Here is a 72,089-nt window from a genome sequence, read left to right as displayed (position 1 = left end):
GCTCCTTGAGGTTTCAAATTCTGAAAGGAAACTCACTTACTTTTAGTCTCCCTACTTTCTCATTGAGGCATTCTCAAATCTCAATATAACTTTTATAACTTTCTCAATGACTAATGAATTTACATATTGCATGCAACTAGCAAAACAAAAATCTCAATTAGTTATGTCCCTCGTTCTAGAGATTATTGTGGTTAGGAGGATAAAATGAACCTAATGTTGAGCCCGAGGCTACAAACAAGCCTAAGAAATAGAGGTAAACAATTTGAATCTTTACAGTATTCAATTTTTGAAGCTTTCAGCCATTCACAATAAATTGTAACACCAGGGAAGGATGGTATAAAATATAATGACCACAAACAAACTTTTTGGGCCTAAGAAATAGAGGTAAACAATTTGAATCTTTACAGGCATTCAATTTTTGTAGTTGAATTTCTCGGAAACGGATGCCATTCATAGGTATCAGATGAACATAGTTGGATTGTCGTTGTTCTGCCTTAATGGCACAATATGGAAAAATATGGATCTTTGTGTTGCATTTGCTACCTATTTTTATCTTTTTTGTGTTTCATGTCCGGGTTCCTTTCTTTACCGTGTTCATCTATGTATTACTTGCAAAAAATGACGTTTATTACTATGATTAACTTTGAGGTTCACGAGTGATCTTCAATCTTCTTCAATTCTGTTCTTATCATGGTAATGTATCAACGTGTACAAAATCTCTGTTGTAGATATTCTTGACATTTGTGCTTATACAGGTTCAAAATAAAAACATACAGGTTCAAAATAAAAATAATTTACTTTTAATGCTTCTGCGTTTTGTTTCCTTCAATTTTGCACTATTTTATGTCTTCTACGTTTTTGCTGCTTCAATGTCAATCAACATTTATTATTTCCAATGACTTAATATTTCCAAAAAAAAATAAATGCACCGCTGCAGTTACTTTTGAACATCCAATCCCATTTTGAATTCAAATGTGTGACTGTTAGAGTGAAAGCCTTACATCTAATAACAATAATACAAACAAAAATATTTTTTTGTAATTAATAATAATAATTTATAATAATATATTATTATAATAATAAAAATGATTAGACTAATATTGTCAATTCATTATTGGAGACAAAAACAAAGCCTTCTAGACCGTGGTTCAACATTTATAATTAATGATAATAATTTATAATAACAATCATATATAATAATTTATTATTATAATAATAAAAATGGGTTATATTATTTTAGATACAATTGTAGATTAATACAATTTTATAACCATTCGATATTAATACGGTTATATTATCTCACTTACGAGTACTTGATATGTTTCCAAATTTGTTGAAATTAATTGGAATGAAAAGTTATACTAAAATAAAGTTAATTTAAATACGTGTTTGTTGTACTGCAATCATGCATCCATCTTTTTTTTTTTTAACAAATCTGTTTGAGTCAGTTAATTTAAATAAGTTTATAGTATTTGCAATAAGCGAATTTTAATAATTACAAGAATACAGATAAATTTCCATGTAAAGATGAAGTGTAATCATATATCCTACAAATTCTATTTTTTTCTTTCTAAATTATATGTATCTTTTATAGAAGAGAAAAATTTCCTTTTAAATATTAAACGTTACATATTTTATTGACGTTTTTATTAATAAGCATATTTTATTCATATTTTTTTTTTAATTTTCATTTCAAATTAATAAGTACTTAACAATCAATTTCAAATATTACAGTATCAATTTTAATATATTATTAAAACAGTTTCAATTTTGTATTTTTTTGTCGTAATCATTGTCAATTTACTCACGTTTAATTAATAAGCATATTTTATTTTTATTTTTTGTTAATTTTCATTTCAAATTAATAGATACTTAACAATCAATTTTAAATATTATGTTAGGATATAGAAATAATCATAATTTTCAAATTAATAACCATATTCTTTTAGGATACGAAAATAATTATAATTTAATCGATGATTTATTCCTAATTAGTAGATACTTAATAATTAATTTTAAATATTACAATATCAATTTTAACATATTATTAAAATAATTTCAATTTTGTATTTGTTTTTACTGTAATCATTGTCAATTTATTGACGTTTAATTAATAAGCATATTTTATTCATATTTTTGTTAATTTTCATTTCAAATTAATAGGTACTTAACAATCAATTTTAAATATTCTGTTATGATATAGAAATAATCATATTTCTCAAATTAATGATCATATTCAATAGGGAAATAATCATAATTTAGATGTTGACTTATTTCTAATTAATAGGTACTTAACAATCAATTTTTAAAAATATTACACTATCAATTTTAACATATTCAAATCAGCTTCAATTTTATATTTGTTTTTACCGTAATCATTGTCAATTTATTAACGTTTAATTAATAAGCATATTTGATTTGTATTTTAGTTAGTTTTCATTTCAAATTAATAGGTACTTAACAATGAAAATTAAATATTATGGTAGGATATGGAAATTATCATAATTTTTGAATTAACAAGCATATTTTGTTATGTTTATGCTATGTAATTTTTGTGTATATTACTTTTTTTAATTTATGGTGGAGGGGATTCAATCAAAAGGAAGAAAGAAAAATGCAGTCAACAATTTGAAGGCACGGTCCAACACTACTAATATCTTATTGTAGTCATGTGCATCCCAAAGGTTCTTTCATGCGCCTTCTTCTCACATTTTTATTAATGTTGTAAGATTTCGGTTACCATCTGTAATGTTCTATGAATTTTAATTGTAGATTAAACGTGGATGGAAGGTTTATGCTCTGTAATTTTTGTGTGTGTATTGCTTTCTTTAATTTATGATGAAGGGGATTCGATCAAAAAGAAGAGAAAAAAAAATGCAGTCAACAATTTGAAGGCACGGTCCAACACTACTAATATCTGATTGTAGTCATGTGCATCCCAGAGGTTCTTTCATGCGCCTTCTTCTCACATTTTTATTAATGTTGTAAGATTTCGGTTACCATCTGTAATGTTCTATGAATTTTAATTGTAGATTAAACGTGGACGGAAGGTTTATGCTCTGTAATTTTTGTGTGTGTATTGCTTTCTTTAATTTATGATGGAGGGGATTCGATCAAAAAGAAGAGAAAAAAAATGCAGTCAACAATTTGAAGGCACGGTCCAACACTACTAATATCTGATTGTAGTCATGTGCATCCCAGAGGTTCTTTCATGCGCCTTCTTCTCACATTTTTATTAATGTTGTAAGATTTCGGTTACCATATGTAATGTTCTATGAATTTTAATTGTAGATTAAACATGGACGGAAGATTTATGCTCAGTAATTTTTGTGTGTGTATTGCTTTCTTTAATTTATGATGGAGGGGATTCGATAAAAAAAAAGAGAAAAAAATGCAGTCAACAATTTGAAGACACGGTCCAACACTACTAATATCTGATTGTAGTCATGTGCATCCTGGAGTTTCTTTCATGTGCCTTCTTCTCATATTTTTGTTAATGTTGTAAGTTCAATACCTTTGGGTATCAAACAAATTTTCAATTTTTTTTTTAATTTTGACTAAACAGTTTATGATTTGCTTTGATTAATTATAAACTTATTTCGTTGACTTATATTTTTTTCTCAAATCTTTTTTCTACCTCTTGATGTTTCATAACTTAATGTTCTTGATGTTTCATGACTTAGTGAGATACATATTATCTAATTATATAATCGTTTGATTCACATCTTTTTATTGTGTATCCTTTCTTTTATTCTAAACAATATCAGACAATATATAATATTAACATGTTACCTTAAAATCATAATTTATTACCTACATGTAACTCAATATCAATTATTTCAACTTTTCAATATTCAAATAGGAGTATGAGTCCGGACCGTCCGCACGGACAAAGGCTAGTTACAAGTTAAAAAAAGTAACTTGCTACTATAGCTGAAGAGAAGTGACTTATGGGTAGTTCACAATAACCTGACACGTTGCAAAATTGTGTGTAGCTATCTAACAAGTATAGAAATCAAGTAAAGAAAAAAAGTGGTCGGAGGTAAAACCCATATCAAAATTCATTCATATATATGTGTTCATCATTATTAGGTGACTAACTATGTCTATATTTTCCCCTCTGCACGTTTTCAACTAATGCAAATATGATTTTCGTCTGCCTAGATTGTAGGATTAGTTAAAGAAGTTCCAAATTTGGTAATCGACAATAGGTCAAGGTAAAGTAATATTTCTGCAAAAAGTAATGATCTTCTTCGTTAGGTTCTTATCCTAAATTGGTCATTTCATCACTTGATGGGTCTAGTGAACTTTCCTCCGTTAGAGTTTGTTAACGGTTCAGTGAGAAAAGTAAATATGATACAGCTAAATCACTCCAAACCAATCGAGTAGCTGCGTACGTTTTCTTCCTTTTCAGTCAACGGCTCTCATTACCTATCTCTAAGTGATGACATAGTTCAAATTAATTCAAGTTTAACTTAATCTTCACAATCTGTAGGAAACGGCCAGCAAACAATGGATAACTAAGGCTAGCTCCGATGGTTTTTGGCTCCAATGTAATTCCTGTGGAAATTAAAAAAAAAAAAGAAAAATCTCCCATCAAGTGTGCATCATAATTTGTATTTTGAATATATTAATGGCTAATTTAACCTCATAACATGTGTTTCGTTAAGGAAAAAAATAGCCTTAACTCAAGAATTATTGCGTGATACAAAATTAATATAATCTCGATCAATCTTTAGATGATAGGAAAATCTTTATGGTTATTTGAATTTTTTTACTACTTATGTGATGCTTAATTGTCTTAAAAAATTATTATATGGTCGAAGATTATATATATATTTCCTACCAATCTCTATATGATATATTTTTAATAAAAATTTAAAAAATATGATTATATGTTACATAAAAAATGGTTCGGACCCTATGATCTTAATTAATCATGTAATATTAATAATTTTTTTAGCATCGGACTATGCAATAATTTTTGCTAACAACCACAGTTTATGTGATAAAACTTTGCGTGAACTTTCTCTCTAGTTTTTAGCTGTTCACATCAACAAGTTATTCCTTCAATTATTGCACATAAACAATTTCATGCTAACAGACACTATTTTTGTGAAAAAACATACAGTGAGTTTAATTTCTCTCTAGTTATTAGCTGTTTACATCAACTTCTTCATTTAATTGTTTCATAAACAATTTCTTGCAAACGGTCACTATTTGAGTGAAAAAAACTTGAAAAACGGTTAATAAACACTCCAAACTCCTACGCAATATCAACAGAGAAAAAACCACAAATATAATAAAATTTATGATATATAAAATATTTATATATCATTACAAAAAAACTTCCTTCAATTGTTGCATAAATTACTCATGTGAGTCTCATTATAGAATCATTATCTGCTGAAGTCTCGTCATTGACAGCAAAATGATTGGTGCTGCTGATTCTTAATTTTTACTGTGAATTGTCACAACTCTTTATTTCAAACTGTAGCTCGTTGCCGCCACACTGTTTGACCACTTTATGAATCACACTAATCTTTCTTCACCCTTTTTCAGGCCCTAAAGTTAACCTTTTTTTGCTTACGGGAAATGCACATGACTGTGAGGTTATTGGTCCTTTCACCGTTCTCTAAGTTGTTCTTCTTTCAAATCAAAGTCGAGTCCATAAAGTTTCGTGTATTCCCTTCTGTTTTTTCCCCCTGAATTTTGGGGTGTGTTTAAGCACTCAAATTTTGAGCATCATGAAAAGAAAGTTTTGATAAACACCTCGTAAAAATAATGGGTTAAATATTGTAATAAGATATGCAAAGAAATAGCAACATGTTTTGTTTTTTGTTTTTCATAAATTTTATAATTATTACTAATATTTGGGTAGTGAATTAAAATTATTCTTTCATTTCAGATTATATAATGTTTGAGAAGAAGTTATATTCCAAAATATATCATTTTATAAAATCAATCCCACATTAAAAAAAATATTAAAAAATTACTTGATCAGTTAAAAATTAGTTAAAAGTTAACTGATAAATATCAATTTACAAAAAATATATTTAATATTTGAATTTTATTTTTAATAACTTATCATCTTAAAATCTAGTATAATAATTTTTTTAATTTTGTATTATAAAAAATAATAAAATTAAAATTTTCATTTTTCTGAAAAAGTAAAATTAAATCAAATAAACTTTATTAGAATTATATGATTTAAAATCATATTTTAACATTTAAATACTTTATTAATAATATTATTTCAAAACAAAAATAATTTTTTCTTTATAATTTTTCATAGATAATAATTTTTTCATCAGTATAAGAAGAACTTGGATATATATGTCTCTTATTTGTAAGACTATGAAACGAATACAAATCATATATCTTAGTAAGGTAAGAGTTTTTAAATTGAATAAAAAAAAAATTCAAATAAATTAGTAAGGATAACATTGAGAAGAAGAAAAAATTAATAATTTATAAATTAACTTATTTTTCATAAACTATTTTAAGTAATTTCAACTGCTTATCATAAATTAGGTACTTAAAATAACTTATGAAAAAAAAAATTACACCAAATAAGCTTAATTTTAGTATAAAAAAAGGCTTATAAGTTAGTCAAAGTTTTTTTTTTTTTAAGAGTGAAAAACAGTTATAAACTCTTCAAAATTCCTATATCTCAAATATTACATTTACAAAGGAACTTGAATTAAATAATGATCATTGTCACTATCATGTAATCTTTCGATACTATAATTTTTGCGTCGTTCTCACGGTTCAAATCATTTAAAGCAATCATCTTAGAAAATTATTAGTGTCTGCCATTCACCTATTAATTTCATCTAAACTTTATGATATTTTAACTTTGAAAGAATATATGAAAGTATAACATTATCTTAAATGCGTGCCGAGTAAGCTAAATTTATTATAAAGATGAATAAGTACCATCATTAACGAACACTATTTAAGATATTTTCCAAAATAATAATAAAAAAATTAAACAACCTATGAGGAGAAAGACTTTGAAAGGAAAACCTAAGTATCGTAGACCTTTCGATATATGGTTTATATTAGACAACCTAAACATCAATACTAATCCATGATATTCAAAGTTTGTTTTTGAATATCTGTTAGCAATTAGCTTATTTTTCTCATTAATTAAAGCAAAGCCACTCTCATATATTTTCACACACCACCATGATATTGCCTATTTAGAGTATATATTTAAAAAAAAAAAGGCAATAGGAATTTTGTTAACTTTTATTTCAAGAGGGTTTTGGATTTGATAAAAAATTACATTCTTAAAAACATTTTTTTTTAGAAAATGATTTTTAAGATTATTATTGACAAAATCGTCATAAAAAATTGACCATCTAATATGATTTGAGAACCATCATAAAAAGTCTTAATTTTTCACAATAGTGACTTTAAAAACAATTAAAAATCATCATAAAAAACACTTTTTTTTTAAATTGTGAGATGTTCAACTTGATTTCAAGGTAATAAAGATAGTATTTAATATTCTTCTTGTGATTAGTGTAATAATTCTATAACTTGTTTCTTTAAATCCCTTACATATGCCCTTGTGAGATCTTCTATTGAGATACTCCTTGTACTCAATTTTTTTTAATAAAGTTTTACTTTAAAAAAAATGAAAGCAAAGCTAGACCATTATATACTTTTAGTTGTCTCACATTAACAGAGGTCCTTTGCAATTCTTAAATGATGAGAGACCTGTTTGCTGTTAAGTGACAAAGAAACGTGCCCTAGCTTATCTAAAGATTCCCCATATACATCCATGATTAATTCTCTTTATAGTAAGAGCAGAAAGTTATAGAGATATTGCAAATGATGGCTCTTCTTGCTCTAATCCCCCCGACCCCAACATATAAAATTGCTATATGTGAAGACTTGAAGGGTATATAAAGGTTAAGGCTAAGTAATAACTGTGTGTACATATCTTTACTGTATACTCTGGTGATAAAATTTTGTTGCTCATAATCATTTTATTCATCTCGAATAGAATTAATAACAAACACTAATATATATATATATATATATATACACACGTTGTACTCGGAGGTAGATAATTTTTTTCTTGATTTTGAGAAGTCTCTTGGATTCATCATTTTCTCTATTTATTTAGTACAGAAACTAGACATAAACTCTTGAAAAATGATTAAACAGTTTCAGAGACACTAGACTGATCATATATGTACATTTTCTTATCTTGCCTAAACAAGCAGACAAGGCTAACCTTGTCGTTTTCAATTCCTCCGTTTCTGACCAAAACATGGTGGTGCTGCATGTTGTCCTCTGAGAATATTTTCCCTTGGCACCTAGCTCGTAAACTAGTCTAAAGATACTGAGCCCACAAAAATCTCTCCTTTTTTTTTCATTTTGTTAATTAGACAGTGAAGGGGAAGATACTTATCCCCAACAACAGCATTCCCCACACCTCACACCCCATTTTGATCTTTTGTGCGTACATGATTGGACTGAAAATTGGGTTCTTGTTGCCATCGCACTATTTGTCTATCAGATGCGTCATGAATATGAGCACAGATCTTTGGCCCTTCCGCTCCTTTTTCTTCTTTGCCCGCCACTTACCGTTCATCTTTAATTAGCTTTAGCCCTAAGGTTGTAGTACAACTGAAAAATGGTCCATATATATCAATGAATTTTTTCTTCAAAAGAAAAATGTGTGATAAGACGAAATATGATCATCTCTTGATCCATATTTTTGGTGTACGAGAAAATAAAATAATGTTTTCTTCCAAATGTTTAGTACTATATTAATTAATAGTGTTTTTTTGTTGTTATTAAATATTAATAGTGCTTATAGTTACTAGCTAACTAATTACGTGTATAACAAAATGTTTAAAAAGAGTTGAAGTCTATTTGAGTAATTTTGCGTCTTTCATATTATAGGCTAGGAGATACGTTGGTGCACAGAAGAAAAAAAATTCATAAAGGAAATGATAATATATATGGAAATATGAGATTAAATGGTTATTTATAAGTTACAGGTTGGTTTTTTTTTCTTTTCTGTTTTTTTGTGTGTGAACTCCACAGGTTGGGATAGAGTTGGAATGATGCTTTTCAAGTATATTTCACGGTTTGGTATAGAATAGGAATGATTCTTTTCAAGGCATTCTTTTTGTGTACGGTAAAGGTAATTTCTGACTGACTTTCGTAATGAATAATTGATATTAATTTATTTCATCATAATTTTTTTTTCATTATTTGATACATGATGAAATAATGTAGAATTGAATAAAAGTTTACCTAGTTGATAGATATTTTTTTCTTAGAAAGCAATAGTTTCTAACATATATATCTTATATATTTTGCATGGATACATTCTTAATTAGAAGTAGTGCGAATGTTTTTTCCTGCCAATGTTTTTTCTTACGTGATAAAAAAGATTCTCTATATGTGAGGTAAAACAAAAGTGTATGAAAATTTGATTAATTTATACGGGTGTTAAAACAATAACAAATAATAATAAACAATCATTCTATAAAAGTTAATAAGGTTATGCTATGAAAACTAAAACTAATTAATTTCATTCAATATATGTGAAATGATGTTTGAAATTGAAACTAATAAGGAATCTAATTAATAATTAGGAATTGTTCAAAACGCAGCCCTCCCTTTAATGTTCAGATAAAAAACCAATAAATTGTTCAGAAATTAGGTTAAAATTTGATTGTTGTTGAAGTGTGTATATATGCTGAAATAATGTCTGGGTTAGCAAAAAAAAAGTAGCCAGAGACTGCATAGCAAGCAACAGAACCAAATAGAAGACTATATGTACTCCTAACATGAGATTGCATAGCAAGCAAAAAAAAATAACTTTATGATATTCTGATTAGGAGTGATCAAATGAATATTATAATTAACTTAAAAATCTCATGTTTGGGGGTAGTAGAATAAGTGAACTCTCTTTATATATATATATATATATATATATATATATATATATATATATATATATATATATATATATATATATATGGCACAGTCTAGTGTACAAGGCTCTTACCTAGTAGCATCTAGGAAGAATATATTCGTATCCAGAATTTGGAAACATGATGACTTGGCAGAAACCTTATTAAAGCCAGAACTCTATATGTAAATATATAGTACTAATTTCATTTGACGAATAAAATTTAAAACAATATATAAGTTACTTTTTCTTAAAAAAATTCGTGTACTGAAGGTAAAGTTTGGTTCAAATATCAAACTCTTAATTTAAAAGAGAAAGAAATGTTAATCAAAAACTCATTCAAACTTCTAATTAATTATTTTTTTAGCAGCCAATATTGTCTAAATGGAGAAATTAATCGTTGTGATGACCAATGGTACTATAACATTTAACTGTCTATCGAATTAATTAGTGGCCAGCAAGATCTACTGTATGCAGACGCACAACAGTAGAATAATGAAGAAGTGAATGGAATAAATTAATAAAATAAACAGAAAGCGATGAAAAATAATGCACTTTAGAAAAGATAATTTACATGCATGAAATGCCACCATTAAATTGCTGAATTTTGTCGCCATGCCAAGGTTTCTCGCGTGGTCATTCATCTTCACTTTGACTCTCTAAGCCCTTTATATCTAGTCATCAGTCGCTAATGCAAATTGCATTTTAGGACAGACAAAATGAATTAATGACAGTGAAATAGATAGTTTGACCTCTTGATTTACAACAAACCAGTCTAAGTTCGAATCTAACATGTTTGTTTGTTACAATCAATTGGACTTGTATACTAATCAGGAGAAGAAAATGTACTATTCATCTTATTAGAAAACTAAGACTGAGAGACTTAAATTTTAATCAAATTCAATGAACTATTTACATCATAGAGACATTCATAAAAATAATTCCATTACACATAACCAGAAAGACCATAAGACTACATGCCAAAAAAAGGAGCCCAATTTGTTTAAGTATTTTACTTGTGAAAAGGCCTTGGAGCAATAGGTAGTGGGTTGAGAAATAAATTTGAACGAAAATCTCAATTGAAGCCTAGTCATGCATTTAGACCATATAACTAATATAAGATGCGCTTACCTTTAGTTTAATAGAAAGCGAGCAACATCTTTGTTACATTAGATCAGAAAGCACAATGCTGATAATTTTACCAACATGTGTACTCTTCTTTCGGGACAAGTTAGTTATGTTTTGCTGGGATTATATCCATCATCACCACCCAAGAGAAAGACAATAATTTCGAAGAAGCAGGAGGACTCTTCCAAAATGTTAGAATATATTTGCAAATTGGTTCAGAATATGACTGATTTAAGTGTGTATTTGATTTTACATGGAATTCTTCAAATACAATGAAATATTAGTTAACGTCATTTTATGTAAATATTCACATACTTAATTTTAAGTTGAGGAATTAATTATGCATTCAAAATTAATTTAATTTAATTTGAGTTGAGACAAAATGAATTAATGAGACTAAAAGAGATACTCTAATCTCTTTATTTACAACGAGATCAATAATTCAAGTCTAACATGTTTATTTGACACAAACAATTGGACTTGTACACCAATCTCAAGAAGAAAATTAACCACTCGCATTAGTAGAAAACTAAGACCGAGACTTAATTTTAATCAAAATTAACAAACCAATTACATGAAGAGAGTAATTCTTAAAAATAATTCCATATTACGCATAACCAGAGAGACCATAAGACTCCATGCCAGAAAATGAGCCCAATTCGTATAGTTTTTTTTTTTTTTTGTAATTTACTTGTGAAAAGGCCTTGGTGCTTGCTATAGGTAGTGGGTTGAGAAATTTGAAGGAAATCTCAATTGAAGCCAAGCCATATGCATTTAAACACATTGCTGATATTTTAGCAACATGTACTCTTCTTTGAGAACAATTGTTAATTATGTTTTGTTAGGATTCTATCCATCATCATCACTCATGAGAAAGTCAATACTTTCGAAGGAGAACGACTCTTCTCCAAAATGTTAAAATATTTACAAATTTGTTATGATATGCATGACTAACCTTGATTTCAAGTTGAATTCTTTAAAATCACATAAAATATATTTTTTTATTAGCAAACATAATTATATTATTATAAAAATGATACTAGAAGTACCAATAAAAGTAAACTTAATTATTAATTTTATCATAAAATTATATTAAAATGTTTAATTGAGTCTCTAAGTTTTTTGCAAGATTCAATTTATTTCTTAATTATTTTAAAATAGATCAAGTTGATCCTTTCCGTCAATTAACTAATGAGTTAAGTTATTGTCCACCTCAGATATGACATGGCACAAACACTGTCTTATTCAGCCTCTAAATCCTCATCTTTTTCATTCTTCTTTCATTCCCAAATTTTAGGGTTTGCTCACCATAATTGGTGGTTGCAATGTCGCACTTTGAATCCTTTGCTGGTGCGAATTCATCCACACTCCAATTGTTTTCCAACGTTGATTCTCGTGGTTCTTCGGGCATGGCCAATCGCACATCAGCACCAACTTGCAACTGTCCTGACATCGCGATTGTGCGAACTGCAATCACAGAAAATTACTATGGAAGGAGATTTTGGGAATGTCCCAACTACAAGGTGAGAATCAATTTTCTATCTTAGATTCTTGCACATGTATCTGTGCATCAATATTTTCCTTGTGGCCTTGCACTTTTCTATTGATTACATGCTGAGTTCCTACGCTTAGCTTTTCTTTTCTTAATTGTTTTTGTTTGGTCTTAATTATAGCGGCTGCATTGTTGAATTTTCACAAGACTACATGCTGAATTGCTAGGCTTAGCCATTTTTAACTATTGATTTATGTTGGTGATTGAAAACAACGTGGGGTTGACAGTGGATGCAACAACTTTCGATGGCTACCAAATGAAGTAGTTGATGACAAAAGCCTAGTTATTGTTAGACAAAGAAGGAAGATTGTGAAGCTTGAGATGTCGTTGAAGAACAAAGACAAATGGCTGAAGTTTGTGATTGTAATTTGTTGTTTGCTGTTAATGTTGAATGTTATAGTGATGAACATGTGGTGGAGCACAAGAAGTAAAGACAGGAGGAATGTGTATCTTAGGTAGATAGGAATTATAATGTTTTGTTGTAGTTGAAGTTGGTGTAATGAAGCAGGTTGTAGCAATGAATTCTAATTTCTATGAATTAAGACTTTTATCTCAATGATGATGCATTTTTGGTACTCAGACTTCTATTGTTTTCATTGAATTGTGACTTCTATCGTTTTCATTGAACTGAGACTTCTATCTCAATGATGATGACTTCAAAATGTATCGTTGTAACATTATAAAAAGTTATTATTTGTCTCTACACAATTACAATGCTGCATAATACACAATAGCCATAAAATTTGTAACTAAAACAATAACTATAATGCTGCCACATACATAGCTGAAAGCATAATTCAAATTTATATATTCCAAATGTCACTACACAATTACCATAATGCTACAAAATACATTCCAAATGTATTTCGAAATACAAAGCATCCATATTTGCAAAATACATTTCAAATATATTCCCAAAAAAAGTGACTTTAACACAAATAAAGCTAAAAGCAACTAGGTGCTCTTTTAACTGGTAGTAATGGTCTTCCTTCATCAAGACATTACAATCAAAAAACAAAATAAAAGAGATAATTCAAAGTCCCAACATCTTCACAGCTTCCATGGTGTTCTTTTAACTGGCAACTTTTGTATGTTTGAGGTTTTCTTCGGGGCAAGCCTTGTGTTGACAGATTGGCTTTTCAAAGACTGGCTTCCAACAGGTTGACTTGCAACAGTAGGTTTGGATGATGCAGTTGGTTGCGATGGTGTAGGGGTTTGTGTTGCAACAGTTGGTTGGGATGTCCCTAGGGTTTGTGTTGCAATAATTGGTTAGGATGAGCCCTGGGTTTGTGTTCTAGCAGTTTCATCTTTGCTAGTTGTTCGATTGTGGCCAAATTGGTGGCAGCTACTACATTTCTTTTGAACACCTATCCTTCTCACCGTTGTATCATCCCTGGTTGTTTCTTCGGGCTCCAAAATCCTTTTTTTTCTTTGGTCTTTCAGGCATCGTGTTCACATGTGGTGGGAGTACATCATGACACCAAGTTCTTTTCCAGACTTTTTCCCCATTAACTGGATGAATTATGGGTGCATAAACAGCTTCATATGCCTCTTTTCTAAAACATGTAGGAATATAGTTCGTTGGATCCTTGTACTAGAACTTCATGCAAGCAATTGCATGATTGCATGGAATTTTTGTCATAAGCCATTTTCTACAGCTGCATTCTTTGTTTTTTAGATCTTCTGCAAATTTGTCAGCAAAGCAATTGACATGTCTAAATTTTCTTCTCCAGCATAACTATAAAATTAAAGACAACAAATCAGTGTATTAGTATAACAACAAAACAATTAGCAGTTGATGTGTATTAAATAATATCGTGGCAACCACATACTAGCGAAACCATTTTCTTTTTGTAGCCTTTTTCTTATCTTTGGCATAATGTTTCCCCCCTCAAATGTTGCTATATTGTCTCTATTCCGAGTCCACCTATCCATTAAGTAGGTCTAATGTCTTCCAGCATATACACAACAGCCCTGGTTCATGAATCAACAAGAACACTATTGAATGCTTCACTTAGATTGTTCAGTTGTATATCAGAATTTGAATCAGATTTGAACCAAAACTTGCTCCAAAACCTAATACAATTATCTGTTGTTAATGCAATTTACTTGGAATAAATTAATGTCTTGCACAAGTAAATAAAGTTGCACCTTTGTGGAACTTTGAGTAAATACTTGAAAGCCTCCAAATTGACTGCCTTAATTTCTTTCATGATTTTCTCCCATGCTTAGGGATATGTTACTTTGTCGGCCTTACACATAAGATCCTTTATCCTATGTTTGGATGGAGAATTTAATTTTTTTAAAAAAATTCAAATATATAACATTTTAATTGTCTTAATTTAGATTCTTTTTATTTTATAAACATTTTGTTTGGATGAAGCAATTCAATTTCTTGTATTTTAATTTTCTTGTTAGATAAAGTAATTCAATTTTAATAAAATTCAAATTTTCTTTTTTAAATATTTATTTAAAAATTAAAATTTCAATAAAAAGCTTCGTACCCCATTGCCCAGAGGCTCTTCGCTATGCGAAGGTATGGGGGAGGGATGTTGTACGCAGCCTTACCCTTGCATATGCAAAGTTGAACTAGACAAAAAAAATTATTTCCAAGAAATATTACTAGTTGAAATTTCAAGTTTGTTTTGATGACATAATGCATCTTGTAATACCCGAGAATCTCCTACAAACCCTTCCCTAGGTAACACATCAATAAACCTTAAATCTGGACCACAAGTGGCTAACACATTTGTAGAGACATCACTCTTTTTATTACAATATCTAGGTCTCTTATCAGGAGAAACTGTAACTGAAATATGTGTCCCATAAAGTGCTCCAATACATCTTTAAAAACAAGACAATTTTTTTTAGATTTTAAGAAAATTTTATAATTAACTAATCTCTCCTAACAATTGATAAACTTACCTCAAACCATCTCCACTTGTTTGCTTCCGCACCTTCTAAAGTACAAGGTTGAAAGTTCAAATAATCTTTACTCACTTTCATTACCTCTGTCAAGACATCATTGAATTGCCTACTTATGGTTTCTTTAAATCTACAATAACTAAATTGCAATACCTGTATTTTAGGTTGTGAACAAGTAAGTATATGTAAAAATATTGCTACTGCTTCAGTTGTTGGAACATTTCTTGTTCTTACTAATCCATCCTTTTCTTGTAAAATTCTACAAAGGTTAAAAAATGCACTTTTATTAAGCCTCATTTGTTCAATGCAATCTTTCTCTGTCCCTCTATAAAGACGATTAAGAAAGCTGCAACGTTCTAGTTCCCAGTTACGGGTTAATTCCTTAACAAAATAATTATTATGATACCATGTCACTACACCAATGGCCATATGAACAACACAAGCAACAACTAATAAGATTATCTTCTTATACTCTTTTCTTTTAGTTTTCTTGAAGTAATTGCAGTGTCAACTATGTTAGGATCCATTTCTTCTCAATCCAAACTGCATGATAATTATATAAGGTAATCTGTGTATATTGTAACACCCTCTACCCTCACAAATAACGAATACAAGAAAATAAAATCATGTGGAATTTTTTTTTAAACATATTGACTTTAAATTGATTTCAAAAGATAAAGGGTTCACATTCACTTAATGAAAACATAGTAGAAATTGTTCGATTAAAAGGAACAAAGTTATCCTGGTTCAAAACAAGGTCGTCTATACTGAATGAATAAAAAAAAAACTAAAACAAAAAACATAACACAACTATATCGTTTACGGAAAATATAGCATGCGAAGTAATTCCTATGACCCAATGTCACACTTATCAGAGCATGTCTCTATCATAAATTAAGTCTCTCCGGCTCTAACATGGGATTCATCATATGATGGCTCACCTGAACAAATGGTAATCAGCCCAAACACAAACACACACCGGGAATGAGTTATCACATTCATATATGATAAAATGTTAGAGCATGTGAAACATATAATACTTACAACTAAATTTATATAATTAACACCATTTCAACAAAATCACACATATCATGCACATCCATTCAAGTTCATCCACTCCAGAAAATAACATCAAACCACAATTATTAATCCAATGAAAGTCAAACACATGCGTTATGCAACAAATACTCTAGACTCAAGCCTACATGCAATGTGGTATCATTTTTCAGTGAAAAACCTTGTCGGACGCCTAGGAGTACATGACAAGACATGCCTCACAATGGGCAAGTCAGGTCACTCGCACTAAGTGAAATCATAGGAAGATCAGTCAGGGTCACACTGTTTTGTGAGAATGCTCCAATCATGTGGGATCGGCACAGACTTACAGGAGCACTCAAACCGGATGACCCCCAAGGCCTACACTCCGAAGAGTCTGTCAGGGCCTCTCCCTCCTTATTCAGGTCCAACAAAAAAAAACATTTGAACACACAGACTCTACCTATGAATTATGCAATGCACACAACTACTCAATTATTTTCAAAATCTTGATTGTATATATTTTTAAATATAAATATAAATATATATATATATATATATATATATATATATATATTTTAACTCAGTGCGCCTCAAGTGATTAACTCGTCGGATTCCCACAGTGGATCTCATCACAACTCATCGCGCATTAACTCGTCGCCTTTAAAGAGTCTTACAGTTGTGTGATTACATAATTCATGACTCACAACTCAAAACATACAACATCTTAAGACTCATGTAATTCACAATCCATTACGTATCAAATGATTATCACTTATACATCATCTCAATCACATTTTTATAATAAAATAATTTATCGCATCTCATGCACCCTACACATATGATTCAATAGTAACATTTACTTGACATAACAAAATATAAATTAAATTGAAATATATTAATTCAACAAAATAAAATAAAATAAAAACTTTTACAATAATTAATTTATAACGTAACAAAAATAATCACTATAAAAAAATAATTTCTATAACAACCTTATTTTATTTATTCTTACTATTATTAGTATTGTTATTATTATTTTTATACATAAGAGTGAAAATGCATACTTGGAATATACTAAGACAAAAATAAATAGAATACCAAATCATTTTTTTTGTTATACTTCCAATATTTCTTAATGCTCAAAATATATTAATTCAATAAAATAAAAATAATTATTATTACGCAATAAATTTACAACACTGTTTAATTTATTTTATATATATATATATATATATATATATATATATATATATATAATTGAAAAAAACAAAAAAAAAGCATCTGTATCAATATTATTATGGCTACACTTACTAGGATAATATCTTTAATGAATAATATCTTAAATATATATATTATTGCAAAGGGATATATAGCTGCTCAAAATCCGTTTCTCAATTCAAGTTGAAGAAAAACATTAACAGGCATATTCTCTATACTTTAAAAGGAACGTTTAATGCTGGAGTTTATATTTTACACCATATTTAATTGATTATTATACATATATAACATAAAAAATAATTTTACAATAGTATTTACTTTATTTCTGCAAAGCAATAAAATAATAATTTCATAACAATATTTAATTTATTATATATATATATATATATATATATATATATATATATATATATATATATATATATATATATATATATATAACTAAAAGGCTAACAATATATGTTTAATTTCATAACAATAAAAAGCAAGAACCTGGACACGAAATTAAGCTTCCACCAAAATCATGATACCAATATGAACACGTACAGTGAAATCAACTTTCACCAAAAGTATGATATATATATATATATATATATATATATATATATATATATATATATATATATATATATATATATATATATATATATATATATATATAAAACGAACGTGTACGTAGATACAGAGCATGAAATTGTAACGTTAACAAAAGGGAATACACGTATTGCATTGTGTAGTGTAGGTGGGAATTGCAATCTCAACAAAAGAAATATATGCAAAGCATAAATTTTTATTACAAACAAAAAAAAATATAATTATTTGGTCAAATTCCTTCGTTCAAAATGATAATAATTCAGTGACACATAAAAAAAATAATAATAATTCCCAAGCACAAAACAACAAATATTATATGTGTTAATTAATATACAAAAGAATTCAATCATAACAATTGCCACTAAAAAAAAACTTGATATACACTAACACATATATCATATAGAATTTCATGATAGTAGATATTATACTCAATTTTGCGTAAGAATTATTCAATTTTGAAAGCATCATGAATTAACATTTTATAAAAACAACCCAAAATACCCCAAATTTGATCATCTAAGAATCCCTATACATGTTCCTTCTAATTCCCAAGCGTGAGTAACTCATCCCTTGTCTCGATGTAGTCGCTCAAACGTTCTCTGTTAGCAATTGTGGCGTTTCTGGTGCTCTGTAGAGCTCCTCCTCCAGTTGCTCTGTTAAGGTTAGGGTTCTTGTGCGTCAGAAAAAAAAAAAGAGACAGGAGTGTTTTGTAAAAACTGCTCTAGGTTAACATTTGGTTTATATAGTAGAAATTTATGACCTAATTATATTTTTTTACTTATTTATTTATTTATTAACTTATTGATGTATTATTTATTTATTAAAAGTTAGGACTGTTACATATATACTATTTTGAGATTTAAAACAAATATCAAAACTCACAAAATCAAACAGTTCAATGGAAATTGAATGTAAAATCAAACATCTACATGAAAAATCTTTATTATTATTATGATTTGATATTCTGGCCCTTTGAATAAAATAAATAATTTAGTTCTGCTTCCACTATTTATTAGGATATTATTTGTGTCAATTTACAAGTTAACGGTAGCATAATACCTTTATAATTTATATATGTTTTTCAATTTTAAATCAATGTCGCTCTCATAGTAACAGATTTCAAAACACGAAAAAGATAAGATAAGAATATTAAATGTGAGAGTTTAATAAGTGGATCAAAGTGACACATAATTGTTTAAATTTAATGAATGATGTAATTTTAAAAAAATGATATGATTTCTCTATAAAGATAAGGTAAGCAGCACTTTGAAAAAAATCAATAGATTAATATTTAATGATATAATAATATAAACAATGCATTTGTTTCATTGGAATGGAGTTGAGAAATGATCTAGATCTACTAAATGCATGAATAGATTAATACAGTATTAATAAAATTTAACCAGTTGTTTCGAATTTAAATCTTAAACATATAGTTACATTAATTAAATATTTGAAAACAAAATTTTATATTCATAATAATGTAATCTAACTTAAGCAAAATTATATCCAGAAAACAAGACATGTAATCTAAAAAAAAAATATGATCTTGCATGTATATATACTTTTTCCAGTCAAGTTTGACCTAAATGATATTAGTGATTGTTATTGAAGAAATACCTATTAAGAAAGTGTGTTCCGTGATTAACTTGCTTAATGTTATAAATTAGCCTTATGATGTTATACTGTATTTCTCTTCAATAGTTCAAACCCCACATTTTTCATGCATAGTGTTAGGAAAGACGGCATGAAGTAACCTAATTTTCTACCCTCATGCCAAACAAACAAACAAAAAAAAATATCAACGAAAAAACTGCTAGATATTAGGATAGTCTATATCAGACTTATCAGTACAGCGTTTATCGAATAAAAGTTAAACTATTATATAAATATTGTAAACGTATACCATTTAATAGGTTGGTTGTTAAATTTTTAAACAAGTCTCTGAAACTTTTTTTTTGTTTAAATTGAGTTTCTGAAATTGTATTTTTCTTTTAATTAGGTCTTTACTAGGTCCAACAAACACCTAATTAAAAAATAAATATAAATTCAAAAACCTAATTAAGAAACAAATAGATTATAGATTTACTTAAAAATGACAAACGTGATTAATAAGTTACCAGCATTTGCATGCCAATGTTGTCACCCTACTTTGTTAAGTTCTTCAACCAGTTTAGAACCTGCAGGGATGGGAATATTGGTTTGTAGAAATTCATAATTACTTTTAATTAGGTCCTGAACTATTTAACATTTTTAAATAGATTCCTGAATTTTTTTTTTCTCTGTTTCAATTGAGTCCTTAAACTCATTGTTTGTTTTTTTATTAGATCTCATAAGGGCCTAATTAAAAAAACAAATACAAGATATCATCCATGTAATTTAGAAAACTATACCAGGAATGATTTAACAGATTCCCTCCTGTGTGAGCTATATCAACACAGATTTCAAAAAAAGGTTTCAACATCAACAATTTAAGACAACACTACAAGAATTTCTATGCTTAGAAGTAATTATTTCAACATTCACACCTTGATTGCTCTAGTGACATTTTATTGGTATAATGCAGCTGTATTGAAAATTAGAATTGGCCTAGAGTGGTAATTTCTTGTATACTTTTGTTTAGCATAGAGTTTCTTAAGACATGAATACCTAAGAAGTGGATAATTTACAAGATCTACTGGATCCCATACAACTGATTTTTACTACAATTCAAAGCCATGAATTCTGACAGAGGATCTAATATCTATGTTTGACATGAAGAAATAAAATGTTGGGCGCGGACAAACTTAATGTCATTAAAAAATAAAGGCAGTTGATGTTCCAATAAAGCTACAAAAGTTTTCAATAATGCTTTTAGAAATGTTTACAAGGGATAACAGTGACAACAAATATACGAGTGGTGGCAGCAATAGGAGTAACTTCAATTCTGAAAGCGCAAAGAGTTTCTAGCAAACCTAATGAGAGAAATAGTATTGGCAATGCCCACTAAGGCAACATCTTGCAGTTGCTTATTCAAGAAGCTATCAAAACAACTTGAGGGAGATAAGGCTGAGAGTGCTTTTTAACTTACCAACCAGCCAACTCCAAAGGTAATTAGCAAAAGGGAAATAAAAAAAACAAGTGATGAGTGGACTCAAGGAAGCACAAGATGTACTCAGAGAAAATATCCCGGTTGCTAAAACTTCATCTGTGGGCATTTTTGCTTGCGGAAAAATCTCTATAGAAGAATAGACATAGCAGGGGAAGGAGTAGCTGGGTTTCTGATCATCTCAACAAGATGAGGAGCCTTAGCAATATCCACAGGGTAGATATCAGAAGCTAGATCCTTAATTAGGTTCTAACAGCTAAGGGTTAGAAGCACAGGGCTAGAAGCCTCTAACAGCTAAGGGATAATTCAAAGATCCTGATTCTCCCACTAGAAGATAATTATCTTATCATAAGAAAGATAATTGCATTATCTCAATTGATCTTATCATCCTATACCAGACATGACCTATAAAGGTATGATTTTTACCTTAACCATCTTATACAGGTGATCTAAATTGACAAAAATAATCTAAAACCATGATTTATTTACAAAACATAAAATATGTCATAACGGATTACACAAAAAGAAGAATTATATCAGTTCAAATCAGAAAGTAACCCAGCCCATTATGACATATTAGATTCACCACAATTTAGGTTCGTTCATCTTCTCATGGCATATTTGTAATTATGTTAAGTTAAACGAAGACGGGTGTTGGTGAAAGACCGTCATCGTGTCTAGTACCCTAATTTATTGTCTGTGTCGCGCGTGCTTTGGTTCAATTCTTCCCGTGTTTAGATCGAGTTTCTAGCTAGCATAGTTCTCCCGTGTTGTTCGTGTACCTCCGTCATTAAGCTCGTGCCCCCTGTGTTGAGACCTCAGTCCACGGTGTCGCGTGCCTCCGGCCATTATCAGCCAGGTAAGTGCGTTTTAGTCCAGTGGGCGTCTTCGTCTTCACCTGCCCTATTTTGTGTCATTTTTGTTTTTTAGTCACTCACACCGATCCGAAGCCTTGATGGGTCCGTCTGTATTCTTTGTTCCGTTATTACATTTACTTATTTTACTCCCAAACCCTAACCCTAACCCTAACCCTTTTCCCCTTTCGTAGAGCTTGAAACTAAGACAATTTTGCTTGACATTTTTAAGGAAAAGCAGAAGAAAACCGCCGAAGCTGCTACAATTCCCACTTTCTACAAGAAGGCATGTCATCTCATGTGCTCTTTTTTTCTTTTAACTTGTGCCCAGGCCCTTATGTGTTGTATCCCTTTATGTCTGAACTTTAGATTTGGATTTCTTTGTCTCCATTTTTGATTGAATCCTTGCTATGCTCTTTCAGAAACCTGAAGAAGGATCAATCAATCATAGAGTTCAGAGATTGGCAAAGTATCGCTTTCTAAGGGTATCATTTTCCACTTTACTTCTTTGTTGCTTAAACACTTTATATTTTCTCAACCCTGGTGTGTTCAACAGAAACAATCCGATCTTTTGCTGAATGCTGATGATTTGGATGCAATGTGGGTGTGCTTAAGAGAGAACTGCATCATTGATGATGCTACCGGTGCAGAAAAGGTCTGCCATTTTCTATCTTGCTTCTTCATATTTCCAAATTTTATGGCATATTCAACTAGAATTACCTTATTAAAAGAACAATTTGGCATGCACCCTGTATGTCCTTCTATTAGAGTTTCATTTGTGTGCCATAATGGATTTATGCTGAGACAATATTATTTCTTTCATAGCGATAATTTAAATTTACTGTCTATTTTATCTATCAAAATTATTATTTTTCTCTCTGTTGAATGGTGATATAGGTTGCTTCTGTTCATGTAATTTATAATTTGGCCAAGATTTTCACCTTGATAATCTCAAAGTTACTGTAATATTGTTATGGATCATGCTTTTTCTTGAATGCTTGGCTCTTTAGCTTTGTATACTATTTTTAAAGCAATCCTAATCACACTTTAATCTGTTTCTCATAGATGAATTATGAAGACTTTTGCCACATTGCCTGTGTATGTACAGAACAAATAGGTCCTAAATGCCGGCGGTTTTTCAGTCCTTCAAACTTTATGAAGTTTGAGAAAAATGAGCAGGGAAGAATTGCCATTCTACCCTTTTACCTTTATGTGATGCGAACGGTAGGTCATCTGCCATCAAAATTTATTGAGTTGTTTACTCGTACCTTGAACTTGATGAACCTATCTAATGTTTATGACAGCTTGATCAATACTGGTTATGGTTATGCAGGTTTCACTTACGCAGGCAAGAATAGATATGAGTGAGCTTGATGAGGATTCTGATGGTTTCCTTCAGCCACATGTATGAATTCTTATTGCTATTAGGCTTCCAATTGTTTTAAATTGAATAATCAGTTTGATCAATAGCTTTCATCGATGATAACATTTAGTGCATACATTTTGAAGGTCTTGTGTGCTGAACTTAATATACTTTCCATAAACTAAGCCCTACTTATAAGATTTACATCATGTTTTGGAAATGAAATTTGTTTTTGTTGAATGATTAAGCATTGCATGCTAAATGAGTTTTAGGTTCCGTTGTTTTATAGTTGGATTTACCAAAACCTCTATTGATGCCTAAGTCAGTTTTGCTTAATTTCTCATGTGGATGCTATCAGCATGTAGCTTTTAGCTCGTTCAATTTTCCCCTAGGTGGTGGAGGCTTTAGCTAATTACTAAAATATTTAAAATTGAGAATGCCAAAGGAGAGAGAAAATGGGTCTTTGTTACTTGATAGTAGCAGAACATCGCCTTATCCAAGCACCTGGCTCTGGCTCCTTTTATAGACATTATATATGCATTTAATTGCTCTGCATTCTATCCCACTGATACGTCACTTTATGTGCTTTCCAGAGGTCAAGCTCATCCAGTTGGCAGCTTTATCCCCTACTTTGGCCCTTCATTAAAGCTAGACTTTGAGTTGGAAATGGGTAGCTTGTTGTGTACACATATCTTCTCTAGCCATTTTACTCACTAAAATGCATATGTAACGTTCTATTTAAAAATATAAAGTTGAGGTTAAACATTGTTTCATTTTCTTCTTTGTATATATTTATCATGATACTGCATTACTTTTCTTTTGTTTCAATTTAGATTAAATTATTAAAATCATAGTTTATTTGCAGGCTACTAATGTTGAACCGGGAAATGAATTGGGAAAACCTGTGGATATTAACAATGCTGAAGATCACATCTTTGGACTTGTTCTGCTCAATGACTGGAGTGGTAGTTTCCAATTCAATCTCTCTCTCTCTCTCTTTTGTTACGTTACAGTGCTCAACAAGTAATGCTAGCTTTATTTGAATTATATTTTGCAGCTCGAGATATTCAGGCATAGGGATATATTTCTCTTGGTCCATTTCTTGGTAAGAGTTTTGGTAAGATGTTTCAAATAATTAATTAATTTCTTTTAAGTCCTATGGAAAAAACCTGGGCATTTGGACTTGCAATATATCCAACGTGGATGATTGCACGTACCATTTGCTCTAGATCACTTTATAGTTGTTATTTACTTATTTTAGAGTTAACCTTCCTTTAGGGTGCTAACTAAAATTATGCAGGCACAACAATATCACCTTGGATTGTGACCATGGAAGCATTAGAACCTTTTGCTAGAGAAACCCCAAAACAGGTAACTGGTTTCTTTCCTGGTAACTAGTTTTTAACTGTTCGAATTAAATGAAATTCAAACCTAGGACTATGTTAGTTTTCTTAGTTGTTAATATTAGCAAGTGAGAAAGTGAGTGACTTAGTTGTTAATATTTGTTAGTTTATTTGACTGAGATGGAAAGGAATTAAGGCTGATTACCTATAAATTTGAGGAAAGGTTGGGAAACAACTTGTCATTTGTCACTGGATTACGGCCTATGGACATTGGAAGAGGCAGGCCCTAAGTTCTACAGTGCTGTAGCTGTGGAAGAATTCCCCTACTTTATTAATAAGATACTGGGTTTCTATCAAATTATAGCATATGGGACCGATAACAAAAGCTTACAACAAAATTACTGCTTATTTACTTTCTCAAATATCTGATTAATTGCGCTGCTAGACCTGAATTGTTGCAGCAGTCCTGTGAATTTAATTGCTTGCTTGTTGGCATATTTCCTAGGGAAGAATATAATTTCCCCAATTTATCCATTTTCCGTGTTGGTATATACTGTTCTTACTTATGGCAACTATAAGCATTTTATTACTCCAATATTAATCAGCTTGGTTTTTAATAATGCTATTTTGAAATGAAGTTCTTGAATAGTTGTATTTTTAACAGTTTTATAATTGAAGAGTCAATGGGTGAGTATTGTAAAATTGATTTTGGTCAAGATTGAGCTTGGAATGAAATGATATTCTTGGAAAATTTTATAAAACTATTACCACTAAATTAGACTATTGAGATTGCTTTAAAATGAGGTGTCATACTTGTTTTGTTCATAGCCGAGGTATGATAGTCACTTTTTTTTCTTGATCATCACATTGAAATTTTTATATTCTGTAACATGTCTTGATCTTTCTTATTTATTAGTTGTAAAACTTGAAATATTATGATAAAATCTAAATTTGTTGCTTTGCAGGAAAATGATTATTCTATTGGGTTTGATACTGCTCGGGCAAGATTGTACCTGTAGCTCCCTGAGGTTGGTTTGAATTAATGAAACTTTGATGTGAAAATACTTAGCAAAAATATTTAATCATTTGAGAAAATATTGTATTTAAATTGGTGTAATGAAACTACACATACATATATTTGATTCTAATATATTTTTTCTACCTACCCTAATTTTTTTCTATTATAGTTTTGGTTCTTATACTTTTAAAGTTTGATTTCTAGTGCCATGGCTATATATATTATCTTACATTTAAATTACTTTATTTTTTAATTACAAACAAATTCCCATTTGAATTGTGTTGGGTAGTTGTAAGCTTGTAGGCTTTGATTTTCAGACTTAAATTTAAAAATAAAATTTTGTAGATATGATGAAGAGTTAAAATGGCCGTAAACCGTAAATCCTATGGATTTTAAATCAATTTTAAAACAACTTTAACTCATTTTTTAGAGCAAATAAAAAATATTAATCCTAGTTTTATTAAATATTAAATACAAAATAATATTTATTATGATTTTGTATTTTCAATCTAATATATGTTCTATTTCTCAATAGATTTTATTCTTTTAATAACTTAAAATCAATCTTAGCACTTGGTCTGAATGAAAAACAAATAAAGAGAACTAAATAAATAAAAGAAAATAAGGAAGAAAAAAGAAAGGGAAAAATACAATACAAATATATTATTTTAGTCAATAGAAAAAATAAAATAAAAATCTATTTTTATTTGACTAAGTAGAAGAAATAGTGTATATTGATAACGTGTATAAATACAATAGATATTGTTACTGATCATTGTAACATCTCAATTTTTGTAAACTAGATTAAAAAGATTGTTATTTATAAATAAATAGAGTTTTAAAAAAAATGATGAGATTTTATAAATAAATAAATAAGGAGATATAATTATTAATTAAAATAATGATTTGAGAGAAAATAAAAAGGGTATTTTATTTATTTGTTTGATAGAGAATAAAATAAAGTTTGTTTTTATAAAATAATAAATAATAAATAATTAGAGTAAATAATAGGTCGTAAATGCCCCTAGCTATAAATAGCAACATGCTAGGTCAGTTTTCAGACTGATTGCTCTTCCTCTGCCTCACAATTTCGTTTCTTCTCCCTTCTCCCAAAACCCTCTCTTTTTCCCGCAGGCCACCTAACCTGTCTTAGAAAAACGACGATCTCAGATTCGTTCACCGTTGGATCGTCGTGAAATTTGAGCACTACGTTCGCAGCCCAATTCCGAGCATTCTCACCGTTGGGAATTTTGATATCATGTTTGAGATGAGAGAACTACCTTTCGCATTGTAGTCTTTTCCTTTCCCGCAGAAACCCAAAATGGTCTCAGTAAAATTACGATCCCGATTTTGTTAACCGTTGGATTTTCATGAAATTTGGATATGTTGTTCGAAATTCAATTTCGCACACTTTAACCGTTGGGATTTGTGAGATAATTTTCGTGGAGGGAGAAAAAGGAATCGCATGAAGACAGTACAAGTGGAGGTTTCAATCTCTTCTCCGTCTCTCTGACGTTTGGGAACTCTATCAGAGCAGTCGGAGGAAAAACTGGAGGAATCTCAGGGAACCGCTAGAGATGCTACTGTCGTTGTTGGAAGACACGTGAGCCCGCTTAAAGATAAGGGATGAGTTATTCACCATTGAGGATTAGTAAGAACATGTGTAGGGATCCTTAGAGATATCAATTGGAATGGGCTTTGAGGTGTTTTTACAATTTTCATTTTATCCTTATAATTATTACAGTGAATTATATTTGTTTGATGAATCAGTTGATGTCCCAATGAGAAATGACTGTGAGATTGATGTGTTATTGTATTGAGTGTGAACCCCTTAAAAAAATTAAGCTCTTTTTATTAACGAAAATTATATTTTAAATAATATTATTCAATGACTTATTTTATACAAATTATTATCTTGTTCTAAATTTTCTACGACGATGATCAACATGTTATGTGTATATAATTATTGTAATACTAGAATAATAAATTAAAGAAAATTGTAAGGTTAATGCCTGTGGTAATTTCTTTTGATGTAATATTAAATTGTTATAAAAATCCTTTGATTAAAAATAATGTAGTTTAATTTACTATATACATATACATATATATGTTTTGTATCATGCAAATATTATTATTGTGTGATGTGTATATGAGTTATAAGGTGTAATAAGTTATTATAATGGTATTATAATATTATTGTAAAGATTGAGTAGTACAAAGTTGAATGTGTCAATTTGCGAGATACATGTAAAAAATGAGATGGTTGATGTGATATTATGAGATGTTAAATTGTGGGCATGATATTTGATTGTGAATAAGTCTGTGTGTTTGACACTTGATGTGACAATAATTATATTGTGAGCTATGAATTATACAATAATCCGACCAGTGTTATCTTGAGAAAAACATTGATGCGCAATGTTTAAGATAAAGTGTAGGTTTTCTATTCAGGAACCAGTGTTAAATTGTAGCGCAATGTGTTAAACGTGTTTGAAACACGAGTGTGAGGTCGTGGGTATTGTATAATTCATGAGCAGTGCTTATAAATGAAATATGTGATGAATTGTGGAATAATATGTTGCCTTGATATTATAATATTGTTATTGAGATTGAGTAAAAGTGTAAAGTAGAACAAATGTTGAATTGTGAGATACGTGAAAACATGTGATGGTGGATTGTGACATTATGAGATGTGAAATTGTGAACGAGTTTTGGTTGTGAATAAGTGTGTGATTAACTCTTGATGTGACATTATTTGTGTTGTAAGTTGTGAATTGTACAATAACCCAACTAGTGTTATCTTGAGAAAAGTGTAAATGCGCAGTGTTAAAGAGAAAGTGTAGGTTTCCTATTTATGAACCAATGTTAAAGAGAAAGTGTAGGTTCCTATTTAGGAACCAATGTTAAATTGTAGTGCAATATGTTGTACGTGTTTAAGACACGAGTGTGAGGTCGTGTGTATTGTATAATTCACTAGCAGTGTCTGTGTGCTAAAATGATTTTAGGGGTTGGACCTGAATCAGGAGGGAGAGGCCCTGACAGACTCTTCGGAGTGTAGGCCTTGGGGGTCACCGGGTTTGAGTGCTCCTTTAAGCCTATGCTGATCCCATATGGTTGGAGCATTCTCGCAAAACATCGTGACCCTGACTGATCTCTCTATGATCTTACTTAGTGAGAGTGACCTGACAAACCCATTGTGTGGTGTGTCTTGTTATGTACTCCTAAGTGCCATAGGGTGATTTTTCACTGACATGGTACCACATTGCATGTAGGCTTGAGTCTTAGCATAATTGTCTCATGCGCTTGCTAATTGTTTATTATGAATTTGAGGTGTTATTATGTCTTGATCAGAGCGTGTGATTCTTGTATAATGTGATTGGTGATTGAAAAGTGTGATTGATGTATGAAAAGTAAACTTTGAATGACAAAGTGGTGGAATTACGTGAATTACGTGTAAGTAAGTTTTATTTGGTTTATATGATATGTATATCTAGTTGTCTTGTTTCTCTATTAGTTAGGAATGTGATAACTCAATCCCAGTTTGCTGTTTGTGTTTGGATCCTGTGATGATCTTGAACTTTGTGTTCGGAGGAGCAGATGACTAGGTGAACTGCTTTAAGGAATATTGTGCTGAAGGACGTCGGGACACAACGCTCTGATAAGATGTGATATTGGGATATAAGTTTTTATGTTAATTTTATGATGTTAGTCTATTTTATTTCACATCACTGATTTAACAAAATATTTTTGTAAATTTTGACGACCTTATTTTGAGCCGAATATGTTTTTAATGAGTTTTATTTGGTAATTGAAGTGAATGTGAACCTTTTACTCATGTGATTTTGTTTACCATTATATTTTATTCATTTATATATATGTCGGGGTAGAGGGTGTCACAGTCATTAAGGGTTTGCAAGTAAAGTATATAAGCATTAGATTCCTTAGTTTGATTAGTTCCTTTCATGAATGACCAATTAGATATTGTGTTGCAAATAATTTATTATTCATAAAGCTTTGAGCACAAGGTAGGGTGCATTAACATACCTAGTTCATGTTTTGATGTGAAAATGAAAAATTGTTCCAATTGGTAGTTTTGTTCACAAAGTTTAGTAAGAACAGTGAATGAGTAGTTAGGGCATGAAAGAATGTTGGCTGAGTCATATCTTAATTATATATATCTTTTAAATGTTTGTGCTCACATCAGTCATGTGTGCTTAATCACATTTGGCTGTTTGAATTTCAGCTAATGCAGAATATTTTTATCCCCTTATACTATCAAAAGTCTTGATAAATTTCGTTTCTTCTTGTAGGAAAAGCTTGCATCAAGAAAGTTTTGCTTAGTAATTGTCTCCAGGAACTCATGGAGCTTCACCAGGTAGATTGTCTAAAAAAATTTCTTAAGATCTTTGGAAGCAAACATCATGTTATTTTGTTCTCTCCCTTTCTCTGCTGGTTTCATATTGTCATGGATCTTCTGGTGCTTATCCTTTAATGTATTACCTCACACGATTAATTTGCTTTGTTTAATAATAACACATATTTTGTTCTAACTCCATATTAGCTTGAGTTCTATTTGAGTATGTTGTTGTGTATTTTAGGAAAGAAAGTGAAGAAGCTGTATTTTGTTCTAATGCGTATTTTGATTGTACATAGTAGGCTTTGGCATTTTCTAAGGTGTTGTATAGCTTATATGGTTGTTACTCTACAGTTATTTATGTATTGTCTGCTATTTTATCATGGTTTCCAACTACTTGCATTGAACATATTTCATTAGGCGGGTGCTTTTCAGAACTGAAATATGGATATTGGTGCTATGAAGGAGTATGCAGGTACGAATCTTGTAGCCTATTAATGTACAATTTTTACTTTGTGACTAATCTCATGTTATTAAATAGGCAAAGAGGATGGCCCACTTGTAGTTTTCTATCAAGGTCGTAAGTGTCCATCCCCCCTTTCACCGTACTCACTGCAGATGCTTATATACCCTCTCCCATTCACAACACCCCCCCTTTGCTAAACTTGAGGATAGCCTACTTGTAGTTGTGACAGATCCCATGTTATTAGTGACCTTAGGCCACTAGTCTAAACTTGAGTCACCTTGCCTTAGTCTAATCATTTGGTGACTACCTGAAATTGTATGCTCTTAACATTTTTGTCGGTCATTGGGTGAGTGCATTTTTTTTTCCAGTTCATCTTCAGGGTCTGTTGTTTGATAATAGAAATTGCTCTTGCTTGAGGGCAAATTTCTCCTATGCATTTATAATTAAAGCAAGATAGAAAATATAACTTCTTTTTGTGCCTGGATTTCGAAACCTTATTTTGCATTTATAAGTATTTATCTAATACAATTCATCATGATGTAGAATAGGTGCTTCTAATACACATTTGATATTTCATGCTAAGCTTTGGCCCCTCTTGCAAACTCTTTCTTGTTCCTTCCTTTGTGGCAGTCACCCATTGTCTGAACAACTCAAACCTGAACTTCCCAAAGCTGATGAACTGGAGCTGTGTCCAATTTGGTAGGTAATAGAATGGAAAGAGTTTGTAACTTTCTTATACATTAAGTCATGGGAGTAAAGTTGAATTTCTCATGAATCTGGAGCAATTCTTATCAAATGTACTAATGTTAACATTTATTTGATTTCATGATAGGTAGTTAGGTACCAGACATGGTCAAACAGTCCTCAAGAGTCTCAAATTAGAAAGATTCTAGTAGTGGAAATCTATGATCTTGTAGTGTTGCCTAGATCCAATATGAAGCTTTAGCCAAATCAAAACCAGATGTGTTGTTGTTCTTTGCTGGAGTCATGCCAACTTTGTCTCATTCTGAGTCCCGTCGCTCGTATTCTTGGTGGTGAGATAGCCACCTACCAAAGAATTCAAAATGGCTTCAGGAAAACCTTGCAAGTCACTCTCTCCCTGTATTTATGTGTGTTTCTACAATTATGCTAGAGGAATCTGAATATATTGTTTGAACTTGTTACATTATCTGGTTAGGAAATTGAGACCACAATAGAGGTCCATAAATTTTGTAGGAAATTGAGACCACAATAGAGGTCCATAAATTTTGTAACTACGCATGCGTGTGTGTATTGTATTCATCATACTTTCTATTCCTCCAACTCTTTTGGATTGATGGACTGAGGTAAAGCCAATAGTAGAAGCTATGATAGCACAAAAAAAAAAAAATCAAATTCTAAGTTGGTTATGCAAAAAACCGTCTTAGAATGGAATATCTACTAAGGCGGTTATTTGTACAATCGATGTAGAAAACAATATACAGTGTTGTTTTTCAAAGACGATTATTCAATAACCGATCTAGAAAGGTAGACACAACAATGCATTTTTAAGATGGTTATACACATAACCAAAGTAGATAGTCCGATAAAGTAATGCATATCTAAGACGGGTATACACATAACCGATGTAGAAAGGCAGCTACAATAATGCATTTCTAAGACAGTTATACGCATAACCGATGTAGAAAGTCACGCACATTCTAAGTCGGTTATCCAAATAACCGATGTAGAAACACTGATATACTAAGACGGGTTCAAAATCGGTGTTGTATAGCCCACCATATTTTACGACACCCTTATTTAAGACGGGTGAAAACCGTTGTAGAATGGCCCCAATAACTGACTTAGAAAGGCTTATTTGTACTAGTGAAAGGGTCTGTTCACCCAATAACATAAGTAGATATATAGTGGACATATGAACCGTTAAATCACTCACTAATGGAAAATGATATTCTAGTATAAATCCTATTTGGCATGGAAGACAAGGTTGATAATATTCAATTCACAACATGTTGCATGTAGCTTAGACTAAATTAGACATCACCAACGACTCACTCACTTTTTGGAAATAGACTTAATGAACTTTATTCCTTAATTAGGTTCTTAGTCCACTTTAAAGATATTCCTAACAAATTCGCACTACACCCTGATTCATGTTGTAGCAGAAAACATCATTCAAGAATAAACACAAACACCTACAGTACAGGGTCGTATACTACTTGAGGCCTCTATATGATGGAATCGAAATTGCGGGAAAAATCCAACAACAACAAAGCACAATGAGCAATGAGCAAGAAATCAATGAAACTCAATCAAGTAAAAAACAAAACAATGAAATCAAACAACTAAATAAAAAACAAATCACAAATTAACAAAAAAAAATGAAACCCTTCTGCAATGTATGAACCACCATAAGAGTTTTGGGAAAAAATGAAAGAACCTTGTATGAACCACTGTGGCACGGCGAGAGTATGGGTCGAAATCGCAAGGGAGTTCTCGAAACGTATCTCTAAGGAAAGACCGAGAGAGAGGAGTGAGTATGCAAAGAAAGAAGTGGTACAGGGAGAAATTAAAATTCTTTAGTTTTTAAGAGAATTTCATAGTATTCATTTTGTGTTAATTAAAACTCCCTATTAAAATCTCATATATTCAATTTTTCTTTAAATAATTATCCAAACACTAAATTTAAAATGACAGATATTCAATATCTCTTTTAAAATAAATTACTCTGTTAAAAGTATCCATCCAAACACAAGGTTAATTTTTCCCAGGGAATTGTTTCTTAAAATTGATATACATGTGATGCACACAGAATCTATGTTTTGCTCTAGGCAACAACTCTTTCAATGTTTTAACAATATCCTTACATTGAATACAAACAAAAAACATAAGTCGATCGTAAATGTCAAACAGAGCAACAAATTTAATAATAATTACCTTTTGTCTATCCAAAATAAATATGTGCATATTACATTTTTGGTCTTCCCTACTTTCTTTGTTTATTCTCTTTATCTCTAGCAGTAAAGTCAGTTTAACATCCACACTGCCGACAAAGTCTTCAAAATTAGTTTTTTTCTTATCTTCAACAACAAACACAAACACATCAACCAAGTCCCCTAAATCAATTTATTCTTCAAAATCATCAAACAAGTCAACCACATAAACTTATTTTGCAACACATTTCCTCTTACCCTTGTCCTTAGCCCTACACCAATCTAGCTCTTCAATTGATATTGATACAACTGGGCTAGTTTGGCTAATTGAAAGAGGGATAATAGTTGACCCAACATTGAGTGCATCTAAAGTAAATACATATATTCAGCAGCATGATGTGAGGTAGTGTGGATAGTTTCTGAGATTAAAATTGATTAACAAAACAAGTGGCTACCTGACCTATTATGTAACAACCTTGATTTTCAAATTCTCGACAACTTTCACGCTACAAAATTTCACATAGTAACACTTCACTCAACATCCTTGTCGGTCAAAACCCACCGTAGGTAGCCCTTTCCAAGATCTCAAAAATCAGTTATGCCTGCTTCCAAGATCAATGACTGACCCCACAAACCAACAAAAGACTTTTCAACGTACTTTGTCCTTACTCACATGTTTTTTTTAGAAAACTTCCTAGAAGGTCACCCATCCCATAACTACGTCAAACCAAGCACGCTTAACTATGAAATTCTTAAGTGATGGGCTACTAAAAAGTATATACATCTTGTTGGTATAGGTAGTACCAATAAATTTCATTAAGTCATCATCAACTACACAGTCTCATACCTATACCAACATTATATATGGCATGATTGATAACCATGTGGTTAGGGGGAGTAGGTTCTCTCTTTTTCTTTTGTTGTATGAGTGGTAATGAGCCACATGTAGATTGTATGATCTTAGGTTTTTTATTATAGCAAGTTTATTTTCTTAGATGGGTTGTGAATACCCTGAAGCACTTTATTTTGCTATGATTTGGGTGAATTTCATTGTTGTTTGTTTTGATGTTTTGTCATTTTAATGTTTTTGAAATTGAATTTGATAATTGATGTTGGACGCATGAGCTAATTTTTTAGGTCTCAAAAAGGGCTACCTACGGAGGCTTCTAGTCAATGAGGGGTTTTGACCAATAAGAATGTTGAGTGAAGTGTCACCGCATGAAGTATCATAGTGTGAAAGTCGTTGAGAAGTAAAAAATCAAGGATGTTACAAATGGTATCAGAGTAAACCTTTCTCCCAATACAATGTGGTTCAAGGATGAACCAGGTGGAATCTGGTACGCATGTAAAACCTCGATCGAATCACACTAAAATAAGAGGGATCTAGAGGCTGTGCAGGTATGTGACTGTACAACTAAGGATGACTTAAAAGAATTAATTATTACTACTTATACCAACAAGATGCATATACTTTTAGGTAGTTTATCACTTAAGAACCTTATATAGTTAAGCATGTTTGGTTTAGAGTAGTTATGGGATGAATGACCTTTTGGGACGTTTCCCAAAAAGCATGTGGGTGAGGACAAAACATGTTGAAAAGTTTTATGTTGGTTTGTGGGATCAGTCGTTGATCCTGGAAGCAGTTAGAGCTGATTTTTGAGGTCTCAAAAAAGGCTACCTATAAAGGGATAAGCCAACACGAGACTTTTCAGCATGCTTTGTCCTCACTCACACGCTCTTTGGGAAAATTCCTAGAAGTCACCCATCCCATAACTACTTCAAGCCAAACACACTTAACTACAGAGTTTTTAAGTGATAGGCAACTGAAAAGTAGATGTATCTTGCTGATATAGGTAATACCAATTAATTTTTTTAAGCCATCCTTAGTTGGATAGTTCCATACTTATACAGTCTCAAACCATACCACGTGATGTGTCATCATGTGAGAGCAGTTCAGAAGTAAAAAAATTAGGGATGTTACAAATGGTATCAAAGTAGACCTCTCTCTTAGTATAGTGTGGTTCGAAGATGAACCAGACGAAAGCTGGTGGGCATGTAACACTCCGATTGAATCACACTAGAATGAGAAGGATCCAGAGATTATACAGGTACAAGACTGTGTAATTGAAGATGACTTAAAGAAATTAATTGGTACTATCTATACCAACAAGATGTATCTACTTTTCGATAGTCCATCACTTAAGAACTTCATAGTTAAGCGACTTTGGTTTAGCTTAGTTATGGGATGGGTGGCCTTTTGGGAAGTTTCCCAGAAAACGTGAATAAGGACAAAACACGTTGAAAAGCCTTCTGTGGTTTGTCGAGTTAGTCATTGATCCTAGAAGCAGGGATGTTACACATTAACTTCAATAGACCCAATACATTTACTTGCTCCATCCTATACTATTGGTCCATTGACTTGAAGTGGACTATTAAGTGGTATAGGTCCATTATGTTGGGCTGCCCCATTGTTGTCCTCTGCCACAATGTCATAAAAAAAACTACAAAATGGACACTTCCATCCCTCTTTGTAAAATCAAACATAAGTCTATTTACAATGAAGCAAAAGTACGAATTAATGTCACATTTTGTTTACCTACCAGGTTATTTGGCACTTGGACATTTTTAGCTTGCTTTAGAACTGGATGCAAAACAAACAAATGGACACTTCCATCCCTCTTTGTTATGTCTATCATCTCCATGGAACCTTTATCATTTGTCAAAGCTTTGAGGTCAATCTCTAACATCATACCACCAGTAAAATATCACATTTCCTCAATCTCTTTAAATGGAGACTCCATCTCTTTAAACGTGTCAATCAACTCAAAATAACTCCATTTATCAAGTAATACAATTTCATATAATGTCTTTCCCTAATTAAGTTAATATTTTCCTATTTACAAACTTGCCACCATAATGCACCACAACATCAAAATTACCATCCATGACAGATTCTCCAAATTTCAACCTTCAAATAACCACACCATAGATTAAGATTAATTGACACATAATTTATATCAACAGTAAAAGAAGTACACATTTATACAACACACAAATTGACTTGAATACATTAAATGAGACATTAACAATAGTCACCTACGAAAATTGACACACAATTACTATCAATAGAACAATATTTTAGAATTTAATAAACCTGACTCCACATTAGAAACACATAGTAAGGACCACCAAAGACAAAAAAGGAACCTCTAGAAGCAAAAAAAAAGTCATATGGCGAACCACTCACACACCATATTCATAATTCAATAAAAAAATCCCCTTTCAACACACTTTGTGGACCTCATAATGAAGCACAAAATAACAACAAAGTTCCATACAACGGAAAAGCAATAGCAAAAGTACTTGTCATAACGCGACAGGAATTGCTACACAAACCAAACGCTAAACCAATCAAACACAGACCAAATGCCTCCCAAAACAAGTCTTACATGAAACCCAACTAACCAAACACATCATCTTTGTCACTTTTTTCTTTCTTGAGATGAAGCATAACTAGTAGTCTAGTACCTCACTCCTTTCTCGTGAAACCTCGCCCTTTTCTCAGAGTTTATGGTTTTGTTGATCACTGCACGACATCGTTTTACTTTTTGGGGCAAAAAATAATTTAAAATTCTCATATACTTACAATCAACAAAATAACTATTTAAATAATTACAAGTAAATCCATGTAGGACAACTTTGTTAACCAATTAAAAGGACATTGATGAAAAGAACCAAATTGGTCTGTTTTAAAATAATTTGGGGACTAAATTGAACCTTGAAAAAACTTCAGGATCAAATTGGTAATTAAGCCATTAAAGTACCCAAAAAAAGTGTTGAAAGTATTGATTACCTAAAGGAAAGAGCACAAACAACACTAATTCCCATTCCCTACATAACTTAAATCCCAGGCTAATAAAAAAGAATTAAAATCCAATTATAGTTGCTTCAAGCATCGCTAGCAGAACATATCCCCTTCAAGAAGACACTGCTGAGAGTCTTTAAGGAAGATCCTAGAGACGAGAACCAAGAAAACCAAGTAACCGAGAAGCCATCAAGTAGTAGTTTCCATCCAAATGTTGTAACTTTTGATGGCACTATTGATTTCCAAACCTCCTTTAACAAACTCGAACCCACATCCATGCTATCTAGATGAGATAGAATCTTATAAGTATCCTTGATTATGAATCACTTCAAGCTATTTGACTTCCACTCCCACTTATCAACCTCATTACGATGAGTTGATGATAGCTCACAAGTCTTTTTCCCATTTGAACCATTGTCAGCACCATCGAAGCGCACAACACCAAGCACCATCAATCCAAGATCCCATATTCTGAATAATTGAATTCTTTTGCTCAGAATTGCAGAAGAGTCTCAGATATTTTACCACCAAACACCACTAAAAAATTTATTTTTTACAGCGCACATTCTAAGATGGTTATGCGGAATCGTCTTAGAATGTAACATAGTGACAATTTTGTAAATACGAGATTGTTAAACTAAGACGGTTGTACAAAAACCGTCTTTGAAACTCCCGTTCTATGCCAGTTTTGCAAAAACCGTCTTAGAATGCTATGATTCTAAGACGGTTTTGTAAAAACCATCTTAGAATTGAATGGTTGTCATTGCAGGTTTTAAAGCCATTTTTCCTTTGGCTTTCTCGAAACCCAACAGTACGTGTGCCCAAACTCACACTCACAAATCCTAATCACATTCTCTCGCTTCCCCTCCTTTGCTCGAATCACGCAATGCCATTTTTTGAAACTACTCGAGGAGATTTGGGCCATGCTCGACGACAGCGGCCCCAGTCCGGCCTCCAACGGGGACACGACTATGGCTACAAGGCCCAACACCAAGCCAAAGGACGATGAAGGCAGTGACAATGACGGTGAAGGCCCAAGACCAAGCCAAAGGCTCGAGATTATCTTTGGTTTGATCATTTATAGATTGTTCTGACACTTCTCCTATGACGATGACGTTTTGGACATCGAAGGATTCGATTCTTCTACTTTTTTGTTCATCGTAGATAGGTCTCTCTTTTTGTTTCCCCTATTTTTCCTTTTAGCAGATAGGAAAATTACGGGTATGTGCTTCTCGCTCCTCTCCTCTTCGCTCATGCTCTTTGCTCCTTCTTCCACTTCCTCTCCGAGAATGGACTCAAAGCCACGCTCTTTCACTTACGGGTCTGGGTTTCTCATTAAGTCCATCAAGTACAACACATCACTACATGCAATGCTATTATATGCCAACTACTCTTTTCAATATGTTTTCTTAACTAATGTTTGCTCCCTGTTTTGATTCGCAGATTGATCCTTGGTGTGAAGGGATACATAGATGCCAAAAAACAAAAGGTTAGGTTCAATGTATTTCTTTGTTGAATTTGATTCGACTGAACTTTGGTTTTTTGTCTCATGAATGGAGTCAACTTCGCATGCATGCCTTTGTTTCTTTCATCGAGCTTTGATTTTGTTTGTTGTGATTTATTTGAGTAGTGGCAGTCAGTTTGATTTGATTCTCGGAGATCGTATATGCAATTTGCATGTTCTTTTATTAAAATAGTGGTTAGTTTGATTTTTGGAATTGCAAAAATTTTCATATGGGAGAATTTGAACCAGGCTATGTTATTTTGGTTACAAGGCCCAGTTATCTAGAATTGTATTATTGTATTACAATGAGTCAATCACTAAATGGAAAAGGCAAGGTAACATTAAACAGGAACAAGATAAATATGAAAAATGAGTTTTTGAACGGATTCACTGGCTCTCACAATCTCACTCAATATCTTCCTACGATGGAATCTCAACTTAGACTTTAGTTTGGTATCCTCTTAATGTTTAGGGTGAAAAATAGGTTTTTTCACATTGCTTAACCTTCATCCTTAAGGTAAGTTTGGTATGGGGTAAAAATGGAAGTGAAATAAAGTTGTGAATAAGTTTCATTAGCAAAATTGTATTGTGAACTACTCAGTGAATTAAGGGTGCACGAGGTAAAGAAACCTCTTGGATTTTTCCAATAACATTATTTGTCAATTCTAAAAAGAGTTCAATTCATGGTATCATTCTTGTTCCTCAAGAGGTAGATGAGTGTTATGGTTTGTTTATGGACCTGAGTGTCAAAAATAACATTGGGGGTTCCTTTTTGTAACATGTTAATAACTAGGTCATCTTGCTTATTAATCTGGTCACTGAGCTTGTAGGTTGTGGATAAGTTGCAATCTAATAGTAAATCTAAAAGGATTAGGGACATCTGTCCTTGAGAAAAGGAGAGAGGAGAAAATAAATGATGCAATTTGTTAAGGCAAATGCTCTGGTACAATGTATGTTAGTAATTTTTGTAAAAATGTTAAATTCTAATCATTTGTACTTGGTATGCTTTTTTTTTCCTCCCCCCCCCCCCCCGCCCATCCATTTGAGTGTACTGTTCTAAATATCTTTTTAAAATGTATTTATTGTTTACGCCTTGCAGCTGCATTGGAGGAAGTGAATCTCATGGACATTTTTCTCTAATAAATGAGGCATGTTCAATGTTAGTAAGACATGACAGAGTTTTTAGTTTTATTTTATGTTTTTGTTAATATTAACTGATTGACAATTGTCATTTTACTGTGTAATATTCTTGTAGATGGAGTTTTGCATAGCTTTGTGGTTTTGAAACTGATTAAAATGTACCTTAGATCATTTGCTTTATGAGCTGGGAGCATCCCACCGTTGAGTACTATTATCAGATCATGTATTTTTCCTCTACATCAATCTAGTTTCTAACTTTGATCTAGGCATTGTTGGAAGTTTTCCTATTTGTTTGAAGTTGAAAATATTTAAAGCATGTCTATGGTTAAGACTTTTAGTTTTGGCAAACAAAAGCAAACGAGACACCTCTTTGCCACTTTGCTTGTTGTGTGATTATTAATTAAAGGTCATAATCTGGACTAGTTCTATATGTTTCAGAGTCTCACAGAACTGTTTCAAAATTAAGTTTTGGTATCAATTAATGTTGAGGCACTGAAATGACTGATAGTATAGAGAATAATACATCCAATTGGGATTTAAGATATTGTTTAAGGTCATAGCCATGCTCATTAGCTGGGTTGCTAATATTTCTCAATAATGTTGCATGTATGCAACAATTCATATTGATGACATTTCAGGTTTGCTCATACCAATCCCCTGCATTTGGATGTATTCAAGAGTGTTGCACACTTTGAGGCAGAAGTGGTTGCAATGACAGCTGCACTTCTTGGAAGTAAGGAAAAGAATTCTGGAGGACAAATATGTGGCAACATGACACCAAGCGGGACTGAGTATATTATTAGCTATCAAGTCATCTCGTGACTAAATGAAATCTGAGAAAGGAATTTCAAGACCTGAGATGTACGTCACCAATATTAATTCATTATTATATATTTGGTAAATTATTTTTTAATATATTTTCAAACCATTTAATTATAGGATTATTCCCGAGTCTGGACACTCGGCATATGACAAGGTTGCATAGTATTTTAATATCAAATTATGGCATGTACCAATTAACAAGAATTTCCAAGTAGATGTGAAAGCGATTCAATGTCATATTACCAAAAATACCATATTGGTATGAAGTTTTTTTTTTCTTTTCAAAGATTCAAATATCTTGCTATAGGATTTTATATGTACGTAAACTGCTAATAACTTGAATTCTTGTTGTCAAAATTAAATTGACTGTCATGATAAATCAGATTGTTGGATCTGCTCAATAACTTGAATTTCTGTAGACGAGGTAACTTTGATGATGAATTTTTGTTCAATTTAGTCGTGTCTCATATTTTGTGATGCCAAATTTTTTCTCTTGTTTGACTTTGTAATGGCTTATGACTTATGTCAGTGTTATTTATATATATAATTTAAGGTTTCCTATCCCTTGGCTTGACAAGCCTCTTGGACACTGGATGATCCACCAAGAACTGTGACTATGACATTGCATCAAGGATCCTCTATGACGAGCATAGATTTCCATCCTTCTCATCATACCTTACTTATTGTTATTGTTTATCATGGTTTTTTCATGTCTAATATCTTGGTTACCAAAATACCAACAAAGCATAACTTGATTTTTTTCTTCTAACGATATATATTTCCAATGAATAGCTGGTTCAAATAATGGAGAAACTAGCCTCTGGGAACTCAGTTTGCGAGAAAAGTTGGTTTCAAAGCCATTCAAGATATGGGATGTGTCTGCATGCTCATTACCATTTCAGGTTTCATACAGTGCAACATTTCTTTTTCTATCTGATTCAAGAAAAATAGTGCAGCTTAAGCTATCATGTCCAGTATATTATTGTGCTTGGCCAGTAGTCTTGCTGCTTGAGAATTCATAACCATTGTAATTAAAGTTGAGAATTTTTCAGGCTGCTGCATGAGCCCTGATGGAAGTTTTGTGGGTATGTTACTTCATGCTTCTTAAACATTTTGAAGTTGTCAAGTGAATGTCTAGCTGGTTGCTTTGTTGTAGGTATTGCTTTTACTAAACATTTGATTCACTAGTATTCACCACCTTGTTTTCCCAAATTGAGTATCTTAGAGCAACCTCTTCATGATTGATTACCTTTCAATTCTGTTAGAGACTATGAAGAGTATAAAGTACGAGTTAATGCTATGGTAGCTAAGGCTTAGAAAACACTAGAAGAAGGATGGACCATGTAAGATGGTACACCTTGACCGGGAAATAACTCACGTGATCACCTTGACATGATTCGGGTATATCCATTATTTCTGTGTGTAATCAACAATGTTGCAACAAAGTCTATTATTTATTCTATTGTCCTATTGTCTTAACATGATTTTTTGACCATGTTGTTGGCTCTTGTTTACTTTTACCATATCTTATATGAGCAAATTGGCACCTTCCCCTTCCAACTCCATCTTTTTCCCCTTCTATAATTAGATATCTAATAAAAAAAACAACAAAATCATGCCATGGAAATCAGGTTATCACTTGCATGTTTTATGATCAATATAATTCTACATCTACAGGCTGGCTTAAGCTTTCCATGTTGTGTTTTGTTTATTTTTCATTATGCACTTACTCTAACCTTGATCAATATACATTAAGACTTTTTTTCATTTAACATGAATTGATACTTCATTGAATCACAAGAATGCGTGAATTGTACCCTACCAGCATAACATTTACAGCCAGAAAATTAATTGCTCTAGTGAGCATTGTTGACATCAGGAACTGGACACTATTTCCAAAAGGAAAAGGCTACAATTTTAAATTTATATTTTTTTAAACCTGATTGTCACCTTAAAATCTTTTTGGTGCCAATAACGGAGTTGATTTTATTATGTTTGTACCATTACAATGGTGATCATAAATGAAAGTTTTACTTACCTCTCTGATCCTACAATGTCTGAATCAATTTGTTTGGTTAGATCATAGATTAGTGTTTTTGGGTGTCATGCATTACTATATGTTCGGTTTGTTTTTTGAAAGTATATTTTCAGTTAGTGTTAGTGATGCAATGAAAAATTAATGATTGAACAGAACTAATGAGAACTAAATTGTATCTTAATGACTGGGCTGCAGCTACGGAATAGACTCGACTTCATTAGAACAATTCAGCCTTTTGTTCATCAAATAATTTAGATTTTCCTTCTGTCAGAAACAAAGCAGACCAAACGTAGAATCTAGAATCATAATTTTCCAATCTTACTGAAATTTTAGTTTGTATTTAGACCATGAAGAATTTTTTAAAACTATATTTGTGGTTTTCTTTAGTCTAAGTTTTTCTCTTTTTTCTCACTTCAAATGGTCAAAATTAGCTAACATATGTTTTCTCTAGCTCATACTACCAATGTTGCAGGACCTGAAGGTTGATCCAAAGGATGAGTTCCTGTCATTACTAAGAGCAACAGTGAAGTGCTTGACCCGTCCGGAGAAGTACTTTGAGAAGGTTATCGGTTTAGAGATTAATTATTATCAAGATGTGGGTGTTGTAGGTTTACATTGAAGAAAAAAGATTGTGATGATGCACTATTTATAAATTTTATTTTTTTTGTTATTTACAGCTGATAATTCATTATTTTTTATTTTTTTAAAAAAAATAAATACATTCTAAGACTCTAAAAAACCATCTTAGAAAGTAGATTTTTTAAGACGATTTTTGAAAAAATCATCTTAAAATCCTTAATCTTTTTTATAAAAAAATACATTCTAAGATGGAAAAGATCGTCTTGGAATCCTTAATTTTTTTATTTTTAAAAGAAAACATTCTAAGACGGTTTTTAGTTAAAATTGTTTCATCTAGAGTTTTCCTCTTTTGGTGATGCATTGTCGATGATAATTCCTATCGCCACAATGTATTATCTAAGAGGATAATATCTCTAGAGGCCGATAAGGTTACATGAAACCACCCTTAGGAGTTGTCACTAGATAACGAACTTTTTGATCCTTTCTAGTAGGTTCCTGAATTAGGGACACAGAGCAAACTCACCATGTTTTGTTTCCTTGATCAAGTCATGCATATCTTCCTAAACGTCATAATGGACATATCATTTTGTATTTACCATTTATCATATTCATGTGTTGCATTTTGCATAAATCATTACATTGTCATACACGTTCGTTTAGCATGTCTTTGTGCTGCCAATCACATGCCTTATGTTGCCATTAGTCGCATGTTATATTCACTCATACATGATCCTAACACACAATTGCTCATGCCTTGCATTTTCCAAAAAAAAAAAACAAAAAAAAAGTCACTATGAAGCGTGAAAGTTTACACCACATTCTTAGTTACATGTGTTGGGTACCATGATGATAGCTATAAACAGACAATGTTGGGATTATACACTTGTTTCTCTTGAAAAATGATTGAAAATCATGTGAACATGGTACCTAATACATTGTTAACTAGGAAAGGATGGTTCTTCAGGCGTCTCATGTCGATCTCATAGTTACATTTGTCATGCATAGCATAAGTATGCCCTAATCATTCATCTCTATGATAGGTTGTCAAAATATTGACAATCAAAATTTCTATTCTTAGATTATAGGGTTGAACCAAGCACGTGCTTTTAAGGAAATGTTTTCATCAAGTTAAGGTCAAGTATGGAAGTAACCAGCTTCCAAAAGTATGGAGTGAGTTTACATAGCTTCTTTGGCTACAACCAACGCATGATTGAGCTAAATAATTTACAAAATTAGGTATTGTTGATGTCCATGTTTTATTTCCAGTTGCACTTTGACTCTAACGAGATGTAATGAACAATGTTGTTTTAATGAAAATCTGAATTGATTCAACCCTATGTTCTACTGAATGTCCTGTGTAAAATTTGCAATACTTCAACAATGTATCATTCACATACATCCATGCTTATTTTTATTTTCATGTTGGTTGCATTGCTGATTGCATTCCTTCCTTGAAATCAGAATTGTAATCATTGTAATCAAAAGGAAAGAACGCATTTTACAACACCCTTACCGAACGTGTGCCAAAGCTAGAGTGATGAGTGAAATAGAGGAGGTGTAAGAGTAGATGATGGCCGACATGGAGGCCATGAAAGAGGAAATGACCACAATGATGGAAGTCATGATGAGTATGAGAAAAATGATAGAGGTCAACACGGCTACAGTCATTGCCGCAAGTACCGCTACTGAGGTGGACCCAACTCACCCATCTGGCCTCAATCAAGTAAATCGTTCAGTCTTGGACATGGTAGATCAGGGAGGTGGAGCATTGGGAAGTACAGGCAGCCCCCATTTTGTACAGGTCCAGAGCAAGCATCCCCTCTCGCCATATGGCTTGCCTCCCAACTATGCATCACCCAATGTTGCACATGCTCTCGAGGAGAATGTTGACAACTCCACTCCCATACCCATTGAGAGCCAACAACTCTGATCTGGTCATGCACCGGTCTCTTAACCCATAAGGGAGACACATGAAGTACCCCGAGACCACGCTCTGGCCGACTTCAAGCCTCACCTGAGATATGTCACTGAAGGGCAAACATTTGGTGGCGTACCCTTGCCAAACACCTTGGAGGGTCCTCAGTATCGCCCACAACAACAACTACAACACTTACATTTTGCGGTGGGAAGACTGCCTCCTACTATGGTGAAAAGGGAAAAATTTGATCATATATAGGAAAGGCTGAAGGCCATTGAAGGAGGCGAAAATTATGTCTTTGCTGACATGGCAGAATTATGCCTAGTGTCCGACGTGGTCATCCCTCTGAAGTTTAAGGTGTCAGATTTCGATATGTATAAGGGGACTACTTGCCCCAAGAATTACCTGAGGATGTACTACAGGAAAATGGGGGCATACGCGAAAGATGAAAAATTGTTGATGCACTTCTTTCAAGAAAGTCTTACTGGGGCAGTCGTCACCTGACATACTAATCTGGAACCTTCTCAGGTCCATTCCTAGAAGGATCTAATGGTTGCATTCATTAGGCAGTATCAGTACAATTCTGATATGACTCCGGATAAAATGCAACTACATAACATGTGTAAGAGGGAACATGAATTTTTCAAAGAATACGCCCAAACGTGGAGGGAACTGGTAGCTCAAGTAGCGCCCCCAATGATGGAGAGAAAGATGATAACAATGATAGTGGACACGCTACCAGTGTTCTACTATGAGAAGATGGTGGGCTACATGCCTTCAAGCTTTGTAGATTTGGTGTTTGTTGGCGAAAGAATCGAAGTGGGTCTGAGAAGAGACAAGTTTGATTATGCTGCTTCGATGAATAAGAAGTCTGGGGAAAACAAAGAGAATAAGAAGGAGGGAGGAACCCATGCTATGACTGTCGTTCCTACATGGTCAAATTTCCCACTAGCTCAACAATATCAACACTCAGCCAATATAAGTTCTTCTCATTACCCACCATCCTACCAGCCAAGAATACGCAATCATCCACAAGGGCTGCCCCCAAGTCTGCCAAAAATCCGCTTGCTGCAATCCGAGGCCAAATACCACTCTTAATACGAACCAAAACATTGACCAGGGAAAGAATTTTCCAAAAAAGAAACTTGTAGAATTCACCCCAATTCCGGTGTCGTATGCTAACTTACTCTCATATCTACTCAATAATGCAATGGTAACCATAATCCTAGCAAAGATTCCTCAACCTCCATTTTCCCGAGAATACGACTCGAATGCAACATGTGCTTATCATGGAGGAGTTCCGGGGCATTCCATTGAGCATTGTATGACCCTGAAACATAAGGTGCAAAGTCTAATTGATGCAGGTTGGCTAAAATTCGAGAAGGACAACTGCTTGTGAATTTTGACATTGTCGACCGATACTGTGCATGATACTAAGGGCAATTTGAAGGTTGTTGTTAAATGTCTCCAATGACTCATTAGGATTTTCAAGTTTATGTCATTACTGTAAACAACAGTCACAATGCTAATAATATGGATAAATTTGATGTCCTTGCCTCTCATTCTCTCACAATTACATCTTTGCGTATTTATTTAACATTCACTGGAATGTAAATGTACGTCTCGTTGGCTTGTTCGCTCAAGTGACTTGCGCTCCTGAGTTGATCTCCAAGTCTGTTCAATCACAAATTGCTTGTTCTACACATTTGGTGAGGGTGCCGTAAATGCCGAATAAAGTTCAAAAAAAAAAAGATGAACATTAAGCTGATTTAGCCCCAAATTCAACCATATTTGCTAGCATAGATGAAAAATTGAAGATCACTAATTCAGAATAACTATGTCAATAGTACATGAAGAATTCAAATACCTAGCTGCAATCTCAGGGGAATAAGAAACATAAGCTGAAACCAGACCAACACCACCTATACCCAAGGTAAACATTTGCAACTTCCTCTTTAACTGACCAGAAAAACCAAAATAAGTTTAGGAGCAGAACTAACAAAATTTGCTATTTAATCAATGCCACAATGGAGGGTAATATTCACATGACTTCTAACAAGGAAGAATAAATAACCACACAATGGTGCTTAGTACCTTTATTATACTACTCCTCAGCTTGAGCAGCCAAAACTTTTGGATCTTCACGAGACTGCCTTATTTACCGGAACACCACATCCTATAGCAGTATAACTAGTCTAAATCAGATCTTTGAATATTAAAAATCAACTTCTAAATGTTGCTAAAGATAAGTAACATAGGTTTTCAAGTTTCTATTTTGGGTTCAAAGGTATACCATTAATCAAGTTCAATGTCTTACAGCAGTAAATATCAATTTCTCCTAGGCTATATAAGATGGAATGGAAAATATATCCAGTTAATAAGTACAATGCTAGATCTTAATGGTAGGGACTCCATGATATAGCAAAGCATTACTTACACTGCCTCCAATTGCTGCCTTGGTAGCTCTATCCCATTTTTCTTGCTCGCGGCATATTGGTGCTGATTTATATCTTACCCTATTGCTTACTATCACCTGATCATCATTTCAGTTGAAGAAAAGTGAAATGAATAATGTGGAAAAACAACATAAAGTATTATTTACCTTTGTTTTTTCCAAAATAGAACTCAATAGAGGAAGAATATTACAATATTGGAGATATATCATAAGTCATTAAAATTAAGGGAAAATCAAGAGAAAAGACAAAGCTCTCACATTAGTTTCTGCATCAATTTGCTGGTGTGCATTATGATTTATTGGAGCTGCGGGTTCTTTACTCAAATCAACTTCCAAACTGCAGTTCATAATTCAAATAACTATATAGATAAAGAAAGAACAAATGTAAAGAGAATAATGGAACAGAATTTGAAGATTTGAATTTAAATAATGTAGACAGAGACCTGTCCAGGCTCATGACTCTATTTACGCTTAGAAACCCTGAAGGCTCTTCCTGTTGACAGGAACTTTATTTATGTCAGAAACAAGTCACACAAAAACAAATTTAACTGATCTGAAATCATTCACTAAAATAACTTGAGTCACCACCACCACCATGGCCTTTTTCACTAGGTGGGGTCAGCTAGCTACATGAATCAAATGACACCACTGTATTCTATCACAAACGAAGTCTCTATTAATTTCTTGAGTCACCATGGAATGAAAAGAAGAGCATTTTAGAAACCAAATATTGTGTTCTATCATTTTGATTCCTATGCAAAAATTGAAGTGAATTAATGATAAGAAAGAAACCAATGCTAAACAAAGCAATTGTCCTCCATAGTCTTCTACCACCCAGAATTCTGTATGATATAAATTATAAAGCATTTGACAAGTGTTTCTGTTGTGAGTAAATCTATCTACACATTTGTCAATACTATGAAATGCCACAAAATAACGATTGAGCGAATTAAATCTGGTTTCATTAATTTCATCTCCATCTCCACCAAAAAATGAATCATGCAATGCATACATTTTTCTTCCCTTGCAGAGTCTCATTATGTAAAATCACACAAATACAGGGCACTCGACATATTGATTGTCTAAACTTAAGTGAAATTTGGTTATTTTAATTTGATTGCTTTGTTCACATGGTCTCAACATGCTCAAAAGGGTTGGATATCCAAGATAGGACACCACTGATGGGTTGAACATATCCATATCCTTATCCTCAATAATGAATAATTATCTAATTATCATAGATCAAACAAATTGAGATAATATTGCAGTTTGTTACAAATAGGAGTAAAACATTAGAGAATAATTGGGTCCCTAATAGTGTTGATTAGGATTGGGATTGATTACACAAGTGAAGATATCTCATCACAGAAACTCAAAATACATAAGATAAATTACTAAATTAATTTTTTTAAAGAATAAATAATTAAATTGAAAAAAATAAAATAAGTAATTAAATATGTCATTTAACCATTTATTTATTGTGTTGATTAGTAATTAATGATAAAATACAGATCAGGCAATAAAGTATCAGAAATATTTTTCTTTTTACATCATTAGAAAACAATTTAGGTGCGGACCAATTCAATTATCACTTTTCAATGTAAAAACACTAAAACCATGAAATAACACATCCAAAATCATAAACAACCTTTTAGCCCAATTGTTGATAGTATATCACGGTAATACCCAATTGGGATTGGGAGGAGTGGAAAACCAAGTCTAAACCAAATTGCGAATTGTATTACGAAATCCAATAAACCCACATTTCCCATGTCTCTTTTCTTGTCCCTCATTGGTCCTCAGAGCAGAGCAACACAACACCGCATCTCCCTTAACAGGATAAGATAACCCATATTTCTACATTAACTGAAAAGGTAAAAAAAAACTGTGTATAACATTATACGACTAAACAATACTACCAATCCCACTATCCTAAAGGATTGACACAGAGAATTGACAAATGGTATAAGTTCCAGTTACTTTTATTTGAGTGAGAATTATTTAATAAGAAAATTTGTATTTAATTTTTATTATGTACAAAATTTTCTTAAATCAGCTATAGTCATGTATCACAATGAAGATTAGTTTCTAACCTATTGAATTAAGGACATCCATAAAAAAAAAAAAAAAAATACTGCCAACTCCGCTTACGGTTTCTTTCTCTTGTTAATTAATTCTCAAGAAAGCGCCCCATAGCCGTCCGGTATCTCCAACCCTCTCATTAGAAAGAAAGAAAAAAAAACAACCCAATTTTTGTTTTAAAAAAAAGAGCCACACAAAAAAACAATCAAAGAAAACCACTACTGAATTCTTCATAACCTATCGAGTAATTTCGAGTCTGGGGGCATTATCGAGGGTAAGAGGATAATTGCAATTTCGTACCATAAAAAACAGAATCAAAGGAATGAAAAAAGCAAAATTAACAACAACAAAAAAAAACACAAAAGAGGCAACAACAATTGAATTGATCCTGAAATCGAAAGGGTTTCAATTTCCACTTTTCCTATCATCGATTGGAAGTACAATTCCAATTAAACACATATGAACAACAACAACAACAACAAGCACAGTGTATGATTACTTCCACCATCCTACAATAACAACAGTATAATAGAGACCACTAAAGTCTACAACTAAGAAAAATAACAAAAACAAATCAAACACATATACGATCCCAAGAAAGTGAATCCAACATTACTTCCAATTACTTCAGCAACAAGAACAGTGCGGAAGGATCGATATGGAAAAGTTGTATCACCAATTGGAAGTACAATTCCAATTACACACATATGAACAACAAGAACAAGCACAGTGTACAATTACTTCTACCATCCTACAACAACAACAGTATAATAGAGACTACTAAAACCAAGAAAAAGAAATCAAACACATATACGATCCCAAGAAAGTGAATCAACCTTCGAATTCAACTTCAATTGGACAAAACCCACTCGCCATGGCTCCACTCGTGGTGAACCCTAATTCCAGAAACATGATACGCAATCTCCTCATTGGTGGTGGAAAAGTAAACATAGTAATGCTCGCCGTCCTTCTTGCCGGTGATCTGGCCGAGCCACCAGCCGTCGTTGTCGAAGGCGTCGACGCACTGGTGGAGCGCGAAGTGGGTCCTGGGGACACGTGGCGGATGGGGACGGAGCTCTTTCGGAAATAGGGTTTCGGTGAGGGGCTGGAACGAGGCGTCGTCCTCGAGGAGCGTGTCGTAGCGTACGACGTAGAGGCCGTTGTCGAGGCGCGACACGACCGTGGCCGGGTAGTAGGAGCCGAGGAAGCCCTCCTCGTTGCTGCAGATCTCCACCTTGTCGCCGCGCGAGAAATCCACCCTCTTCCGCGGTGGACGCATTGTCGGAACAAAGAACAAATTTATCAAAGAAAAAAGTTTCTGTTTCTTTCTTGATTGATGGATTATGAATGATCAATTGGTGGCGAGGTTTAATCGGTGTTTTATAGTTGTGGTGGCGTCACGGGTAATACTTTTTTATTTTATCTATTTTTTTGTATTTTTTTTTTTTATTTTGACGCTATTTTATCTTTATGGATGGTAAAATAAAATAAGTATTACGGCTAGCGGTAATATGTTTTTTTAGATTAAATTTTATCTATATTTTTTACATTAATGATATTATAATTTGTGACAATTTGTTATTGAAAAAATATTTTTTTTAATTTAATGATTTGTAACAATTTAAAAATATGTAATAAATTGTGACAATTTTATTTTTATTTTTATTTTTTTTCTTTAGAATCATCAAAATATGGTTAACACAACTACCAAATCATACGACTCAACTAGTTTGATGATTTAAAAGTGTTAAAAATTATTTTTCAAAAAAAATAAAAATTTAGCTGTTAAAGATGTTATAAATTTTGAAACTATGAATGCATCAAATAAAGTGATATAAAAGTAATTTTTAAAAAATTTGAGTGAAAAATAAAAATAAATTATCTTTTAAGGATTAAAAAATTAATTACCCAAATTTAAAGTATCAAAAATATATTTAAACTGTTAAAAAATTATGTTAAGATGTGAATTTTAAAGTAATTGTAATAAGATTTAATATTTTCTATAAATGACGATTTATTAAGTTTTATAATAATAATTCTTATTAAAGTTATATTTATTATAATTTTTAATTAACTAATAATAGAAAATTTATATTTCCTCTGTTTTATGATAATTATTGTGTAAGAATGTTTTTTTTCACTTATTTTTCTTATAAAATTAATAATATGAGTTAAAAAAAATAATGATAATAAAATTATCATTCTCTTTTATGTATTTGTTAATTTTTTTATTTATAAAATAACTTAAGATGATAATTATAATGAAATAAATGGAATATTATAATTATATTTGATAAGATTTTTAAATTAGTTATTAATTCTCTAATTACTTAAAAAAATTATTTAACAGTTTGATAAATAATTTTTTTTCAATAATTTTTCGTATTTTTTGAAATACTGAAATATTTTTTTTAATCTTTTATCCAAAAGAAAACAAAATTGGTAATCGGATGGTGGTGTTTTGTTTCGTGGTTTCTCTTTTTGGGCTGGATTCTGTGGTCTGTGATCCGGAGGCCGTGTATATGGTAATTTGGGACATGCTAGGTGCATTCAGCAACATTGCTGGTGCACCCATTAATTAATTAGGTGAATGAGTAAAATTGTTCTTGTGTTAAAAAAAATAATGGTTTCATTATAATATAATAAAATTTATGGAGAAAGTGATGAATTTCCACGAAAAGAAATTATTTTGAATAAACGACGACACGAACGTATTACGTATCGATATTTTTATTATTATTATTCACTGGAAATAAATTATTTTAAAATAGAGATTTTGAAGATAAAAATTAAGATTTTTTCCCGAATATTTTGGATGTTAAGATCTAGGTATATAAATTTTGAAGTTCAAAACTGATAACAAACATCGTAATTTTTTTTTTAAAAGCATAGAAAACTGTTGATAAATAATATATTTAAATTGTATGAAATAGAGAAAAAAATACTTTGAATTAGCAATTATTCCTATGAATTTGAAGAATGATTATTTTTCAAAATTTTAAAGTGTACATATATTCATTTAATATAATTTCATTTAATTTTATTTTATTTCTCTCTCCAAAGTTTTGTTCTTTTAGTTTTTGTTTTTTTTATTTCGATTAACACTTGCAGCAAAATCTTTAAGTACAAACCTAATTTCTTAAAGAAAATAGTTTTCGTTCCCAAATTACTATTCTGAAGATAATATAAACATTATTCAGCATAAACAAGGGGGATATTTTAATTTGGTTATTAAAGAATAGTATTTTTGTTATTCAACTAGTTTGGTGATACGTATCATGCATGTGCTGATTGTTTTAATTATTGATATGATCAGTTTAAATATTATAAGATAAAATAATTTTTAATGCAATATGTAATATATAATATATTTGAATATATAAAATAATTTATAAATATATTGAATTGCATAATATTTGTAATTTTATGGTTTAGAATGTCTTAAATATTTTTTCAATATATTATAATTTAACGTTATTTAGATATAGAAATTATTTCGATATCAGAACAAGCTGTAAACAATGAAAAGTTTGTAAAAGAAAATAAAGGGTATCTAATTTGAAAATTATGAAATTAAAAATTGGAAATTAACTTGAAGACATAAATTATTTATAAACTTAAACTTAAGAAAACTTAACAAATCAACATAAACCAAAAAGATAAATAAAAAAGGAAGCACAAAATTTGTACTCTTAACTTTAAGAGTATCTTTGGATGAGGCAATTTAAAATTCTAAAGAATTTTAAGAATTTTAAATGCTTCAATTTAAATTACTTTATTTTTAAAATTCTGTGTTTGATTACAACCTCTCTCTTCTATCTTGCTCCACGCGGCTTGTTCAAACATGAAATTATGTCACATTTGAGGAGATCGGTGATGCGGTCCACGTTACTGAGGATGGCCTCGTTAGCTGGCATGGTGGTGGTGATGAAGCCAGCGTCAATGCCGACAGAGCAGTCGATGAGGATGAAGTCGGGGTAGCCCTGTGAACGTGCTTTCAGCGCATCCACAAGCCAGGTAAGGGCCTTGCCGCCGAATCCGAGGGGGAGTTTGTAGCGAGGTTTGGAGATGCAGAGGAGTTCAAAGTTGGACCAGCGCTTGTCACGGACGAGGGCTTAGTCGACACAGCAGTCACCATTCAGGACCTCAATCATGGTGTAGTTGATAAGGTTCTCGAGGTCGAGGAGGAGGTCAAGGTTGCGGAGGCTGACGTCGGCGTCGATGGCGACCACGGAGAAGCCGAGACAGGCGAGGGAGAGGCCGGTGTTGGAGGTGGTGGTGGTCTTGCCCACACCATCCTTGTTGGAGGTGATGACAGCGACGTGGGGGTGGAGCTAGAGAGCTCGGGCTTGCAATTTCAGTGGAGAGCTCGTGCCTTCCACGAGAGAGAAGAGAGAAGAGGAACCAAAAGAGAGAATTTGAAATTCACTCTTTTGAAGATAGAATTTGAAATTCTATTCTTTCAACTAACTAAAATCCCTTTTAAAATTCTAAAATTTTGAATTCATTTTACTAAAATATCAAAATAGTTACTTTTAAAAAAAAAGAATTTAATTCCCTATAAAAAATACATTACCTAGTTAAATTACCCTATCCAAACACACTCTAAAGGATTTTCGCTTACCGTATCAATTTGAATTTTGCTATTTCTCTCCAATTTTTTAGTCGCAATAAATCTTTTTCGTTCTAATTTTAGATGAGCTTTTCTCAGTCTTTTTCCCCTTATTCCGCATGCAAAAACATTATTCTCTCTTTATCTATAATCTCCAATTTTTCTATAACTTCTCCGGACTCTTTTTCACTTTTGCTTTCTGTAAGTTTTTTTAATTTTAGTCTTTTTAATTTTATGTTTTTTCTCTTTTAGTTCCTATTGTCAGTCACCATTACAAAAAAAAGACATTAATGTTGATGTTACAAGAAATAAGATCAGGGACAGAACCAAGAGTGTATTAAATGGGAGAGGTGATTTTTTTTTTTACATAGTTATTTAAATATTTTACTTCTAATAATAATAATTTATTAAGTAATAAGTTTTAAAAATATTAATTATTAATTTTATGGATAAAATTAGATATATGATCTATTACTAGAAAAATTTAAAGCAAATATCAACTAAAAATTTAATTTTTGTATGTTCTATTTTATTAATATTTTTGTATTTTTATTTTTATTTTTTCTTATATTTACACAAAGGGTCCTAATTAAGGGAGGGGGGCCAAGGCCCCTTGCTTGCCCCTCCTTGGATCCCTCCCCAGCTAAAATGAAAAAAAGAACTTACAAGGACTACAAATGAAATAAACAAACTTATAGAAGTTAAAAATGAAAAAAAAATCAACTTATGAGGACAAAAATCTTATAGGGAAGAAAATAAAAAAGTACATTGGCTAAAAGTAAAAAATGACATACTTTTAGACACAAATAAATATTTAAGCATTAATCATGATGTATAAATTAATTTAAAATTAAGTAGAAAGAAGAAAAGTGTTAACGTGTGTGACAATTCTATTTCATGACTTTTCTAGTTTATTTTTTCGTTTTTAGGTTTCTTGGAGAAAAGGTTGTGATTTTTTTTAGTAGTATGATCCTCCCATGAATGCTTGTCAAAAGAGCATCATTGTTGGGCTGATGAAGGACCTAGATGAGGTGAGGCACATGGAAATTAATTAAGGAGAAAGTTGATTGAACAGAAAGAAGGTGCTAGGAATTGTGCTTATTTTGTGTGCGGCATTTGTAATGTTGTTGGTTATGTTAGTTGTTGGAAAGGGGTATTGATGTTGTGGGTATAGGCCTGACTTAGTATTGAAGTAGGTTTTTTGTTTGTAAGCTCAATGATGAGGTGGAATGGTTTGTATTTTGTGTATGTAAATATGACTTTCAAGGATGATTGATGAATGAAAAATAAATCTTTATTTGGTATCAAACACTTGAAGTTGTTGTTATTAATTCATTTTTGTTATAGGATGACAATTCGTTATTATAAGATCACCTATTGTTGTAAGACAACCTATTATTCTTGGCAACGTAAACATATTACTAATGAAAACAACCAACATATAACCATTAACCAAAATAATCACACTAGAATCACTAACCAAATTCAACCGATGACAACAACAAAATTGTAGCAATAGGAAAATAGCATTAATAACTATAACCACAAATGAGTACTTGTCCAAGAACAGTCTATAGGCATCTTAAGTGATCCAAGACACCATTCTTAGTCATCAAGTTACATAACATTGTCAAATAGGCAAATAACCATAAATAAACATAACATAATAGGTACCCAAAGTTTGGTACAATCAAAATACAACCAATAAGTCATGAGACCAACTTTTCAATTTACAAAAAATTATGAGGGGGAAATTACAAAACCTTCGTTGTTGTAGATGACTTTGTTGCATTCTTTCTTTTCAAATCTGTTAGGTTGTCTAGATATATATCCGAAATTGGTAATAGTTAATCGAAAAATATACAAATATTGAAGTTGTTTTTACCTTGTTTCCTCCATGAATCTCCCTACCAGCCTTAGTTTTGCCTTTGTATGTTCTCCTATTACGACTAACTTTTCCACAATTTTTATAAACAACTAACAATTTTTGCGTAGGCAATTTGTACTTATCTTTTGGCTCATTATTTGCTTTGTTCCTTTTTTTTTTCTGATCTACCAGGTGCTCTTCTTATATTAGGGGGGTTGACTGGTGGAAGTTCACTCTCAGGCCCATTATTAGAACCATTACTTGCCTTAATAAAATATGAATAAGTTGCCAAATATGTGTTTTTTCTACATATGAATAGTTGCAAATATAAATACATCAAATTTATAATTGATGTGCCACATACAAGCAACTCCATGACAACAATGAATGCTAGTTAATTCCAATTTCGTGCAGCTGCAGGATCTTTTGTTTACATTCACCACAAGTTTTTGAAAGTTTTTGCTTACCTCAAACTAAGAATATTGATCATCACCACACCATTCTAGAGCAGGGATAACAAAAAATCAACTCCCGTGGATCTCAATAGATAACATCCATCATGGATAGATGATGAATACTTTAAATGGATCCACTACCTATGAGTACAAGTATTTCTTTTTTCCCGCTCATAGTACTCGTACCTGTGGGTACTTGCTACCTGTGAAGTTATAAAAGTTCCCTCATATTTTATTCCATTTTTAACTATCATTATATTAATTGTTATTGATATTTATTTGGATGTTCTTTGTTTTATGAAATAAGTGACGAAAGTGGAGTTATTGATGAGAGAATCATTAACAATTAAAGACTTATGCAATTTAGACTTTTGGAATTTATTAAATTATGTATTTTCAATTTATTTGAACTTATGTTTTTCTTTGAATTTATGATTTTGAAATATTATAATTTTACTTTTACTTGTACTTTGGATTTATGATTACTTGTACTTAAGAGATACTTAATGTTTAATTATCTTGTGTGTTGTTTCTTTTGTGCTCTTGCTTTTTAATCACTAGTTATTTCTTGATACTGAGAATCACTTCTTTTTTTATTTTATATATATAATTTGAAGTATCCATGGATACCTGCGAGTATAAAGAAAATCTTTGGATAATTTTCAAACGGATACCCAACGGGTAAATAAGCGGGTAGAGAATATAGATTTCTCCGGTGGGCAAGTTGCGGGTGTAACATCCTTGACCATTGACTTTTTGGCAGCTCACACACAACAAAACTTCAAATAGTGACACTTCACTAAATTCCTTGTTGGTCACAACCCTCCATCAATTAGAATCCTCTTTAAACATCCCTTTTTGAAACCTCGACAATCAACTATGCTTACTTCAAGGATCAATGACTAACCTCACAAACTAACACGAGACTTTTCAGTGTGTTTTATTCTCACTCACATGCTTTATGGGAAACTTCCTAAAAGGTCATCCATCCTATAACTACTCCAAGCCAAACACGCTTAATGTAACACCCTGAAATATTTATAGTTATAAATTGATGTTTGATTGTATTTATCTTGTTATTTGACAATATGGTTGACTTGAATGATTTGAGGTATGACTTGAGTTAGTCATGTATGAATTTCTTGATATGGATGTTGAGTTCTGTGGAGTTTTGTTGAACTAAGTTGAAATTATGAGATTTCAGAATTTTCTCAAACCTATCTCAGTAACATCGCAATCCTAGATTTCTTAACCGTTGGATCATCTTCAAATTTTGTCTGGAGCTTCCTAAGACATGTTTTCACAGTTTGACCTTTGGGATTTTGAAAATAATAACTTTTGATATCTCACTAAGCGAGAAGGGCGCGCGCTAAGCACAATTCCAACCCGAGAGGGAATTGTGCTGAGCGAGCAGGGGCGCGCTAAGCGAGCCATAGTGCAGTGGAAGTTGCACTAGGCGCGAATTCTCACGCTAAGCACGAAAAGTGGACTTCAGCTTAGCGAGATGAGCTTGCTAAGCGAGATCTACAGGTTATAAATATGTTATCAACGTGAAAATCACGATTTTTCACTCTCCTCTTCTCCAAAACGACACCCAAACCCTAAAACCTCATTTTCCACCACCTAAGACCACCAGTGGCCATCATGAGCCGTCGTTGCTTGCCGTTGAACCCCCACACCAAGAGGAACACTTTAATCGGAGCGGAATCCTCAAAATCCTCCTCAAGGATTCGATGGAGAAAATCCCCCAATCCTATATTTCATAGTTTCTCTAAGGTAATCTTGATTTCTAAACCCTTCTCCCAGTTAGTTTGAGTTCCTCTTAGTGTCTCTTGTGTGTTGGGTACTGTAATAAAGTGTTTTTACACTTCCTTTGAAAAACCCTAGAGAACGAGACATCATAAAAGTTATCTTTTATAACATTGATGTTATTTTTGTGACTTTCACTGAGCCTCAGTCACATTGGCGTGATCAAAATTTCAAAATGATGTTTCCTTTTAGTAAAATCTGGAACAGCCTTCAACCCTTATGTTTTGACAAGGGTATTTGACTCTGAATATTGTTATTAACCTTGTTCCTAAAATCTATACTAAATTTCCTTCAATTTGGTATATAGAACCTCACGTTTGGACTGACGAGCGTGAACAAGGGGGACTTTTGAGCAACACACAGAGGAATTGAAGGAGAGCTCACAATAGGTGAGGGAAGTTCATTATAGTTATAGTTTTTAATGCCATAATTAGGAGTCAGGGAACCTAACTATGGGGATGTATGTCTGTCCCTGTTGCATGTTGGTTTTTAAGAAAAATAATGTTTTTGACTAATGGGTTTTAACATATCTATCATTGCTTAATAACCTTAGTGTTAGACTTGTGTGGTCTGAAGACTTGAGAAGTGTGAATCTCATGCATGAACTATAGATGTATGTATAAGTGGAATGTGACTTACTGTTGATATTGATGTTTGTGATGATGTTATTGATTAATTGTGTCAATATGAGTTGATGATGTTATTGATGATTATGTTAATATGAGAAGATGTTGTTGTTATTGATAATGCCATTAAGAATGAAATAACGTTCATGTTGAGAGTGATGCTGAGATGAGATGTTGATGGTGTTGAAATTACATTGTGATGATGCCATGTTTCATACGTTGCATGTTAGAGAGTCTAAGCATCTCTTTAGGGGGATGGCTTAGGATCTTTAATCTATCCGTTGTCAGTGTACTTGATGATGCCATGTTTCATACGTTGCATGTTGTGTACATTTATGGGGGGGGTGCTTTGACCTTGTCGGATGTCCTTAGTGGGAGAAATAAAGCGGTTAAATAGTCTAAGCATCTATTTAGGGGGATGACTTAGGATCTTTAGTTTATCCATGGTCATTGCACTTGATGGTGCCCATGTTTCATATCTCATTTGACACGGAAATAGTGTAACTTGGCCAGTAAGTACTTGTAGTTTCTCGTGATGAGAAATACTTGTACTAGGGGGTGTGTCACTTGGTTTGGAACTCCCTTGAGACTCAGGCTGATCACCGTGGGGAGTGGGGGAGTTGCTCGTGCACGGAGGGGTGGCCTCGACAATTACTGCCTAGTTTTTTCCTAAGTGGGAATGTCGTGTGGACACGCTTAGGCTATTTCCTTGGGGATGGTACCACATTGCATCTGAGAGTTGAGGTCAGGTGCATGCATCATACTGAGCATGATTGTTTAGAACAATGGACTGATGATGATTGTTGTTAGGTATGTGTTGGACTAGTAAATGTTTGTGTGCACTTATGATATTTGTTAATGTTTTCTGTTTATAATGAACTCACCCTTGCATTTTGTACCGTGTGGTTGGTACCTGTGGTGATCACGAATCCTTGTTCGTGGGAGCAGAATGACAACAGTAGAGGACAAGAAGTGAGATTCTCTTGTGGAGCCGATGTGATGACGTTGGGATTATTTTGGGAGAGAGTTGTGTTTTGTTAATCAAATCCTCCATAGTTGGTTCTGTAATTCTTTTGTTGATATGAGGATGTAAATCACAAATTTATTTATGTACGAACAAATTTACCTTTAATTTTGTGAATGATGTGTACTACACTACTATACTCATGTGTATGTATTTGGTTAAGTAATGGTGCGTTGTCTAAGAGTGTGTATGTATGTATATATATTGTGGAGTTTAGATTTACTATAATATTTTTTTATATAAGCAAATTAACGAAGTTTTCATTAAAAATCTAAAATTTTCTCACGTTTTTGAGTGATGATATCGTGGCGACAAGGCGGGTCATTACACTTAACTGTGAAGTTATTATGTGATAGGCTACCGAAAAGTATATGCATATTTTTGGTATAGGTAATATCAATTAATTCCTTTAAATCATCCTTAACTATACAATCTCATACATGTACAACCTTTGGATCCATCTCATTCTAGTATGATTCGATTGGGGTATTATAACAGTGACCCCTACTTGTGCCTGACCCTGCCTATTTGCATCCTTATTGTGAAGTCCATCCTTTAACATCTTTCTTGATCCCCTCATATATCAACTAATTCTTTGGACAGATAGAACAAACATATCTCATCATCAATATATCCTTTTCATAAGGTAAATCTTTATCCCCTTAATCAAATTGATAATGGACTTATCCTTTAATTCTAATATGCATCCGTTAAAAGCCCCACACATATTATTTACCTGTAAATCACATTAAGTACTTGTGTCATATGTTGACTTAGTCGATGCAGACGTTTGCAATTTAGCTAATTCTTTCTTGGCACTCTCATCAATCTCTTTCACCTTTTGCATAGTTGTCTTCCATTGAGGAATTGTTATGGCTCTTGCAGCTTGCCACATCAGTTCTTTTAATAAGCCCTTGGGTCTTTTTCTAAAATTACTATACATATACCTAACACATAGATGGTGTTCAACATTTGGTCCTAACTCCCTAATGACATTCATCAGTCGATGTACAAGAGGAAAAAGACAACACTTAATTATTCAAAGCATAATATAAAAAGTACAGAAAAGATCTAGTTAACATTATACTCACTGTTTGTTGATCAGATATAAAAGCCCATTTTTTTTTGTTGAATTCCATTTAGGTATGATAATAGAAGGTCGATAAACGATGACCATGAATCTATAGTTTCTGCCTCCACTACTACGTATGCAATAGGCATCATTTGGTTGTTGCCATCTTTCTCTATAAATGTCAACAAGTGACCATCAATATCGCCCTTTAAAGAAACCATCTAACTCAATCAGTGGTCTACATGTTGTTACAAAGGTATCCTTACATGACTTTCAAAAGCTTGCACACACCTGCTTCATAGACAAGCTCGAAAGAGCTAGTGGTATTTTTCAAGGAACAAAGAGGAATTGTAATATATTAATTTGGGATGGGATTAATGAAAGATTTTATGCTTTTTGTATCACACTATCTCCTAAAAATTAAAATTCATTGTCCTAATGGTACACCTTTTACTAAAATAGATGAATTATCAAATAATAGTGCCACATGAACATGTATATCTGGTACATCTCAATCTGTGAGTTGTACAATGGAAGTCTTATATCAATTGACCTTTATATTGTGTCTTTTGTTGTGATGATATTGAGTTATAGTTGCACCTTTTATTTTTTCAAGAGCCCTACACTTAGCTCTGTAAGCTTGATGTGTAGATAACTTACAATCCCATCTCTCAAGTGCCATAAAAATCAAAGCTTTACTCTTCATATCTAGTGTATTCCTTAATAATGACATGAATTTTTCAGTTGACTACTCTATAGTCACTTGTCTATTTCTAGTTGTCTTGAAGCATGTGTGATCATTTCTGAATGTTACCACCTACCAATGATTCTTTTGGTTGGACTTGCTAACCTTTAACTCAAATGGACAATCAACATGCACTTGACAACATATCTCACCTTATCATTTTTCTTAACAACCAAATTTTTCTTATTGACCATTGCAAAGGTTTTCAAAACTTTTTTCACCTCTTTTTTGGTATTAAAGATCAACCCTTTCTCAAGACAAATATCTGAATCATCCCTTGACATTTTAAACCTAGGACATTTCTTGGTCTTTGTCCTTTCATCCTCACTCCCAAATGGGGTCTCCAACACATCTATATCACCATCCTCATCAATGAAGTCAATTATAGTTACTGGTTTTTCATTTCTAGTGAATAGTGCATAAAAAACCTAGGTATTTGGAAATAGTTCTTCACGGAAACTTTTAGGTGGAGGTTAAGTTAAAAAAAAATAGTTCTTCATCATCCAATACATCACCATGATCCTCACTTTCTTTTTCAGCATCAACCTCCCCTTATGTGTCCACATGAATCTCATCTTGCACCTCACTTTCTTTCCTTACATCAACCTCCCGTTGTGTGTCCACGTGAACCTCACCTTGCACCTCACCTTCTTTCTCAACATTAGCCTGGTCCTTAACCTTCACACCATCCTTATCACTTTTAACATCATGAATCACAACAACTTTGACATCTTCTATTTCAACAAAATCCTATCCTCTTCCTTTGGGCAGCCCTTCGTGAATTACAGGAACACCAATAAGATGCTCCACATAGATTTCAACAAGATCATACCCTTTGCAATCAGCAGCTAGTTGCAAAACATCACTATCACATTAATGGCTTTAACTCGTGACAGAGTGCAAATCTTGGTTGTTGATGCCGCATACTTGAATGTCTTGTATCCAAAAAACGAAATCATCTTCGTGATGTCAATATATGACATGTCATCCACATCCCAACTCCATTTATATTCACGATAAGTACCGCTCACATACATGGTACTTGGCTTATAAACTGTTAGACAAGTGGCCTCAGATATCTTAAGAAGGGGGAGTTGAATTAAGATATCTCAAACCTTTTAAGATTAAAAATTCTATTTTGATTTTAACCCAAATCCCAAGATTCCTTTCAAAATGAACTCCTAAAAAATTATACAAATTAATATTACTGAATAGAAGCAATAAGCAATAATAAATAAAGGAGTTTAAGGGAAGAGAAAATGCAAACTCAGATTTATACTGGTTTGGCCACACCCTTGTGCCTACGTCCAATCCCCAAGCAAGTCGCTTGAGAGTTCCACTATCTTGTAAAAGCCCTTTACAAGTTTTGAACCCACAAGGACAACCCTTCCTTTGTGTTCAAATTACTTTACAACAAAAGACCCTCGGTCTCTTAATCCCTTTTTAGAAATAAGATGAAGAGAAGAAGAAATCTCTCTTGAAAGAGATAGATTGAACAATTGAGCACTCAAATAATTCCTTATTAAATTACAAGTGTATTGGCCAAGGAATTTTTAAGAGGATAAGATGATTTTGCTTTTTGAGAGGATAAGACCCTTTTGTTCTGAAAAAATCAAAGCAAATTCGTGTTCCAAGTCACATATAAATAGACCTTTGATGGCCATATAAAAACCATTTGAATAGATGTGACTCTTGGAAATAATTTTCTGAAAATCCCGTCTGGTAATCGATTACAAGACTTGTGTAATCGATTACAGGCTTTAAAATTTGAATCAGAACGTTCAATAACTGCTGGTAATCGATTACACAGTGTAAAATTTGAATTTAAATTTCTAATGGCTGTTATAAATCATTTTGGCCACTGGTAATCGATTACATCCTCTAGTAATCGATTACCAGAGAGTAAATCTCTTGAAAAAGACATTTTTGCTTAAATTTCTTGGCCAAACCTCTTGCTGTTTCAATTTGATATTCCCTCCCTAAATCAGTAGAGATCTTCTTGATGATGTATCTTGAATCTCTTAGATTTTTTTCTTGATCTTAACTTGGAAGCACATGTTCATATGGCATCAAAACATCGTGATCATATGGCATCATCAAAACATCAAAGTCACAGTCTTTGCTTCTATAATCTCCCCTTTTTTTTATGATGACAATTTAATTCCTGGAATCAAGATACAAGCAAAGTATATGCAAGATATAATGTTGCGTTCACTCATTTTATACTCCCCCTATTTTTTGGACTTAATGATCACATGATCACATGATCATTTTTTGGACTTAATGATCACATGATCAGTTGATTCAAGTTGTTTTGATGATAACAAAGATGATGACAAAAAGGCCAAGAGAATGATTTCAAGATTAAGTCAACAAGCTCAAGATCAAGTTCAAGAGAAGTTTGATTTCAAGATTCAAGAAAAGATGAATTCAAGATTCAAGAGAAGAAATCAAGAAGACTTCATAAGGGAAGTATTGAAAAGATTTTTCAAAAAACAAACATAGCACAATTTTGTTTTTCTAAAGAGTTTTTACAAAATTTTCTAAGTTACCAGAGTTTTTACTCTCTGGTAATCGATTACCAGTTTCCTGTAATCGATTACCAGTGACAAAGTTTGATTTCAAAAGTTTTTAACTGAATTTACAACGTTCCAATTGATTTCAAAATGGTGTAATCGATTACAAGATATTGGTAATCGATTACCAATGTATCTAAACGTTGAAATTCAAATTCATTTGTGAAGAGTCACATCCTTTCATAAAAAGCCTTATGTAATCGATTACAAGGATTTGGTAATCGATTACCAGTGACAAGTTTTGAACAAAAACCAAAAGATGTAACTCTTCCAATTGTTTTCAGATTTTTCTAAAAGTTATGACTCTTCCAATGGTTTTCTTGCCAGACTTGAAGAGTCTATAAAAGCAAGACCTTGATTTACATTTTAAAAAAAACTTACAACCTTTACAAACAAATTTTCCACATATTTTTTTACAACCTTTGAATCTCTTTGAACATCTTCTTCAACTTCTTCTTCTTCTTTCTTTGCAAAAAACTTTCTTAAGTTTTCTGGTTTTCCAAACCTTGAAAACAAAAGTGTGCTATTCATCTTTTTATTTCTCTTCTCCCTTTGCCAAAAAGAATTCGTCAAGGACTAACCACCTGAATTCTTTTTGTGTCTCTTTTCTCCCTTTTCCAAAAGAACAAAGGACTAACCGCCTGAATTCTTTTGTGTCTCCCTTCTCTGTTGTCAAAGAATTCAAAACGACACAGTTTGAGAATTCTTTTGATTCTTCCCTTTCCCTTATACAAAAGATTTCAAAGGACTAACTGCCTAAGATATCTTTTGTATCCCCTTCACAAAGTTTCAAAGGACTAACCGCCTGAGAACTTTGTCTTAACACATTGGAGGGTACATCCTTTGTGGTACAAGTAGAAGGTACATCCTTTGTGGTACAAGTAGAGGGTACATCTACTTGGGTTGTTGTAACTGAGAACAAGAGAGGATAAATCTCTTGTGGATCAGTTCAAGTGGAGGGTACATCCACTTGGTTGTTACAAAGAGAACAAGAGAGGGTACATCCCTTGTGGATCTTTGCTTGTAAAGGATTTTACAAGGTTGAAAAGAAATCTCAAGGACCGCAGGTCGCTTGGGGACTGGATGTAGGCACGGGTTGTTGCTAAACCAGTATAAAACTCTTTTGTTTGTCTTCTTCTTCTCTACACTCTTTAATTTTCGTTGTACACTTTAACTATCGTTTTTACTTTTGGTTAAGTTTCTATTTTTGTTCTTTACTTTCTTAACATTATAGTAAAAGCCTAATTGAATTTAGTAACATTAAGAAGGATATATTTTTAATTAGTTAATGTTCATTAATAATTAATTCAAACCCCCTCCCCCTTCTTAATTATTCCGAGACCACTTGATCCAACAACATCAAAAAGCCAAAGAACATGGTAAGCAACACAAGATGGAAGAAAATGATAACTAAAGTTAACATAATCATTCATAAGTCAAAACCAAATATAATCAAATCATAAAATACTAAGTGCCAAATATAATCCAACCATAAAATGCTAAGTGCCAAATACCAAAATATAACGAAAGTTTAGAAAATGATAACTTAAAAAACATAGCCAAATACACGGCTTAAAATAAAAGATAATAATGATCTAAAACTAGGAAGGTGGTGGAAGATCAAAGCACCGACAAAGATAAGTCACATCCTCTTCAAGCCTCGTGATATGGGTATCCATTCCTTCAAAGCGACTATCCAAGGAATCAAAGCGTTCTCCTACATATGTGCGGAGGCCCCGTAATTCTGAAAGAACTTCATTCATAAGCACTGAGGAATCATCTCTTTGAGGAGGAGGAGGAGAAGGAGTACGCTCGTCTTGTGGAGGTAGTGTGTCCTTCTTCAGTAATTGTCCATCACGATCCTTACGGTAACCAAATGAAGTTACTGCACCAGCACCTATAGCAAAAGATCTCTTGACTTGAAGAAAAGGTTCATCATCAAGAGGAATTTGAAAATGACGGAGAAAAAGGATGACTAATTAAGGATACGGAAGAGGTGCATTGGTCCGTAATGCTTTATGCATTCGGTACCTAACCAAGTGAGCTCAGTCGATCTAACGACCGGTAAGGAAAGCCAACATCAAAATCAAGTCCTCCTTAGAGGATTGAGCCATATTAGAAGAACGGGGAAGCAAAATTCTAACAATAATATAGTGCATGATGCGACAATCAAAGGTTAATGATCCGGCCAGCAATCTATCGATCATATCAGCCTGGTCATTACAGGCCATACGACGAGCATCATGACTAGAATAATCAAACTTCTAGTCATCAACAATGGTACCCTCAAAAGGTGCACCTTGACTGGGTAATTTAGTTAATGAAAAGAACAGAGATTGATCAATGATCATAGAAATACCATGCACCTTAGAACGAATAATACCATCCTGAATTTTTAAATTGCTGTAAAAGACTCTAACTAGTTCAGGATAATAAGACAATTTTAAGGACACAAAATCAACTAATCCAGAGTTTTGAAACACTTGATAACAGTCAAACGTCTCATCATTGAAGAAATCTATGTCTAGGTACTTAGGGTCTAAGATGATCCTAGAAGAAAATTGAGAATTGTATCGTAGACGTTGATCATTTGAAGAAAATAGAGTAGATGATCATGGAGATGACAAGGAAGGACGAATTGGTGCTGTGGGTGCTTCAGATGGTTCGTGGTGGCGATGGCCAACATCAACGGTGGTGGAGGATGTTCCCTTTCTCTTCTTCGACGATTATGCCATTTGATGAAGTTTTAACGAATTTCAATCGGTGGAATCAAAAGAGGAGTGAAAATGACGAAGATTGGTCTTTGTGGGACGTGTTTTGCTTAAGAATTGAGGGAGTTATGAAGATTTGAAGATTAGGGAAAATAAGGCACATAGAAAGGAGTGTGGCTGCGTAGCGCTACTGGTTTTCGTGAGTATTTATAGAAGAGGGCATGATGTAATCGATTACAAGGTTTGGTAATCGATTACAGGAGCATTTAACCTTCTGGTAATCGATTACAGGATATTGTAATCGATTACAGGATATTGTAATCGATTACAGGCTATCTGTTCTTGTGTAATCGATTACACATGATGGTAATCGATTACCAGAACATTATCTAGGCTGTTTCCTTAAGGAATAGTTATGTCTAAGCTAAAAACATCTATCTATGTCAATTATCAATACTAATACTCATTTACTTCAATCAAACAAGTATCAATCACACAATAACACACCAATCAAACATAATTAACACCTTAGAATCAACAATCAATCAATAATGAAACATTAAGATTTCAAAACAACCAATCAATCCTTATTTATCCAAATCACTAATATCTAAATGACCTAATTCCCTTCTAATTGAAAAGAATGTTTCCTTGGGGAGAGGTTTTGTGAAGATATCAGCAAGCTGATTATTTGTATCAACAAATTCTAGCACACAATCTCCCTTCAGAACATGATCTCTTAGAAAATGGTTCCTAATTTCTATATGCTTGGTTCTAGAGTGTTGAATTAGATTTTTGGATAGATTGATTGCACTGGTATTGTCACACCTAATAGGTATATGGTCAAGAAAGAATCCATAATAAGAGAGTTGTTGCTTCATCCATAAAATCTGTGCACAACAACTGCCAACAGAAATATATTCCACTTCTGTAGTAGATAAAACAACACTATTTTGTTTCTTACTATGCCAAGAAACTAGAGCAAATCCAATGAATTGACAAGTTCCACTTGTGCTCTTTCTATCTGTTTTAGAGCTGGCAAAGTCTGAATCAGAGTATCCTATTAAGGTGAATGTGGAATTCCTAGGATACCATAAACCTATATTCATAGTGCCTAATAAATATCTTATGATTCTTTTAACGGTACTAAGATGTGATTGTTTGGGATTTGATTGAAATCTAGCACACATACACACACTAAACATTATATCAGGTCTGCTAGCAGATAAATAAAGAAGGGATCCGATCATACCTCGATATTGCTTAACATCTATTAACTGACTGGTTTCATCTTTATCTAAATAACAAGCAGTGCTCATTGGTGTAGCCATGTGCTTAGCATTTTCCATGTCGAATCTGTGAATTAACTCTTTGCAGTACTTGGATTGATTGACACAAATACCATCCTTGGTTTGTTTAATTTGTAATCCAAGAAAGAAATTAAGTTCTCCCATCATTGACATTTCAAACTCACTTTGCATGTCACGAGAGAATTCCTTGCACAATAATTCATTAGTAGATCCAAAGATAATATCATCAACATAAATTTGAACCAATAAAATATCATGTGATTTTCTCTTTATGAAAATAGTAGTATCTACTTTTCCTCTAGAGAAGTCCTTTTCTAAAAGGAACTTACTCAGACACTCATACCATGCCCTAGGGGCTTGCTTTAAGCCATATATAGCCTTTTTTAATTTAAAAACATGATTAGGCTTGTCTGAGTTTTCAAATCCAGGGGGTTGATCAACAAATACTTCCTCTTGAATAAAACCATTTAAGAATGCACTTTTTGCATCCATTTGATAAAGCTTAAAATTCATTATGGATGCATAAGCTAATAGCATTCTGATGACTTCTAATCTAGCAACTGAAGTGTATGTCTCCTCATAATCTATTCCCTCTTCTTGATTATATCCTTTGGCTACTAATCTCGCCTTATTCCTTATAACTATGCCATTTTCATCTAATTTATTTCTAAACACCCATTTTGTCCCAATGATTGGGTAGTTTTAAGGTTTCTCAACTAACTCCCGAACATTATTTCTTTCAAATTGGTTTAGTTCTTCCTGCATAGCTATTATCCAATTTTCATCTATTATGGCTTCATTTAAATTTTGAGGTTCAATCATAGATACAAAAGCCATGTTATTGCATAAATCTTTGAGAGAATGTCTAGTTGTTACCCCTGCTGAGATGTCACCAAGAATGTTGTCAAGGGGATGATCTCTTGAAGCTTTCCACTCTTTTGGAAGATCATTATTTGCTTTGACTTCTACTAGAGGATCTTCATTGCTTCCTTCTCCTTTTCCTTTAGAATCTTGTCCATGAATGTGCATTTGTTCTAAATGTTAGTGCCTAGCTTTACTGAGTTTTAAAAGATTGGCTAAAATTTTGTTAAAACATAAGCACTTAGACAATGAAGGAAAGCTGGAGTTGCTGCACATGATGTCTAACATTATGTCAAGGAATCAGATCGGGCTGCACAATGCACAAGGCAAGATAAAATGTCAAATGAAGAATTGAAGCTGCAGGATCCACGATGTCGGATACAATGTCCAGGACATCCTGCCCGAAAATACTGGACACATAAATCTGTTATATCTTTAACAGATTAATGTACAGTCAGCAACAGATTAGGCGCTCTATCTTTAGGAACGAATTAAAAGATAATTAAAGTTTGAATTACAAACTTGAATAGTTTCGTTCAGGGATTAGAGATTGAAGATAAAAACTAAAAGATAAAACTTTATCTTTTAGATCTTTAAGTGCAGATTTTTTAGGAGAATGATAGATCTTATCCAGCGCAAGTTGTTGCAGCCCAGATACGTACACTGCTATATAAACATGAAGGCTGCACGAGTTTTCCATCAAGTCAGAGATTGAAGAGTTATTTTGTGAGTTTTGTGACTTGAGTGTTTTGTGAGCCACCTTGATGTTACCCTAACATCAAGTGTTGGACCTGAGTGTGTAGAGTTGATCTCTATTGTTCAGAGAGCAATCTCTGGTGTGTCCTTGATTTGTTTGTAAACACGGGTGAGTGATTGAGAGGGAGTGAGAGGGGCTCTCATATCTAAGAGTGGCTCTTAGGTAGAAGTTGCATGGGTAGTGGTTAGGTGAGAAGGTTGTATACAGTGGCTGTTAGATCTTCGAACTAATACTATCTTAGTGGATTTCCTCCCTGGCTTGGTAGCCCCCAGATGTAGGTGACGTTGCACCGAACTGGGTTAACAATCCTCTTGTGTTATTTACTTGTTTAATCTGTTCATACTGTCATATACAATCTGCATGTTCTGAAGCGTGATGTCGTGACATCCTGTACGACATCTGTCCTCAGTATCAGAATTTCATTTGGTATCAGAGCGGGCACTCGAAATCACTGAGTGAGATCTAGGGAGATAAATTCTGATGAACATGGAGAAAGAAGGAGGACCAGTGAACAGACCACCAATTCTGGATGGAACCAACTATGAATACTGGAAAGCAAGGATGGTGGCCTTCCTCAAATCACTGGATAGCAGAACCTGGAAAGCTGTCATCAAAGGCTGGGAACATCCCAAGATGCTGGACACAGAAGGAAAGCCCACTGATGAATTGAAGCCAGAAGAAGACTGGACAAAAGAAGAAGACGAATTGGCACTTGGAAACTCCAAAGCCTTGAATGCCCTATTCAATGGAGTTGACAAGAATATCTTCAGATTGATCAACACATGCACAGTTGCCAAGGATGCATGGGAGATTCTGAAAACCACTCATGAAGGAACCTCCAAAGTGAAGATGTCCAGATTGCAACTATTGGCTACAAAATTCGAAAATCTGAAGATGAAGGAAGAAGAATGCATTCATGACTTCCACATGAACATTCTTGAAATTGCCAATGCTTGCACTGCCTTGGGAGAAAGGATGACAGATGAAAAGCTGGTGAGAAAGATCCTCAGATCTTTGCCTAAGAGATTTGACATGAAAGTCACTGCAATAGAGGAGGCCCAAGACATTTGCAACATGAGAGTAGATGAACTCATTGGTTCCCTTCAAACCTTCGAGCTAGGACTCTCGGATAGGACTGAAAAGAAGAGCAAGAACCTGGCGTTCGTGTCCAATGATGAAGGAGAAGAAGATGAGTATGACCTGGATACTGATGAAGGTCTGACTAACGCAGTTGTGCTCCTTGGAAAACAGTTCAACAAAGTGCTGAAAAGAATGGACAGGAGGCAGAAACCACATGTCCGGAACATCCCTTTCGACATCAGGAAAGGTAGTGAATACCAGAAGAAGTCAGATGAAAAGCCCAGTCACAGCAAAGGAATTCAATGCCATGGGTGTGAAGGCTATGGACACATCAAAGCTGAATGTCCCACCCATCTCAAGAAGCAGAGAAAAGGACTTTATG

General features: G+C 32.7%; 2 protein-coding genes, 3 long non-coding RNA genes and 1 other non-coding gene across 10 annotated transcripts; 4 read left to right on the top strand and 2 right to left on the bottom strand.

Moving 5' to 3' along the window:
• Positions 1-12,323: 12,323 nt before the first annotated feature.
• LOC106795363 (uncharacterized) lies at positions 12,324-13,201 on the top strand. The gene is made up of 2 exons (XR_001383785.3): positions 12,324-12,597; positions 12,748-13,201. It is a non-coding gene; the product is annotated as an uncharacterized lncRNA (long non-coding RNA).
• Positions 13,202-21,889: 8,688 nt separating this feature from the next.
• LOC100801001 (probable serine/threonine-protein phosphatase 2A regulatory subunit B'' subunit TON2) lies at positions 21,890-31,590 on the top strand. Its single transcript, XM_041007210.1, has 12 exons — positions 21,890-21,902; positions 22,241-22,348; positions 22,538-22,629; positions 22,766-22,828; positions 22,900-22,998; positions 23,409-23,567; positions 23,677-23,748; positions 24,572-24,671; positions 25,007-25,096; positions 30,378-30,442; positions 30,724-30,896; positions 31,518-31,590. The coding sequence occupies exons 1-12, from the start codon at positions 21,890-21,892 to the stop codon at positions 31,588-31,590; spliced, it is 1,107 nt and encodes a 368-aa protein (XP_040863144.1).
• A 3,776-nt stretch (positions 31,591-35,366) lies between these two features.
• On the top strand, positions 35,367-35,537 carry MIR10429 (microRNA MIR10429). Its single transcript, NR_161715.1, has one exon. It is a non-coding gene; the product is annotated as a microRNA MIR10429 (primary transcript).
• A 5,493-nt stretch (positions 35,538-41,030) lies between these two features.
• LOC112998547 (uncharacterized) lies at positions 41,031-43,838 on the top strand. 5 transcript variants are annotated; one of them, XR_005887342.1, is made up of 4 exons: positions 41,398-41,554; positions 41,684-42,032; positions 42,183-42,215; positions 43,641-43,838. It is a non-coding gene; the product is annotated as an uncharacterized lncRNA (long non-coding RNA). The 5 variants fall into 5 exon arrangements; XR_005887339.1 differs by having other exon boundaries at positions 42,183-42,286; positions 42,396-43,838; XR_005887341.1 differs by adding an exon at positions 41,031-41,389 and having other exon boundaries at positions 41,514-41,554; positions 41,684-43,838.
• A 3,311-nt stretch (positions 43,839-47,149) lies between these two features.
• Positions 47,150-48,463, bottom strand: LOC121173117 (uncharacterized). Its single transcript, XR_005887337.1, has 4 exons — positions 48,379-48,463; positions 48,103-48,198; positions 47,760-47,841; positions 47,150-47,624 (listed from the first exon to the last, which is right to left on the bottom strand). It is a non-coding gene; the product is annotated as an uncharacterized lncRNA (long non-coding RNA).
• Positions 48,464-50,605: 2,142 nt separating this feature from the next.
• LOC106794115 (protein AGENET DOMAIN (AGD)-CONTAINING P1) lies at positions 50,606-51,566 on the bottom strand. The gene has a single exon (XM_014764874.3). The coding sequence runs from the start codon at positions 51,479-51,481 to the stop codon at positions 51,053-51,055; it is 429 nt and encodes a 142-aa protein (XP_014620360.1). The 5' UTR covers positions 51,482-51,566; the 3' UTR covers positions 50,606-51,052.
• Positions 51,567-72,089: the final 20,523 nt, after the last annotated feature.

Source organism: Glycine max, chromosome 12, assembly GCF_000004515.6.
Source record: "Glycine max cultivar Williams 82 chromosome 12, Glycine_max_v4.0, whole genome shotgun sequence".
Classification (NCBI taxonomy): domain Eukaryota; kingdom Viridiplantae; phylum Streptophyta; class Magnoliopsida; order Fabales; family Fabaceae; genus Glycine; species Glycine max.
Note: the sequence above shows the minus strand (reverse complement) of the source record. Positions and strands in the feature narration are given on the sequence as shown.

What these genes read in the sequence shown, in the direction of transcription:
- LOC100801001 (XM_041007210.1), top strand. An exon ending in TTCCCACTTTCTACAAGAAG is followed by an intron (nt 22,630 to 22,765) that starts GCATGTCATCTC and finishes ATGCTCTTTCAG; the next exon opens with AAACCTGAAGAAGGATCAAT. An exon ending in ATGCTACCGGTGCAGAAAAG is followed by an intron (nt 22,999 to 23,408) that starts GTCTGCCATTTT and finishes TGTTTCTCATAG; the next exon opens with ATGAATTATGAAGACTTTTG.
- LOC106794115 (XM_014764874.3), bottom strand. Translation starts at nt 51,481, where the DNA reads ATGCGTCCACCGCGGAAGAGGGTGGATTTCTCGCGCGGCGACAAGGTG.